Source organism: Phasianus colchicus, chromosome 6 (assembly GCF_987193195.1).
Source record: "Phasianus colchicus chromosome 6, bPhaCol1.hap1.1, whole genome shotgun sequence".
In the NCBI taxonomy this organism is placed as follows: Eukaryota; Metazoa; Chordata; class Aves; order Galliformes; family Phasianidae; genus Phasianus; species Phasianus colchicus.
Window position 1 is genome coordinate 41,748,289 of NC_143441.1, and position 72,089 is coordinate 41,820,377.

General features: G+C 38.3%; 1 protein-coding gene and 1 long non-coding RNA gene across 4 annotated transcripts; one reads left to right on the forward strand and one right to left on the reverse strand.

Moving 5' to 3' along the window:
* Window positions 1–5,292: 5,292 nt before the first annotated feature.
* LOC149917567 (uncharacterized) lies at window positions 5,293–24,664 on the reverse strand. 2 transcript variants are annotated; one of them, XR_016467872.1, is made up of 3 exons: window positions 22,015–24,664; window positions 20,618–20,703; window positions 5,293–5,686 (listed from the first exon to the last, which is right to left on the reverse strand). It is a non-coding gene; the product is annotated as an uncharacterized LOC149917567 (long non-coding RNA). The 2 variants fall into 2 exon arrangements; XR_016467871.1 differs by lacking the exon at window positions 5,293–5,686 and adding an exon at window positions 17,707–18,108.
* A 254-nt stretch (window positions 24,665–24,918) lies between these two features.
* On the forward strand, window positions 24,919–34,626 carry KLF6 (KLF transcription factor 6). 2 transcript variants are annotated; one of them, XM_031616002.2, is made up of 4 exons: window positions 24,919–25,421; window positions 28,144–28,531; window positions 30,483–30,606; window positions 31,126–34,626. In XM_031616002.2, exons 1-4 carry the CDS (start codon window positions 25,320–25,322, stop codon window positions 31,175–31,177), a joined length of 666 nt encoding a protein of 221 aa, XP_031471862.1. In that variant the 5' UTR covers window positions 24,919–25,319; the 3' UTR covers window positions 31,178–34,626. The 2 variants fall into 2 exon arrangements, with proteins under 2 accessions (XP_031471862.1, XP_031471861.1); XM_031616001.2 differs by having other exon boundaries at window positions 24,923–25,421; window positions 28,144–28,717; window positions 31,126–34,622.
* The last annotated feature ends 37,463 nt before the right edge of the window (window positions 34,627–72,089 follow it).

A 72,089-nucleotide genomic window follows, 5' to 3' on the forward strand; every position in this document is an offset into this window, starting at 1 on the left:
TAAACTCAAAACACTGTAACAGTACCTCAGATGGTCTACAACTCTGGGAACATTTAGTGAAGCTTTTTGATGAGAAAATCCACTGGCACACATCAGTGATGTAGAGCTGCCCCTCCACTGGAAGCCCTGTGAAAGAGAATATAAAAAAAAAATAAATTAATGTCACCTTAAGATATCCTGTAACAATAAAATTGAGTGGCCACAAAATCTCCTGGACAATATATCACCCTTTTGAGTCTCTGGAATAGTGCACAGGGAACGTGAATGGAAACATGAGATTGTTCTTTTGTCTGCTTTTCCCTTACAAATCTTAAATTCTAAACACATTCTATACAGTATAATAAAACCTCAGAAGGACTAACGAATAGCCTATAGGACTGAAAAGAGAAGCAAAGAAGTGGGCAGTCTCAGAATGGTTTTCTTTGTAATTGCCTACTACAGTAGGAATGAAACTTTCTACTTAAATTATGCCTTAGTCTCTTTTTTTTATTTTTTTTTTTTAAGTTTCAAAAGTGGAGAGACACTGCTGAAATGAAACATTCAGACTTCAGTTGGTGTTAAATGACGGAAGATGATGTGCTTCCATGTAGTACAGTATCTCATTAAATCGTGGTCTAATCAAGCCATAAATGAAACATGTCAAGGCACTGGCTAGCCCAACTGTCTCATTATCCAATCTCCACTTTCAGAAAATCTCCATACAGACCAACTTTCAAAGCAGGAATATTTTTATTCCATACAGATCATGGTGAATAATGCACAGTTATGATAGCAGGTTACTTCAATATCCTCAGGAAGGGTTTGAAGTTTAATTCTGCAAGATGCACTGTACTTCAGAGCATTTTCAACTTCAATTAGCTTAGCAGAAATTGAAAAAGCAGTGAATCTACTAAAAGGTAGAAACCATCCTACCTATTGATCTGTGTTCTGTAGAATCAGTTCTTGATTTCAGCAGTCATCAACCTCTGACTCTCAGCTTGCAGATATGATGTCAAGCCTGCTACTGTGAGGGTGTTATTCTGTCCTGCATTTGTTAGTATATTTGGGACAATGATGCTGAAAACTGAACGTAGGAAATCCACTAGTAGCAACTCCACAATTCCTTGCAGCTTCTTTCCATACCTTATGAAACTTGCTGTTCTTCTCTTTTACCTCTTAGTAAGACATTTTCTATATGAGAAAGGAGCTTATAAACATAATGAGGATTGACTTTTTTAATGGCCTCGTAGTGATAGGACAAGGGGAAGGGTTTTATACTAAAAAAGGGGAGATTTAGATATTAGATGGAAATTCTTTCCTCATAAAGCAGTGAGGCAGTGGCACAGATGCCCAGAGAAGCTGTGGGTACCCCATCCCTGGAGGTGTTCAGTGCCAGGCTGAATGGAGCCCTGGGCAGCGTGAGCTGCTGGGAGACAATCCTGTCTGCAGCAGGGGGTTGGAACTAGGTGATCTTTAAGGTCCCTTCCAACTTGAGGCATTCTGTGATTTTATGATTCTATGGTTCTATGACTCTATTCCATAAATGAGAAGCTTACATAACATTATGTTTAGTTAATTTAAAGCTAATAAATTTATCTGACATGATGATTGGTGACCAAAAATTGTAAAATTTATCCATCAGAAAAACCAACTAACTTTGTTGGTTTTCTGGTATTGCTATGTAGAACCATAGTTGGCTTTATTTTTAAATTAATTGAAGCTTCCTTCCCTCAAAATTAGAAATAAGAAAACTAGTATTCCCAGACTTCAGCAGCATGTAATCATTTTCTATGGCTTTTCCAAGACAGATCACATCTTGAAAAAAAAAAAATCTGCTTTATTTTTTATTCATGGAATGGTACCAGTGAAGGTTGCCCAGCATTAGTTCTAAGAAAAATGAAACAATTATACAATTTAAAAAAAAAAACAGAATTAAAAAAAAAAAAAATTAAAAAATTGTAATAAATTATATTTTTCTATTTTCAGAACTAGTTCCCTTTTTTAATAAGAGAAGAGAGTACAAAATGACAGTTTCCTCAGCTTCCAAGAGCAAGGGGTGATATATTTATCTCTATATTACACCAACAGTAATAATAAATTTCATCCCTGTGAAGTGGTGGGAGTCAATCAAAACAAAGTGCTGCTATTGCAGGCACTGATGCATATTCTTGACTTTAAGAATTGTGCTCATGCATGTGCCTCATGTCTGTGAGCTTAGCTGCATGCCTGGGACCTATGTTTCAATAAGTATTGCTCATATGCATTGCTTTCATCCTGTTATTATGACTCAGAGCAGCTGCAAATTTCCAGAGGTATATCAAAGACACAGCATAGAAAAAAGAAAAGAAAAAAAGCAAAACTCTTCATTTAAGGAAATAAAATGCCCATCTAAATGCCCAATATCATATCAGCTGCTACATATATCAGACAACTTTACTGCCTTTTTATCACCGCTGTACTCCTTATCATGTTTGAATACTGTCTCTTCCCGTCAATGCAGTTCTCCTGCAGTTTATTCCCTGGCTCTATCTTGTAGCCTTGCTGTGTAACTACAATAAATACGTAACAAGACCGGTATGTCAGCCAGCGAAACCAGCAACCCTTCCCTTGTGCTGGCATTTCACCTCTGACTCAGTGCCCTGCGGTGCTGCTGGGTGCACAGCTCCAGCGGTCTCAGGCTGTGGCTGAGCAAGTGATAGGTGTGAGGTGTCACTGGTGACATCAACAGCAGCTCCGGTGCACTGATGGCTATTACTAAACATTACTTGTTTCAAGAAAGCCGGTTGGACTAAGCTGATGGTGAGCACCAGGGAGAGTTTAAAAATAAGTTCCAAACATCCTCATCACATTTTTTAACTTTTGCACATGAAGCTAAATGTTCCCTTCTTCCCTTCTCCTCCCTTCTCTCACTGAGTCATGTCACAGATCAAGTGACATTGGAGTGATCATGTGGCTGTTCTAATCACATTTAGATTGCCTGATGAGGACCTTATGTAAAGGAAAAAAAAAAAAAAAGAGAGAGAGAGAAATTAATTTTACAAGATTGTTCTGAAATGGTTTATTTCCATGTTGTCGGTATGTTATTTCCAGAAAAAAGGCTGAATCTGCACAGCTCCTTCAAGCACTGGTGTTGTAAACTCCCATGATATTATCAGGAGTCTCGTGATACTCACTGTCCTGCTCAAATCCTCGTTGCAGCATGGAAAATTGCAGAGAACTCCAATCCAGACTAAGCAAACCAAACTTGTGCTTCAGGATGGAAAGAAAACTCACAACACGTAGGACCTGAAATTCAAAAAGCTGCATTCATAATTTTGAGAGGGAGAAATGGGAGGCATCTTAAAGACTTATGGGTGCCATTGGCATTGGTGGCACACACTCTGGCTCTGTGGATTAAGATTTCATGTTGGATAATAGGAAAAACTCCTTATTCAAAAGAGTGGAAAAACACTGGAACAGGCTACTCAGGGAGGTGGTGATCACTGTCCCTGGAGGTGTTCAAGAAACCTGTAAAAGTGATACTTAGGGACATGGTTTAGTGGGCACTACTGCTGGTAGGTGGATAGTTGAACTAGATGATCTTAAAATTCTTTCCCAACCATAATGTTTCTATGATTCTACAAACAATGACCCTGCTACAACAACACAGGCCAGCAGGAGAGCTCAGACACAAACATGTATGAGACTTCAAGTGTCTCCAAGGCATGGTTTGACCCTGGGAGACCAGCACATGGCTAGCAATAGTGTGAGGCTGCCTGTCACCAGAACAAACAAGACAAAGCCCAGCAGAGCTGGCAGGCATGAAAAAGTTAAGTGATCACTCACTTCCCCGTGTTATGGGCAAGATGTGAGAGGAGTCATGGTGTTGCATCACTCAACCCTTATCCGAGAAGTAGGGTGGGCATCTTGCCAGAACCTTTCACTCTGTTTCCTTCTAGCTGTACGTGTTGAAAAGAAGGAAGAATTGGGCCTCCAGGTTTCGATTGTTAATAAGTTATCAGAGTCACTAGTGAAAAGCATGCCTGAGAACATCAACATTGGCACCTACTTCTTTGTTTTGCAAAGGGTTTCATCCTGTCTCCCCCCATCTACATGTACACTCACACGCACACACGCACATCTGTCATTTTTTGTTCCTGTCTTTGTTTCCATTTGTGATATAAAAATGCATCCAATTTCAGTTTTAAGACATTTCCATTAAGAGTGCGTATACAGATTTATTTTTCAACATGGCCATCACTTATATTCTAGCTAAAAACACCAGTAAAGAAATTTTGAGAAAAAGAGAGAAAAACTACCTTTATCCCACAGCAACTATAGTAGTGAGGGTTTTTTTGTTTTTTTTTTGTTTTTTTTTTTTCCAGACCTTAGAGGTCCCCAGAGAACTTTGAGCACATTTACTAATATCAAAGCAGGGCAATAGCTTTTCAATGACATCATCTTCCCACTCCCTGTAACTGAGAACTCACCATTCCCTGAAATAGATCAAGGCAGGAGGTTTGAGTGCCAAAGGTCTTACACCATAGTTTCACCCACAAGGATTAGGATTCTCAGGCTGACCTGTTGCCTTTGATGTAATTTGCTAGTGGCAAAACTCTGTACTGTCCTCACTTCAGTAATCAAAAGTTATCCATGACAGGCTGTAAGACAGACCTAAGAGGCTGAATCCAATATTAAAATGATATGTGTTCTTAAAAAATGCATGAGATTCTTAGTATCCAAATTTAGGGCTTGATTTTATTCACAAAATATATTCTGGGAGTGAATCAGTGCATGTACAGGGAAAGTTGCCCAGAGCAGAATTAATGTTCAGGGTACACAGCAGCAAAACCTCCTGAAAAATGAAGCTTTAGGCAACAATGATACTCTCAGCGTCTGACACGTTACGCTGAAGACAAGGGAGATCTCAGACAAATACAAATCTTTTCCACTGATATAGCCTGGAACACTGTAAACGCAGTTAACAGCCAACATTTGTTCTGTTTTAGGAAAAAAGAAACATATACAAACAACTGTTCTTTTCCATCCTGAAACAATGGAATAACTCATGATAGCTCCTTTGCAATGGTGAAATTCTGACAGTGACCTCAACAGCTGCTTAGACACCAACCACAGCATTTACAACTGCTTCGTTACAGACACCCAAATGCTTGCAACACATTTTGCTTTCATGGCCCAAACAGTATAATCAGTGACTTTATCCAGGACAGCACAATAATGCTCCTGTTTATCAGAGAACAGAGCATAGCAACTTATCCTCAGATTCATCATGATCAATTTAAACATGTCAACTTGTGTTTTCTGTTTTGCCGTTTAAGCTAGCAAGAAAGAGAAAAAGGAATTGAAAAAAGCCAGTTTTCTTTTCTTTTTCTTCCTTATTTATTTATTTATTTATTTATTTATTTATTTATTTGAAAATACAGAAGGAAGAAAACTGCAGATTAAGCTTGGCTGGCCCCTAGTAGGATTCTTGTTCTACATCTTGATTATAACAATTTGATTTTGAAAGTTGGAGTGGCAGAAAAGGATGCCCAAATTGACACACTTCGAATCAGCATGATGCCCTTCCTCTTCTGAGCATCTGCTCTCAGATATTTTCATTCGTTTGGACTCCTCTGGATGTGGTTGAAGAACTGAGGCATAAGAGATGCCAGGTGTCCAGGACTACCCACCACATGGCTCTCGGGAAGAACTAGCATAAATGATCCTGCAGGAAGGATATTAATCACAGTAAACAGAGTTAAAACCAGAACCCAGGCAGACCAGACTTTTGTTTACTCAAAAGGATGAGAGATCTCTGTGTACATAGCACTGCACATCTGTGCATACCCAGTGAATTTACAAGTTTTATCATTTCTCCTTCTTGTGGGTGAAACGTGGGCACAAAAAAAAAAAAAAAAAAAAAAAAAAAAAAAAAAAAGAAGTGCAGGTTAAGTATTCATTTGCCTCTTAATTTCGAGGCTTATTTGATTTTTAGGAAAAAAAAACAAAACAAAACAGGGATTAAAACCTGAAAGGAGGTTTAAGTCCCTCCCCTTCTCTCCCTCCCCCCCAGTTCTTATCCATAGGCTCAGGGTGAGTCACAGAGCATGAGTCAGGGTTAGGATTCACGTACAGATCTGACGGTCATCCTGAACACCCGCATACCAGACACCACTCCCAGATAGCAACACTTCAGACCTGGGGGAGGGGAGGAAGGAGGGGAAACAAGAATAATACTGAAAGTGAACACTGGATTGAGCTTTTATTTTTTAGCTGCTCTAACAGAAGAAAGGGGTTTTTGTCAGCTTACTTTGCCCAGGGATTTCACACCTGTTGTGTAAAAGCCTACTTCTGCCCCATGCCAGCCCTGTCTGTACACAGCAGGATAACTGAAACCATAGCAGGCTGAATGGCTCGGGAGTTGACTGAAACACTACTTAAAGAGCCACCACAGTTTAGAAAACACTAGAGGATATCTGCTAGGTGACAAAAGGAATGAACTTCCGGATGTTTTTCAAATCTTATTCCTGTAAATAAGAAACAGCTGACTATGATCCTGCAAATTCCAGTTGAGAAAGCCACGCTGATACTAATGCATTATGCTGCATCCAGAATCCCTTGATAGAATTACAGCATAACTCTACACAGCTGGGTGGATACGATCATGTTGCACCAATAGATCATACTATCAAGAATCAGAGAAACTGAGATCCAGCACTAACATGCTACTGCAATGCTGTGCCTCCAAATTTAGTACGGTGTATTTTTCAACACTAACTTTCTAACAACATGGACAAATAAAGCCATGCATACGCTGGCAAACTGAAGTTTGCTGATGACAGTCTTGTTATTGTAACAGGAAGTGACTCAGCCTTGGCAACAAGAGATCAGATATTTTATTCAGAAGCATTAGGTCATTTTTTTTTCCCCTAACCAACCAACAGTTTCACAAGGCAACTGGTTTTGTTTGAAAATAAATATCTGTTTTGAAAGTGATTCGCTGAGGGACTGGATTTAAACATTTCTTGTTAGGAATAACCAGTTGGTTTAATTTAAAGCATCTGGAAACTTCTTGTCCTGTTAACCCTCTTAATGTGCTGCCTGTACAGAATTCCTCCCCCTCGGGCAGGAATTCTCCCACATGAGTGAGTATTGCCAGTTACATTATTATCATGAGAGTGAGGATGAGTGAGGAGATTTGTGCTCGGACCAGTAACTTTCCATGACAATTATTTATGACTGATGTCATCTTTACAGCCAAAGCAAAAGTACTTCACTCAGACATTACAGCCAAAGCAAATATGTGACTTGATATAAAGGCATATTACATGGTCTTGCATCAGTTATTTATAAATGGCACGTGATTTGATGTTGCTTCACCAAAAATTAGTGTTAAGAAAAGAAAAAAATCTCCTAATATTTGGCATCCAGTCTCACCTAGTAGTTTCTTTCCTTCCCAGCTTCTGTACTGTTAGATATTGTGTATGTCATTTGTATTACATATAAGTTCAGACAACTACATGAAGACAGAACGGTTTCCCTTTTAATGCAATACTGGTGTTACTCATTTTTACTTCAAATAGATTTTAGCATATATCATAACTGCATAAATGTTATACCAAAGAAACTAACTGTTCAAACCAATTTAAATTTCTCCCTGTGATGATAAGGAGTAAGCATGCCACCAGCTGCAGCACTCTTAGAACAGGATTTTGTCATCTTCCTAATATTTTCCTGATTCTTTGTCAGTTTTGTATTTTTAAAATATCAAGGAAGCATAATAATCCACATCATAATGACTCAGATGTCCCATGAAAACATATAAATAACATAAATAACAATGCCAGCCTTTTATCATGGGCATGGAGCAGGCAAAAAAGAAAGTTCTAATGGATATCTTAAAAACTCTGTAGCAACAGTGTTTATCTGTTGCCTCCATACTGTGCCCAGAACCTAATTTTAGATATTAAAATAAAACTCAAGACAATTTCCCTGCATCAGGCACTGCAAGAACACAATAAGGCCTCAAGCATTCTACTTTGACATCAAAACACATCTTTTTTTTTTTTATGTGTGAAAAATTAAACTTTGAAAAGCCATTGCAGTGACTAAGAATTTACAATTCAGTGTCAAATGCAACATATCCTAAGAAACCTCAGAACCCTACATTATTTCACTGTTATCTTTCTTGTGACACAAGCAGTATTTTACAATTCCAGCCCACTAAAACAGCAGATTTTATAATTTTGCTGCTAAAGCAACATGTTTTTTCTGTGCTCTTGCAAATAGCATTTCTGTCTTCTAGTGGGAAAAAATAGTTATCTTGTTCCACCATCTGCCAAAAACTACTTAACTCAGAGTAGTGCTTCTGTGATTTCACATTGAAGAAGCTTAAGTAACCCCAGTGTTGTACCTATGATAATCAGACCCTAACACTTTCAAAGTAGCCTGGCATGTTAAGAAAGGTATTTCTACCATACTGTTTCAGGGTTTAGCTGCTACACGGGCTGCATTTCAGTAGCAGTCCTTGCTGAGCACCATTATACATCTGGTGATTTTAACTAGATAGTTATCTTGAAGTGCGGGACAAAGGCTCACAATCTATTCATAGCTTAACACTAAATTTGAGAAGCAACATTTCTTTCTCCAAATATATAACCATTGAATAAAATATGAACATAATTTCAGCTCTGCTGCAGAACTTCCTATTCTGTATCTGGTCTCTTATCAAGAGATTGCAGTGCACAACTGCAATTGTCTGACAAAACTTTCTGCCCGAGAATTGCAATTTCATAAATGAACACATGTATGTGAATTTTACATGTATCTTATATTTGCTCAGATAGACTGGAAAACACAAGTCCCCAGTGTTTTAATACTTAAAGTTTAATGAAAGGAACTCATATTTCTTATTATTCATATTTTGCAATTTGAAAACCAGTGTTTCAGTTTTCTGGGACCTAACATTTAGTACATGAAGGTTTGGTGTCAGCTTACTCTGTGTTATATTCAACATGCATAAATATATTTTCATCTACCACTGGCACCATGTCAATTTTATGATTACAAATCCTCCATTTGCATGTGTTCTTTTCAAAAGTGCTCATGTTCTAATAGGTCTCCATCATACATGAAACCTCTATCTTGGAACTGACAAGTTACAACCCTGATGTTATATTTCTTACAGAAGTAGAGATCCAGAGCTCTGGTTTAGCATGCTCAAATGGGAGCAGCAATTGCCAGGAACAGATAAATTCCTTTCCTGCTTGTTACTTCCTGCAGCTCTCAGCTTCATCTCTGGCTGGACTGACCCAAGGATATAAGGATGTAGAAGGCATTTGGAGTTTTTCAGATAAATGGCTTAAATTTTTGTTTTACAGGGCATTACTTACTATGAGGTACAGTAGCAACTAACAATATTCATGAGTTGTAAAGCTGGAAGATAATACAAGTTATATTTTCAAAAGGACAAGTATTTTTTCAGTGGGGAGCATTTGTGATGCTGCTGTAATGCATTTTAATAGACTCAAGTTCTCAAATTAAATATTCTGAAAATTCATTTTAAGCATGCAAAATGAATTCCCTATAAAATGAACAAGCTTTTGGTGGAATATGTATATCAAAGACACGTAGAGAGAATTATTAAATAATTTTCTAGTATTTTTTTCTTCTTGCTTTGTATTGCAACATTTAAAATAAGGAAAAAAAAAAATAATACAGAAATTGCACAGAAACTGTGTAAAATAAAAGAGAATGGATAGGAAAAAAGTTCCTGGAACTAAAGAAAGACACAGAAATTCTGACAAAAAAGTATTTCAGAAAGATCCTAAAAGTGATCTCTAAAAGTGATCCAACAGCCACAGAAGTAATAGCCAGGAGGGGAGAAAAACAAAGCCTTATGAATCACAAAAATGAACAGAGAAAATGAACTATATTGATAGTATATTCTTATCTGACTGTAGTGAAATTATGCATTTTCTAATATTCTCCATTTGCCTGAAGATTTCACTGTATTATGTAACTATAAAGTCTTCAAGAAATTTCAAGCATATGTGTCCTGTGAAGATGCATTTGTCAGATGTTTTACAAAGATTGTGCTCTTCCTCTGTATTTATCCTCACTGTTTTCTTTGTTAGTGTTTTTCTTTCATATATGAATATATATCTGTATTTAACAGTGAAGTTGTATGGGATACATGCTGTCTTAGAGGCCGTACAGGAGTCCTTCCAAGCCCTGTAGATTTTTTTGCATTTGGATTTCAGGGTCATGAAGATGACTGGTGAAAAGGAACATCTTTAATACAAAGATATGCTGAAAGAGCTGTCATTTTTCAACCTGGAGAACTGAAGGCTCAGAGGGACCTCATCAATTTGTATACATACCTGATGGCACGCAACAAAGAAGGAGCCAGGCTCTTCCAAGTAGAGGACACTGGCAGGACAGGAGGCAATAGGCACAAAGTAAATAACATCAAATTCAATCTGAACACTTTTTAATTGTAAGGGCAGTCAAGGACTGGCACAGATTTCTCATAGAAATTTTGCAGTTTCCATCTGCAGAGAACAAGATCCTGTGCAACCTCCTCCAGATGAACCTGCTTGAGCATGGGGTTTGGAGTAGGCAATCTCAGGAGGACCTTGACAATCTACACAGTTCTGTGATTAAGCAAATATTTTTGTATTTGTTTCATGACACCTACAATACCTGATTGTTTTTCTAGATTTACCTGTGCAGAAGTCTTGCCTTCCTTAGTGGCTTCCACACCATTATGGTCATAAGGCAACCCTTGTAAGCAAGTAATCTGCTTCCTGTAGTAGGCTAGTAGGAGCTCACCTTCCACTGCACCTACAGTATTTCCCAATTTTTGAGCATTCTAACTAGGACTTTCTATAGCATTGAGCTTCCTTCTTTAATCCATTTGCCAAGGCTAATTTCCTAGCCAAACCAGACTAATATAGGGCATGCTGGTACTACTATAAAGTCAGGACACAACTAGGTTGCACTGTTGAAACTTGAAAACTCAGAAACAGTCTTGATCCCTCTCAGCTTACATGCAGAGTTTATGAGATTCTCTAAACAAACAAGTGCACATCATATTTAGCTGAAATATTCCCTTGGCTCAGTTCCTGATGTGATTGTGATCTGAGATTGTGTATATCGGTCATAATTTCCTCCAAATCTAGCACTTATTTATGGGTAAATCCAAAATTTTGTATTGATCAAGTACTCTTCTGGGACTCAGTGAAGTAAATCTCTAAGATCCTTCAATTAAATTATACTTGGAATAGTGAAAATTGCTGAAGGTTGAAGGAAATCAGAAATTCATGAGTTCTGCAGATCAAGTGACCATTATAGAAGAATGGCCTGAGACATACTGTTGATTTAAACACTGTTGACAGTAACATAGTGCAATCTTCCATAGAAAGATGACTAATAACACTTAAATAGGGTATATTATTCCAGTACAATTATCTTCATTTAATAAGTTCCTTTCAGAATGTAGAGAAGGAATCATATTTATTCAACTTGAAGTTCTATTAATTCAAGCACTTCAAGGGAAAAAGTAATATAGTAGTAATTTTTCATGAATTCTACACTTAACACTCCATATTGTTAATGTTTACTCAATGCGACAAAATGATATCATTTATGAAACAGGCTTTCCTGCTCTCATTGCCCTTCTAAGCTGTTTCTTGCTCTGCACTTTAAACTTTTTTCCTTTTAGCCATAAAACATTCATCAATCGTCATACATAGCTCTTAACAGGAGTGACGTGTTTGCAGTTCTGAAGAGTAAAGGACTGTGGACTAGGTACTATAATCCTCATAAATGTCTGTTGTGAAACAGTTTGACAAATTCAATATACTTCTTGTTAAAACAATTGCAACAAAAGATACTTAACGAAAGTGAAAGTGGACAGCCTTTCTGCTTATTTATCAAAGTATTCATAGTTTTAGTTTTAGGAAAACAATATATTATAGACCAAAGAGAAAAGTGAATCTCATTTAGAAAAAGTTAAACAAATAAAGGAATGAATGGGGGATGAGAGGAGAGGAGAGGAGAGGAGAGGAGAGGAGAGGAGAGGAGAGGAGAGGAGAGGAGAGGAGAGGAGAGGAGAGGAGAGGAGAGGAGAGGAGAGGAGAGGAGAGGAGAGATCAAGTTTTGAGTATTTGGGAGTTCCCAGAGAGACGGTTCCTGAGTTCTTTATGACTACCTTAAACACACAAAGTATGAGAGTCATAGCTTTAAAAGAAAAGTTGAATAAACACAAATTATCACAGGAAATGTGACATCCAAGGACACCTGGCAGGTAAAGGAAAAATGCCAGCGATGATGCAGAACATTCACCCTTAACACACCAACAGTCCTGTTGAAGACAACATGCTAGACAGAGCTAGACTCCCACAAGAGTCTGAAAATTAAGGTGTGTTGGAGGTGAGTAAGTGCCAGCTCAGATCTACCTTCAGCCCCACTGTCTGTAATTCTGCAAGGACAACCTTGACTGTCTTTTAAACAACAATTCTATAAATCACATGAAACTCATCTTCCTTTCCTGTGCTGTGTAACATGCAAATGCTGAACAGTGATCACTGGTCGTTGCTTTTTGACAGAACTTGAAATTGAGAATTTTACTAACAGTTCTAGTGAAGTGTTCACTTCAAAAGGCAAAAGCCTGTTTAAAGCCTGAAATATGTCTGCTATGAATCTTAAAAGTGAGTGAATACATATTTGTTTCAGATATTGCTTGATGACTTAAGAATGTGATATAATCAGAAAACTAGTTTCTATGCTACAGATACACAATATTTTGCTCTTAACAAGCTAAACATATCTTAACTGTAAAAGGTCACATATCTGAGAATTTTTATTATGCAAAGACTGGCATAAGCAATCACAGGAGTCCAGCAGGTGTAGATATTTATTTCTGCTCAGAGCTGTAACACAGGTCATGTTTGGAAGGGACCTATCCACATACAGTGTCTATCATCATAGACAAAAGACAACTGTCAGTAAAAATAAACTAAATAAATAAGGGATTACATAAATTCATGACCAACAGATCTATATAGAAAATTTGTAAGGCACAGATACAGCATCTAAAACCACTAGGGAAACGGTAGGGGAATTCAAAGGCAACTGACTGCAGAAAGTGGCTAGGCTTACACAGTCTCCTACTTGAAACTACTGCCACCAAATTTTTGCCCGTGAGTTTTAAAAGGATAGTGCAAATCTAGTACAGTCATTACTACAAGATCTGAACTTGAACTTCTGTCATTTCTGTATAAATTTTATCATCATTGGAGGGAAAATGTGGAGCTTGATAGACAATTGGCTTTATCCAGTAAGGCCACCCTTACTTCTTTGTAATAATTAATGGGATTTTTGGTCCACAATTCCTATTGCAAAACTTCATATATATCTTTTTCTCAATAAAAACCAAAATCATAAAACAGCAGAATATCCAGTTTATATCTTTCCTATGCTGTGCTTGTTAAATGGTTCTCCTCCAGTGTTGTTTGTGGGTTTGTTTTTTTTTCCACTTCATTCACAGAATAAATATATGCCCTCTCACGTGGCCCTCTTTTGGTTAAATGAGCTTTTTTTTTTTTCACTTACTGTGTCTTACAGCAGACTTTCTGTATGTCATGCATCTTGCTTCTCTGCATTCTTTCACAGGCAACCTATTTCCTAAACATGAAGCAACCAGCTAAGTACAATACTTCTGACATGATCCAACTGAGGACTTTGAAAATTAGCATATATTCCTGGAAATTCCTATTGCATCCCATGATCTCATTTACTGTCTTGCTACTGGCTGAAAATTCTTCAGTGAGCCAGGTGATCTCATGATCAGATGATCTCATGATCAGTGGTTAAATGGCCTGTTTGTTCTTTTGTCAAGATTAACTGATGACCTCCTGCAGTGCAGAATCAATTCTTGGTACATAAGTGCATAATCCCAAATTTTGTATTATTTTTTCTTTCTTTCCATTGACATTACCCCAGCCCTCAAGGCCATTCTTTTTCTGTGATATTACAGTACAATCCAACTCTGTATTGGCAATATCTCTGACCATCAAACCATCAGTATATTTCATTACTACACTCCTACTTCTTGTGCCAAGGTCAAGAATGGAAATATCAGTTCAAATATTTTCATGAAGTTCAGGAAAATTAGATCTGTCGCAGTTCTCTTGAGAAAATCTACTGATAAGAGAAAATCTATTCTCTTATCAGTGAAATGTCTAATTAATGATATCATGTTAGTTTAATGAAATCTAAATTAGGCACTAGAGGAGTTTCTATGGGAGCTAGCAGAAGGATCGTAACTCTGTACTTTTAATTTGATTGAGATCCTATTAAAATCTGAAAATATATCCAAGGATTTCAGAACTGCAGTAAAATACCTAGCATGATGATAAAACCATGACAATACGTAATAGAAAAACTACACCCAACACATAAATTAAATATTATTTGTCAGGCTTCTTAAAATTCCTTGTACTGTTCCAAAAGCCAGTATTTTTAAAATAACATTGTCATATAAATGTTTTTTAGTTTGAACTTCCAATTTTTGAGTCAGTGAAAGGCACCTTGGTTCAGCTTTAAGATTTTTTCAAATATAAAAAGGCAGCAATAGCCTATTTTTCTGGTGGAACTCAGATTTTGACCTATTCACATGCCTCCAGGATAAAAAAAGTCTTAAAATTAAAACTAAATATTGTTAAATGTTTTAGAGTTGCATGAGTGTCAGATGTAGTTAGGCACATGCACAACTTTTGAGGCACTAGGGAAAGAGGGCATTTTAAAAATAATTACATATCATGCTAAATGTTGCCATCATATTGAAATTTCACAAGAAAGGTCATTTCACAAAGTGATTGTTGCTCCAGAGATTTTATATAAGTGGTCTGTATTATTAAAATTATACTGAAATAAGAGGACATCCACTGAGATTATGATGGAGAGAGGAATTACATATATTGTGTATTTATCCAACCCTGTCCTACTGTATGAGAGTGAACATTCCACATATCAAGACTGAAGGGTGGATGATGGATATGTTGATGTGTGGCAAACTTGAAAAAAAAATAAAGCAATGCTGAAATGCTATAGGAAATAAACTGAATGGAGTGGAAAGGGTTCTGTTTTGGGTGATAGTCTGAGGTAAAGGGCTGTATTGCAGGGCACTATTTAGACCATAGGGTGCACTCTGAGGGTTAAATAACAGTTGTGGCAAAGACCTCTCTCCTTGATTAGACAAGTGAAAACATTTATCCCAGTTGAAGAGGTTGCTGCAAGTATCCTGCCCTTTGGCAATATACAAACTAAGCTACTAGTGCTGGGCTCCCTATGTGAAGGTACACCAAGAATTGTTCAGATATGAGAGCTATTATCATAGTCATAGAATGGTCTGACCTTTAAGACCAACTAGTTCCAATCCCACTGCTATATGCAGGGACAGCTTCCTCTAGACTAGGTTGCTCAAAGCCCCATCCAGCCTGGCCTTGAATGCTTCCAGGGAGAGAGCATCCACAACCTCACTGGGCTTATTGCTGAATGCAGCTGTCTTATAACGCAGAATTTCATGAATCAAGCTTTTTACACCTGAACGTACTGTTTGCAGGAGATACTTACATGTGGCTGATATTCATAGTACTATATTTCAATGGTGTAGGCAATAGCTAACAAAAAAAAAAAAAAGTTTTTTTTCTCTGAGTAGAACTATTGTTATAAGTCACGTAAGTGCTCTGGCGACTGCCCTCTCTTTTAAACTCTTTCCGTAACACATTTTCAGCAAGATATCTTTCACCCTGAGACTATATCCAGAGTCCACATTCATTAACCTTCCAAGCATGCCACAAGACTCATCTTTTCATTCCACAGGGATCTGGGAAGATTGAAAGCAACTGCTTAAAAGAAATTTTACTTGAACAAGCAGTGTTTCTATTTCCAAAAAAAAAAAAAACAAACAACTTCAGGAGAGCTACTTTACATTTAATTGCATCTTTTTGAATTTTTCAATTTTTATATCATTTTAATCTGCAAAGCAGAATCTACAGCATGTGTAATATTTTACAGATGTACAGAGATATCACATACCCTGAGCCTGTGGACGCAGGGAATTGATGGTATTTTAACTATCTGCATACAAGCACCATTGTGTGCAGGAGCCTTTAAACACTCAGATAAGAACTTTTCTACCATCCTTCAAACAAGAAGTCGCCTTAAAACATTTTTGTTCTGCTCTTTCCGTGCAGCTTTCCATGATGTTCTGACCAGCTATTCTTTTTCCTTCTATGACTTCTTTCCCTTATGATCATGTTGAGGCATATCATGTTTCAAATTATGAGATAATCTCTCTAAAAGAAACATGGCCTTTTCCACAGTTGCTGCCTACATAGCTAAATACTAACACTACAAACACCAGGAAAAAAGCTGGAGAGCAATTCTGCAATGCTTTGGGCCTAGCAACAGCACAAAAAAGCAAAGGATAGAAACACCCAAAGCTCATACTTCAGAGGACATTCTCACCATGTAGCAATAATGAGTCACTGCAAAGCAAAAACCATCTGTTGATCTGGACACAGATACCACATGTCAGTTAACAGGAAACAGTTCCACTGAAGAATCTCACTGCAGTTTTTAATCTCTGCATAGACAAATTTCCAGACCTCCTAGTTTGTAAAGCGGGAGCACCAAGGCTTCTTTTTGTCTTTTTTTTTTTTGTCTTTTTTGAAACCATGCAAGAGATTGCCTGTTTGGATACATCTGTCTGTACAGATTGGACAGTACCATGAGGCTTCCAAATAATGAGTCTAGATGTTCTCATCAACATCTAAGCACTCATAGCCAGTGACACACCACATCCCCACCTTTTAGAAGGTAGTGCATTCCCACTCCTCCTTTTCATTCACAGTGCTATACAACTTAGCCAAGTTGGAACAACTCTAAATCCCAGGAAAATGTTATGTTACATTTTTGCCTGTAATGACATCCCAGTCATCAGCTATTGACTAACGGGAGAAGGGTGCAGTCATAATTAACACACTGAATCTTGAAATATTTAGGCTCTTGTAAAGGGACCAATCAGCCTTAATTAAAGCTATGTTTACCTAAGCTTTTTAGGACGGGGTCTATTATTTGCTGTGCTCCTGCCACATGTAGCTCAATAGGATTCAGCACTGCTGAGGCCTTTAGGTGTTATCACAACATAAAGAATACATAATAACCACATAAGTAAGAAAACCCTTTTTCCCAGCTTCTGAAGGCATTGCTTTTCAATTCCCTTGATGACCATACAGTTTGGGTCATCCATGTATAAATGTTTAGCTCCATTGGAGCAACATACATTTGCTGTATAAGTAGCTAATTCACTTCACGTGCATTGTTTTGGACCAAAGCATTTCCAAATTCATGTTGATGAATTAAATTTCAGGTGGACAAGACCCCCAAAAAACAGATAAACTCTTAAAAGCTCTGCATTAGGGAAGACATTCTTAATAATTTAAAATGAGACAGTACTTCTTTTCAAATTAAATTTAGTCCTTTTGGGTACAATTATCTCAAAACATTATTTGTCTCAAAGTCAGCATTCTTTAGAACAAAAGTGTGATTTTATATTGAATCAGCTGTTATTGAAAAGATCACCTGATTAAGGACTTTATTCCTCACACTGAAGCAACAAGGCAATGTTGTTTGTTTCAAAAAATCTAATTTTTTATTTCCATCATGCATCTAACATCCATGATTTAAAATTAATGCCAAATGAGATTAAAAATCCTCACACAAATTAATGTTGTATACTGCAGGAGAAAGGATTTTGGCTTTTATGCATGCATATTAACTTAATTGTTTGCCCCTTGAAAACAGCAAGTAGCCTAGAGCATTTGAACTCTAAACGTGCTCATTTAAAGCAAAACATGGTATTTGGCAAAAATCATCTAGGAAATCTCTAAAAAAGGTCTGCAAATTTTTCAGGGAGAAGGATTAAACACAAACAGTGGGAAAGGAAGACAAAGAAGACCATATAATTAAGAAATGCTAATAGATGATTTCACCACCAGGTAAAAATCACATAGCATTCATTTCCAAAGAAGACAGGCTAGCTTTCCTGGAGATATCTTGAAGGAAACGGCTTATCTCCTGGGAAAAAAAAAAAAAAAAAAAAAAAAAAAGATAGAGGGGGTTGGGGGGAGGCTTTGAAAAGCTTTTGAAATTGCCAGCAGGAAATGAAATGACCACCATAGATAAGAACTCCATCAGGTTGTAAACGTATAGGAATAGGGTTAACACTTTGGTTGTTATTCAAAAGCAAATGAAAGATGAGCTTATGATAACAAGCTTGGATTAGGACTCAGAAGATCTGAGTTCATTTCTTGGCTCTGCCATAATCTCTATTTGTGATTTTGGGCCAAAGCTTACATTTGGCATAGACTGAAGAAAGAAAGCAGTATCCTCTTTGTATTGTTAGGGAACTGAGACCCAGAGATAATACTAGCCAAGGATTCATGACATTTTATAGGCATTTATATTTTCAATAAATTTCCCTACAGAGAAAGGTGACTAACTGAGAGCTGAGAGGTATCTCTGTGGGTGTGATCATCCAATTATCTCTGTGTTTCTGTTTCCTCATTATAGCATTCAGACAATAAGTCCTTTCTCCCACACCTTAAACAAGCTGTTTTTCGTAGGTTGCTATTTTTTAATTTTCACTAGGCTGAGATATACCTCTCTTTTTACACAGTCATTTATATATTTCTTACAACTTTACAGTCTCATAGAGAGGAGCCAAGAAGTTTCTATGAACCAACCATTAACTAGACATTACATGTTTATATAAGTATATACTCATTCATCTCAGATACTTACAGAATACATCTCCTTATCTTATTACTGCCATCATTCTAGACCACAGTAGCAATAATGAAAATAATGTGACTATGTTGATGGGTCAGTGTCAGGTCTTACACAGCAGTTCACAACTTCCCATGACATGGGCTAAGTTTTGACACTGACTGGAACTGAGCACAGAGTAGTTCAGTCGAAACTCAGCATTACTTCATCCATCCCTTGCTTTTTATTTCCTTTGCCCCACTGATATTCCAAAGCTACTAGAGTTACACTCATGTGAATGAGATCTGAATCCTGTCCATTGGCAACAGTTACTCAAAACAGGAAATGGGATCTTTCAAATAACAATAGGTGGGAACAGTGAGTAAAGGTTCACTATGTGGTAATGGTGCTGAGTCTTTAACGACTGTGTTTACTTCTCTGTGTCCCAAAGAAGGACAAGGTGCTGAAAGGCCACAGTTCATTTTGCTCTCCAATGCGTTTGCCCATGTGTATATCAGATGCAGTATCTAATTTTGCAGCTGATGTTAATGGAGAGAAAAAAAACAAGCACTGGCTCCCATTTCTCAAGGTAAGAAGGCACAGTTAGATTGCTATCCTATCCCAGAGCACTGAAGGAACAAGTCAAATTACAAAGGGCCAGAAGGATCATCCCATGCCCTGTTGATTGGAAAGTCCCCTATTTTTGCAGCAACATACTAGATGCTTTGTTTTCCTCCTGGGCACCCTGGAAAGGAGTACTGTGATGCAGAGAGAAACCCTTTGCAAAACTTACAATCCACATAGCACACTTAGCATATGGTAAGAGCAGAGATGTGATGAGCTAGGAAAAGGATCCCAGGCCAAGTGGTTCATTTCTAGTAAAGGTCTGCCATTCTTGGAGGGGGCATCCACATAACTCCTTGCCTAGTCTCACCTTGACTAATTCCCAGAAAAGGCAGTTTCACAATGACTCCAAGAAAGCCATTCCTACTTCTAATTGGCATCACTGCTTAGAAATAATTATTTGCATTCTTCTTTGAAAGTTTGCAGTTATAATCTAACTTTATATGCTTATACTAATCCTTACTTGAACAGACACGAGCCACAAAGGAGACAGTCCAGGTGCTGCTAAACACCTAAACATCATCAGCGCTCCATTCTCCTTCTTCACAGAATGATTGGTATATGTTGGGTTTCTGGTCTAATTTCTTACTAAATTTGGCTGAATTAAGTTTCCCAACACAACGCACTGCTAGATAATGGTCACTAATTAGCAATGGGGGGAAAAAAACAAAAAACAAACAAAAAAAAAAAAGTAAGAATTGGCCATAAGAAAATAACAAAATGCCCAGCAACACTATTTATTTCCCTAGCTCAAACTGCTTTTTCACCACTAATCATAGCAGTTTCTGCTCTTCCACCTCAAGGAGTATTCAGTAACTTTCTGAAAGCAGCCAGTAACTTGGCATCAGCCAAGTCTCAGTTGTTGTGTTCATTACTTCTTATGAGGGTGCTTACCCTAAAATCTACATCTTTTCTAAAAATGCTTTGTAAAGAAAGTGCGCTTTTCTTTTCCCTTTTCATTCATTTCCTATTACTTTATATTTGTATTTAAGATTAGAAATTCATCTCTTATAAAACTCCAAAGATTTTACAGACAGCTGCTACAGCTGTTCAGACACCACAAACAGCGCTAACATTTTTGGAGTTTTAATTTATCCTGTATAGTACTAGAGCTTTTAAATACTTAAGACACATAAGTGATATCTGCTATATTACAAACTACAAAACATCTTTTTCAATTGAACTTACAACTTACAATAATACAGTTGTGTACTACTGAGTGAACTGCTCAGCTGAGGATTTTGTAGAAATACAGTCTGACACTTTGCTAATTCTTGTCACCTAGGAAAAAAAAAATGAAAGCAGTTATGTTTTCTTGATAAATAGGTTCAGTATCTATGCATCAGGGAGAAAAAAAAAGAAAAAAAAAAAAAAGAACTATTTAAAACAGAAAGACAGCACTGGCATGTGAGGAAATAGGTCTAATAACTTGGTTGAGAATAGTCCTGGAATTAAGGACTGTCACTAGTAATTACAGCACTGACAGAATTTTGTTCCAGTGCCTGCCATGGGAGCAGAAAATGTACCTGCCTTCAAGGTGAAGTTACACAGACTTGAGGAAGATGTGCTGCAATACATATGCCTGAAAAAGGACTATATGTCGTCATCGCTCATTCTAATAATGCTTCTAGGTGCTAATGGAGCTCACATACCAATTCCCAGTATTATGTTCTCAGCAACAGTTTATGCACATCTAGGTATGTATAAAATAAGTATGAAATAAGTATAAAATAAGCGGAGTTTAAAGGAATGAACTCCAAGACTGTGTAGCAGGTGAACAACAGACAGAACATAGCTTTGGGCTTGGTATGAGGAGTGAAAAGAAAAAAGAAGAAAAACAAAACAAAGTAAAAATAGCATAACCACTTCTCTTTGATTTTTTACTTAGTTGTGGGTCATTGGTTCACCTTCTGTTCATATTAGCTAATGACATTTTTTCTCCTCCATTCTAGTTAATTCTTTACCAGTATTTGTAGTGAAACAACTCATCTAGCCTAACATATTACTGTATCTGCTGAACAAGTTCTGGTTATGTTTACTAAAATGTTTATTTATTGTGTTATTGTGATGATTTCTTTTTAATTATTTTAACTATCACTGCCTTATACTAGCTTGTGGTCTGCAATGTAATTCTCTAATTTTGCTTCTGCCAGGGTGACAGATCAGGAAACACTCCAGTTGCTTGCCTATTCATAACAGTTCTATTTATATGTCCTCAAAGAGCATTTACTTTATCTGTGCTAGAATCACATTGCATGCTAGTTTTCCATTTAGCAACTTACCACCTCAGAAGCAGAGCATTTTAAGTAGTGCTCTCTGCTAACTGACAATGCTTTCACGCACTTGACATGCTTTCTCTCTCTTTTCCCCAAATAAAGCCCATTTATCCTAATCAAACCACTAGCTATTGATTTCTGTCCATTCCATATAACCTCCCTGCATCTGGCATACATGAAGCATTTTCAGGTTTCCTCCTCTTCATACTCTCAGCGCTGAGTACAGCACGGAGCAAGCTAATGTGCCCTCTAAAATGCATGAATATTCTCAGAACAGAACAGGTGCTCCCCCTGCCTCATGCAGAGCTCAGCCCACCTGGAAAACACCGTCTGTCGCCTGCTACGCCGGCTCACAGATTTTCCAGGAACATTCCACCAGCCCTGGCAAAGCGGTTACTACGGAGAAGTGGTGGGGTATTTAATGCGGTAATATAGCTTTTCAGACAGAACCTTATCATAATTAATGAGCCAAAAACACAAAAACAAAAATAAAGCACACAGGGTTGTTTTTTGTTTTCTTTCTTTCTTCCTTTCTTCCTTTCCTCCTTTCTTCTTTTCTTCCTTTCTTCCTTTTCCTACACCTATTCATAAATCAATGACCTTAGAGGGATAAGTTGGCTGATTACACTAGCTGTTGGACAGTCTTACTTAAAAGCCACTGTGCAACTCTCCAAGCAGAGCACTGGCATTTGGACTAATCCTATATAATACATACTCATTTTTTTTGCTATTTTTATAGATGACAGATCATACAGAGTTAAAAACACACTTACGGAAAGTAAGTCTGTGACTACCTCCACATAATCAGGGGCACACATCCTGATTCAGCTGTAAAGCAGTCACAAGAAATCTATCCAAGGAGCTAAATAGCTGTATTCCTTCCCTGCCCATTAGCACTGCCTGTTCTGTACACATGCTTCGACACCCTTCACCACTACTGTCAATGAACAGCCCTCGGCTCTAAATCAAGATGCCACTGTCCCTGCTTGGCACATCTAAATAAAGTGCTGTGGTCCCAAGGGACTGACTGTTTTCTTTTTTTTTCTTTCCTTTTACTTAGAATATATTTTCATTTAAAGTTTTCAAGGTAAATTCTACCCTGGCTCATGATTCAAAACAATGCCAGTAATATAAAATTGATATCTGAAACTTTACTACTATGTATAGGTTAAAGAAAGTCATTAAGATCAAACTATATTGTTAATTCATTTTCTTTCATTTTGAGTCCTATTAAAATTTCCTCATATTTAATATCCTCCACAGATTGCAATAAATTCCCTTTAATTCGCACTCCATCCTTTCAGTCAGACTGGCCGCTGTTGGCACCTCTCCCTTCAGCTTAATTCCATGGAAGTGTCTCCCAAACATCAGCATTTTATTGACTCACTATTTCATTTTAATTCCTGATAAGAATACACTGAGTAAGAACACCAAATTAGTTCATGCTACAGTCTTGCCTATTCTTTCACACTTGGGATTGAAGCCCATATGCTTCAAACTCCACCATGTAAACCTCACCCAGCCCGCAAGGAGCCCAGACCTCTGGCACATGAAGCACAGCTAAAAACAGGTGAGCTTAAAATAAACAAATAAATAAATAGTAGGCATTCACTGTCCCTTTGTCTGAAACTAAAAACTTACCCAAAGAGGGAACGGGTCAGTTGTACAAACACTGAGGATTTCCAGAGATGCATTACTGAGTTATATATGACTAAAAGACACATTGCAGCCCAGGCCACAAAACACTTCACACAGCTAGGAGTATGCTCAAATTAGGTGCATAATTCACTTTCTTAAGAAGGTTTATTATTATTATTATTGGTGGTGGTTTGTTTCTTCCTGTACATTTCTTTGGAGGATATGGTTTTGGTCAGAAAACTGACCAAACTTTCTGGACTATCTGGGGTTAGCAAGGCAATTTTGGAAATATATTCATGTGATTGACCGTGTGAAGCCAAGTAAAAAAAAAATATTTACTAAGCGAGCTCAGTTCTCCAGATTTGAGTTCTGGATCTTCAGCATCCGTTTGTTTTTGTGACCCTACAATAATGCTGTTATTGACTTCAGGCTTTTTTTTTCCTCCGTAGACAGAGAAAAACCCAAACAAGAGCAGAAGTTGTGTGCTTACAAAATAGTCGTATTAATGGGGTGTAAGAGGCTGGGGAGCAGAAAGCTCAGCTCTGATGTTTTGACTTCAACACCACAAATTCTCAGATGACAGTGGGCAGACGAACCAAACATGAAGTTACCATTTGTAGGTAACTAGCAACAGGGAAAAGTGGGGAAGTGGAAAGAAGAGATGGAAACAGCGCTGGAAAATGAGATGCCTTTTTATTAAAGAAACTCATTGGCAGCGTTTGTTCCTCCTGCTGAACATAACCTTCAGAAAACTAACAACTGCATTTTGTTTAATTGTACAAAGAGATCAAAATTACTGATAAGGGTCAGTGTTAAGGATGTGGCTGCCCCAATACCAACACACAAACACCTATTTTGGTGGAAGTGCACATTAAATGAGATGAACTTTCACAGGACGCTGCCTGAGATGCAGCCTGGGACCTTGGGGCAGGTTCCTATCACAGAGATGTACTTTGGAGATCCTCATTCAAGCAATGGTCTCCTCACAACAGAACTAAGGATTTATTCCTGCTCACAGACAAAACGAGGCGCAACAGACCTGCCCGCAGGCTGCAAATACACCTGGATCCCACCTCATAAGACCTGCAGGGAAAGTCTTTAGAGTGAGGCAGGTCACGAAGCCACCCCCACGCCCGGACGCTCGCAACCCCCCGCTCCGCGCAACGGCCGCCTCACGGCCCGAGCGGCTCCGCAGCGCCCTCCCCGCCCGGCGCCGGCAGCACCACGAGCGGCGGCTTCCCCTCCCCCGCACGAGGAGCTCGCTCGCCGCACAAGCACACACCTCCCTCCCAGAAAAAGCAGCCGCTTCCCCGCTTTATATACCCTGCTAAAAATAGCCCGCAGCCGAACTCGCCAATCAGGAGGGGGCGAATTTCGAATCGGACCAATGGCGGGAGCCGTCACGGCCAGGCTCGGTCACGCCAGGAGGAGCCGCGATGCTTGCCGAGAGCCGATTGGGCTGCTCTGACATCATTGGCACGCGGGGCGCGGAGTGCGTGGCGGAGATTGGGCCGCGCCGGCGGGCGGCGTCATGGGATCACGCGGGGCGGGGGAGGGCGCGGGGGCGGGGGCGGCGGAGCGGCCGGGCGCAGCTTTGAATAGGGAAGTTTTGCAGGGGGTTACATTTGCAGCCAGCGCCGTGTTTGCAAATATTGAGCCCGCTCCTGAGCAAGTGTCCGCCGCCGGCCGCGGGAGGGGAGAGCGGCCGCCTCGGGAGACGTCCTGCTTTGCTGTGCAATTAAACTTTGCATGAAACTTCGGGTCTTTTTTCCTCCCTAAGGTCGCTAAGGAATTAATTTCTATCTATTTGTATATATATATATATATACAATTTTTTTTTCTTCTCTGGAGGAAGGGGGGGGGCTTGGAGACTGAGAGCAGAGGGCTGACACCCCCCGCACACACCCCTCGAGCCCCGCACACAGGAGGCAGCTGTCCGTGTCCGCGGCCGCCAGCACGGACTTTGTTGTTGCAACTTGAGACATGGATGTGCTCCCCATGTGCAGCATCTTCCAGGAACTGCAGATTGTGCACGACACGGGCTACTTCTCGGCCTTGCCGTCCCTGGAGGAATATTGGCAACAGGTAAAGCAGGATATCGGTGTTGTTGTTGTTGTTGTTGTTGTCGGTTTTCTTCTTTTTCTTTTCTTTTCTTTTCTTTTTTTTTTTTTTTTTTTTTTTTTTTTTTAAGCCGTATTAAAGGATGAGCGGATTTAAAAAGGAGGAAAAAAAAAAAAAAGAAAGAAAAAAAAAGAAAAAAAAAAAAAAGAAAACAAACCCAAGTGTCAGCAGCGAGTTGGGGCAGAATTAAGCACGAACGCACAGAGGTGCTGGGAAGCAGGTGTCTCGCTTTGCAATCAGACGGCGCTTTTTCGGGCGAAGAGTCCCGCGGCGGCCGCACGGAGCGGCGCATCCTCCGGCTCCGTCCTTCCACGGCCGCTCCGAGCTCCGCAGTTGCGCTGTGCGGAGCCGTGCTGCGGGGCTGGGGTTCGACACGGCCCCGTCCGAACCGTTCTGCTCTTGTTGTCATTTTATTATTGATTGTTTCTGGCGACGATGGGAAAAGCTTACAGCGGTGTACGTGCACATCTGTATGTATTGTTTCATATATATATATATGTACACAGTATATAAACACATATATGCAATGTATATATACACGCATATATACAATGTATGTATACATATATATATACACAATGTAGCTGTTTTCGAGCACAGAGAGCTGTGCGGAGTTGTCAGTCATATGACAGCGCTGATTGCCTCGGTCGGAAAGGAGGAAGAACGGAGGCTCCTTCCCTTTAATGGACATATTTCGTTGGGTTGCTTTTTTTTATTATTTTTTTCCCCCTTTCGTGCCCTAATCTGATCCAAGCAAGGCGGTGCGCTCTGCTACCGTACCCCGGTCCTCGGGACCGAGCCCAAAACCTGCCACCACCTCACAACCTTCCAATTCCCGAGAAGAACGAAATGCAAAGTGTTACAAACCTTCACATGCCTATTAATTGTATGCAATGCGAATTGTATGCAATCCTATGTGGGTGTTTTTTTTCTTTCTTTTTTTTTCCCTCCCCCCTTCCCCTTTCAGAGAGGCAGCTCCATAGTACGTGATTGAAATGGAGCTAAGTAGTTTCCTTCAGGCATTCGGGCTCTTGGCGCAGGGCCAGCCCTCTTTCCCAGTAGCCTTCAGAGGCATTTAAACTCGGAGAGAGCTTCGCTCCGGCCCCCATTACTAATCTACCTAATGAGGAATTCAAATTAGCCTGGAATATTAAACTTTAACAAGATCTTAATAAATGCATTTCCTCCCATTTTCTTGGAAAATCAATACGCTATTGTGTCATCCCTCTAGAAACCTTTTTTGTTTCCAGCGTGCATTGCAAACCAATTATAGGCAAATGCACGAACAGTGCGTGCAGCGGTGGGCTTGTTTTTGTGTTGTTTGTTTCTATTTTTCCCTTTTTTGCCCACACTCCCAGCCTGGCCACGACATGTGACCCAGTTTAGTAAAGCAGTGCTCCCGTAGACAGATGGGAAGGGGCTGTGAGGGGAATGTATGGCATTTGGGATCAGGTTTTGCTACCATGATGATCTTGCTAAAATAAGTAGAGTTCGGTATGGAAACTTGGTGTGTCCTTTTTCTGAGTAATGCTTCCGTATGGATCGTTTCCTATAGTGGAACAAAAAATCCCAAAACATCAGCTTGTTGCCATAACAGTTCATACCCTTTTTTGTTCTCTGAAAATGGCTAGAAAGTCAGCGAGGTGAGCTGCAACTGAAAGCCACAGCTTTACCCATTTAGGGCGGTTTTGTTTTTTGTTTTGTTTCGTTTCATGGAGCAGAGGGGAATGCAGTCGGGGGGGGGGGGAAGGGGGGGGAAGCTTTCCATGTACTGTTGCATGTATGTTTGAACAGAGCACTTTCTTGGCAGCTGGACAGGATTTTATAAGGAAGTCTCCTTTGGCATTGCGTGAAAGAAAGAGAGCGATGACTCATGCAGTTGTACTCTTGGCCAGTAGATAAAGTTCTTGTTCATTGTGGGACTCCCAGCAGGACCTCAGAGTAATTTCCCGTTTTGCATCGTATAGAATAGGACATTTCTGTTCTGTAACTTTTTCTCACTTCTGTTGTTGAAGTTCCCCATGTTTCTCCAACCATGCACGGAGCAGTGTAAGCAATGTGGCGTGCATGCCAGTGTGCTTGGAAGTGACATTCTTTGAAAGTCGGGTGCGCTGTGTTCTCATGCACAGGAAATGGGAGGATGTCTGCTGCTCCACTGATGTCCCCACAGGACGGACAGCAGCTCTGCGGCCATGCTGAAACAGGGCTTTGTTTTCTGACAGGGCGTTGGGATTTCAGCACATTGTGTTCACTTGGGTCCTCTCAGCCTTGTGTTTGTGCAAGAGGGATGCAAACAACTTGGCATTAAACAGGGAGTGAGAGCGCAGGCTGACTATTTGTTGTGGTTCTCTACAGTCCTTTTCAATGTCAGCCTCCTAAAAACATGGATTTATGATGAGAGCGAAGATAATTTGAGTGACTCATTAGAATGCTATTTTGAAAACTAAAGCTGACTTGCACCTTCAGCTGTGCGTTTGAACTCCTGCCCAGGTCTCAAGAACCAATTTCTTTTCATCGTGGCAGTCACCTAGTTACGGCTGGAGGAGCCTGTAATTTGTTTTGAACCTAGAAACCTCACATCGAACGCACTACATTCCTATATGCTTTTTGAAGTGTAAAATACAATTGGGTTTATTTTTAAGCAAGCTTCTAACTTTTCCCTTTCTTACCCTTTTCTTTCACGTAGACGTGTTTGGAGCTGGAACGGTATCTTCAAAGCGAACCTTGCTATGTGTCTGCATCTGAAATCAAATTTGATAACCAAGAGGATCTCTGGACCAAAATTATTCTGGCACGTGAGAAAAAGGAGGAATCTGAACTGAAGACTGCGTGTGTCTCAAAGGAGGACAGCCCTACCAGTCAGAACTTAGAGACCAATAGTTTGAATTCAGATGTGAGCAGCGAATCTTCAGACAGCTCTGAGGAGCTCTCGCCCACCACCAAGTTTACCTCTGACCCTATAAGTGACGTTTTAACCAATTCAGGAAACTTGTGTTCGTCTGTTACTTCCACTCCCCCATCGTCTCCTGAGCTGAGCAAGGAGCCTTCTTCCCAGCTATGGAATTGTACGCCGGGTGAGTTGCATTCACCGGGGAAAATTCGTACCGGTACCGCTGGAAAGACTGCAGAAAAAGGTACACCCGCCAATGGGGACACCTCGCCAGATGGCAGAAGGCGTGTTCACAGGTGTCATTTTAACGGTTGCAGGAAAGTTTACACCAAAAGTTCACATCTGAAAGCACATCAGCGCACTCATACAGGTTAGTAACTGAACGCTCGTTAAGAGTTGGCAAGTCCTGCAGGGAATACCCCTGATGATGGGGGTTTCACAGCCTTACACAAGCGCTGGGTGGGAGCCCAGGTTTGGAGAGATGATGTAATAGTGCTAGAGGCTTACCAGAACAGACGACATCACTTCCTCATTCCTTTCATCAGCCAGCCAAAACCAAGGCACTTGGCTGTCGATGAGTCTGCTGTCATAGCAAATAGGAACAGCTTGGTTAACTGGGCAGTGCTTGAAAAGCTACAGATCTGTGTGGCCTTCAAGAGCCACTGGCCAACATACACACTAGACCTCTGTGCACATTTATTACTAAAGCAAGGGGAAATGAGACTTTCTTGAAAACAAAACAAAACAAACAAAAAAAAAAAAAAGAAAAAAAAGAAAAAAAAGAAAAAAAAAAACAGGAACTGCATATCCAAAAGTTGGACAGATCACAAAGTAGCATACGAACCTGTCTTTATGGTCCACATTGGGTCTATTCAACCAGACATCCGAAGGCCTTGAGTCTATAAATTACAGCTATTACAGTATTTACAACTACAATTATAGTTGTAAATAATTTAAGAGTTTGGTGTGCTGTCATGTCAGCAAAAATCTTGGAAAGCCACGGTCTGTTGTAGTTCTTTGAACGTTTCTTCCTAATTGGACTTGCAAATGTATGACTGTATAATTTCATCCCAAAATACTGAGTAGCAGCATTGTATTGTTACGGAGCCTGAACTGGAAAAAAAATAGTCCTGTGTGTTATTGAGAAAGAAAGTAAGGAAGGTGGGTTCTTCAAGGCTTTTAGAATATTTTAGAGTTGAAGTAGTGTGCTGATTTGCTTTTTGAGTATTAATATTCAGCATCGTTCTGTGACAGCTGTTAGATGTGTAGGGCTATGCCTTGGCTTAGTCATCATTGCTTACTGCAAAGAACTGGCCTGGTGTTCTTGGTGTGCCAGCACAAAGACCTATGCAGTATTTTTCTCCATGACGTGGAAAGAGAATTCAAGGAACAGATCCTGTTTTGACTCATGAGCTCAGCATTTTGTGGCTTTTATGGGAAGTCTGAGCAAACTTGGATGTTCCCGTTGTCAAGCAGAAGTCCGATAAAATGAGTTTATTTTGAGGGGAAGAAACATCTTCCAATGAAACCATGGTGGTTGAGCAGACACAAATAGCTGCCAGGCTCAGAGGTATTGCAGAGCTCTTGTCCTGGTGCTGTGTGGCTGAGAGCATTCCTGTGAATGGAAGTGGTATTTCTCAAATGCTGAAATAGCAATGCTCAAAGTGACATGCAAGCTCTTCCAAGAAAATGTGGCTCAGCAGAAGGAGGTTGCATGTTATGGAGCTGAGTGTGTGACAGAGGCTTTGATGCAATACAGTAGCCTAATTGCATTTGTGAGCCTCGCTGTGCTGTCTGTAATCACCTGTGAGGTCCATGCTACCTGTTTGGGAGTCAGGGTGCTATTACAGATGAACAGGAATGTTAGAAGGTTGCGTTTCTTTGTCTCTTGTGAACCTGTTAAATTGCTTTTTTTCAATAGGAACAAGATCAGTTGATGTGCTGTTGCAGCAAAAGAGTTAGGAAGGAATCAGGTGGATGAATTTTGCTTTCTTTGCATCTGAGGCATTCAGATATGTTAAATGGAATTGACTGTCTTTAGGGGGTGGAGGAGGTTTACATAGAAAATGAATGGGATAGCACTGATCTTTGTTTGAATGAAGTCATGACTAACGTGTAATCTGCTTTCTTTGTAGGGGAAAAGCCTTACAGATGTTCGTGGGAAGGGTGTGAGTGGCGTTTCGCAAGAAGTGATGAATTAACCAGACACTTCAGAAAGCACACTGGTGCCAAGCCTTTTAAATGTAGTCACTGTGACAGGTATGTGACTGAAATGTACCTTTAGAAATAGTTATTTTTAACACTTTGTGGAAAGTGAACCTAGGCTGCCTTTCTTGAGATTAATGTGAAGGAATGTCTTGGTGGACACAATTGTGTCTAGTATTTTTAGAAATTATTATATCTTGATACTGGAGAAAAAAATAGTCTGGGTATAGCTTGTAGCCCAATGGGGCACGTTAGTGTTGAGAAATCCCTCGTGTTACCTGTTGGTACCTGTCGAGTATCTGGGTGCCTGGGGACACTGTGAGTACTCATGTGCCCTAGGATCACAGAATCATAGAGTGGGTTGGATTGAAAGGGACATGTAAGGTCATCTAGTTCCAACCCCCTGCTGTGGACAGGGTTGCCACCCACTAGATCACATTGCCCAGGGTCCCCTCCAACCTGGCTTTGAATACCTCCAGGGATGGGGCACCCACAAAATATGGGGTTCATAATATGGGGTCTCAGAATACAGGGGTGCAACCCCCAGCTAACACACCTGTTCTTCCCTTGCAGGTGTTTTTCCAGGTCTGATCACCTGGCCCTTCACATGAAGAGACACCTCTGAACAGGTCAAGAGGTGAATCCTGTGGGCTAAGAGGCGTCAAGGTTGAAGAGCCTTGAGCAGAGGGATGCGTGTTCCAGCCAAAGCATGCCATTTTGCACCCTACCCAGTTGCCTCCAGGACCTCACTTCCTTGAAGGTCTTTTGAGGGCTAATAAGTCATGTAAGAAACGGCATAGCAACCATGGTGCGTGATGTTTGGGGTTTCCTGGACTCATACACTGGTATCTAACCTTCTGAGTGGCTCCTAAGCCTTTGCCGTGAGCATGTGCACTGAGAATGTTAATGATTGGGCGACTGTATGCTATGAGGATCTATTGACGATTGTATGCTGAGGCACATTTTTTTTCTTGTGGTTGTTTTATAACTGTAAGAGAAAAAAAAAAAGTCTGAATGTCTTGTATGTGAGGAATATCTTGTGAGATGGGACGACCACCAATCATTTCCAAGGGATGGGGGGAGGGCTGTCTGCACCTTTTTAGAGGGAAAACAGAGAGGGGAAAGGGGAATTAAAAAGAGTCAGGATGCCAGAATGGAGATGGGGACCTCCCCGTTCCTGTGTGAGAGGAGCTTTAGGTGTCTGGTGCAGCTATTAAACGTGCAATGTGTCAAGTAGCTTGTTTTACTTGCTACAGAGCTCATTTGTAATCCATTGTATAAGCTGTGTATTTACAAATGTAACACAACTATAACTTTTCATTATAATACAAAAGTTATTGCATGGTTCTGGGGAACTATATGCTTTTCCATTCTTTAATCAGGACTGCAGTTTTGATTCCAGTTAAGAGCAGCTAAAATACAATTGGTCTAATGTTACATAATGTATGGAACATGAATAATTTTTTCTGTTGGGTGGATAAAACCACTATTGGTTAGAAACTGATTTTTCTCATGCAGCTAATTTTTCTCTTATTTATGCCTTGAGGACTAACTTCTGGTTTTCTAGCTGTTAATGCACTGTTGACCTTAATAATGGTGCCTTATGCAAGTGACCTTCTCTTGTAGGGGGTCTTATACAGGGGTATGGGTGATGCATGCTTTATTAAGGCTCTCTTTTCACCTGGCATTGTACTGTATCAAATGTATAATATGAGGGAAAAAAAAAAAAAGGTTACTTCCAGGGTCCTCCTTCACAAAGACAAATATAGAGAAAAGTCATTCATGTCAGTACAGTATTTGTTTAACTTAGACAATTTGACTGTGTTACAGTATAATGCATATGCCAATTGAATACCTGACCAGTTCTGCCACCTTGAGACTTTTTATATTGACCTTGCACAACTGTGTATATACACACCCCAACTGTACTTAATATGTTGAGTTTTCATACATATTAAAGATACAGAAGTATTAAAAGATGTATTTGCTTAAAAGGCACAAGTTTCACATCTATATATCTAGCTATCTGTTGGTCATACAGAAAGAAACTATATTACTTTTTTTTTTAAAAGTGGGCAGAAGAATAATTGTGTATGTATATTTGTGTGTACAGTCTGTGTATGTGTGTATATATATAGATAATATATAAATATTTTTTTTAAAAGGAAAAAAATTTAGAACGCATAGCTAGAAAATGCCACAGCCCATCAAAATATTCCCCCCCAAATATGGTCATTAAGGAGACAAAGAAATGAGAGATACAGTTATTAAAATCTAGTGTTTTTAGAGGCTTTACCTTTAGCGTAATGGTGTGCTAAAGGCTTTGTTGGCATTCAGTCCTTCTCAGACTGCTGACTGTGTTTTGTAGTTATTAGGTTGTCTGGAATAGCGTATCTGTGGCCATTTAAGAATGATATGAACCGAATATTGGCATGCTAAAAGAATATTAGCTGTGTGCAGATGAAGTACACTCATATTTTGGCCTTCCAGCTTATGGAAGGATTCGTGAGTGAGCTAGTCGTTGTGGTGGTTGAGCTCTAATTTTGCATAGTTCAGCTAAAATGAAGACTGTTTTTTCCTAGAATAGAAATAGTCTGTCCAAAAGCAGTTGTTTTTTTTGTTTGTTTTTTTTTTAACCAGCTCACTACAGTTGATGCAATGAAACACGTGATCTGTTTCTTTTTCTATTTATTATTGGTCTTGCTTACTATGCTAATACGTTGGTATATCTTTCCTGGAAATGTATGTAGATAAGTGGTTTAGGAAAAAGTATGTGCCAGTGATCTGGTTCTATGGAACACACAGGCTTAAATCATTCTCATTTCATTTTTACTTTAAATTGCCTGAAAATGCACTTTTCCCCCTCCCCCCAAAAAACTAAAATTTCCAGAAAGTGGATTTCTATTTAGAGTTGAGTTTTGTTTTGTTTTGTTTTTTTTAACTCCTTATTTGCATTGTCCTTGGCTTAGCCATACTTCTGAAAAGCGAGAAAGTAAACAAAAGAAAAAAAAATTACCCCAAACAAAAAACATTAAACTTGCACTGGCTTGTCTCAATTGTGAAATACCATCAGACTTGTGTGGATGGGGTGGGGCTGTGTGCCATATGTCAAATGCCTGTAATTTTCTTAACAAGCAAGTACATTTTGTTCAGGTGATAACTGAGCCTCAATCAAGCTGAAAAATAAAAAATAAAAAAAAAAAACATTTTTGCTTGAAATTTAAGAAAAAGTTTCTATTAGTGAAATTTCTTTTTTTGTTTTTGAAGCACCCTGTTATCTAAAGAATCTCTTTGTAAGATTTTTGTAAAGATTTTGTTTTACAAGATTTTATTTGAAATTGTTTTTTGCAAGATTGTTATATTTCTGTATGAATGTATTTTTTATTGGAATAACATAAAAAGAAATTCTTATCAGCATCATGTGTCTGGCTTCATCCTTCTCCTCCCTGGAGGCACACACACCAAACAATGCCAAATGCTGTGTTGACGCTTTCTCTTGAGTCATCTGATCGCATGTACAAACATCTTTGGGTCAAGTTGCCTTGTGGAAGACAAGCTCCTGTGAGAAAGTAACTTGATCAGTAGAAACAGAGTGTTCTTCCATATCTGAACAGCCATTGTTGATTCAACTTTTGTCTTAGAATAAATAATTAACAGGGTTGTTTCTGCAAGACCACACCTTGATTCTGAATCATTGGCTCTGGAGAAGTGAATGTACACAGGACAACTTCTGCTCGTGGGAAATGAGATTCTGTGAGCATTTATGGTGAAGGAACCAAACAGTAGATGCCCAGGTGGGAGGCACCTGCCTTTAAACTTTTTAGCTGGGTGTGGGCCTTTGAACTGTCCCATCCATGGGGAAGCAAACCTGACACCTTCAAGGCACAGCTGATGGAAAGAGCCATGTGAAGTCTGTGTGGCCCAGATGAATGGACCTGAGCATTCTGCAGGTCACTAACCCACTGGTGACCTCCAGCCAGCCAACTTCAAGGCTCTGTGAACTGCAAAGAGCAATGGCTCTTCAAAGCATGACTGGCATGCACACCGGCTTTGGACACATGCAGAACTCGTTTTATGTTGCCTTGTGGCTTCTGTTTCACTCCTGCTTGTGTTAAAAACCCCTTAAGCATCGAGTAAAAGAATTTGCAGAAATAGCAAGGTTACATGCTGAGAAACTTGACATTAGGCATGTGAATCGAGCTCCCTGGATTTGAACATCCATAGTTTAAAATTAGAAATGTTCTAAAAATGCTGCAGGGGAAAAAAAAAAATACATTCAAACTGAGGTGGAAAGGGTATAGCAGGGAGACCCTGGGCATGTGCCTCAGCACTGCAGTGGGCAAGTAAGCAGGCAATATGCCTCTCTATAGGCAAGGGAGAATTGGCAACTTAAGCAAAATCCGGATCTGCAATGGAAGGGAGACAGCACATTTTTCCACTTATAATACCTCTCACAATGAAACAGATGGGTTCTCAGAAACTTGTTGCAACAGAAATAATAAAAGGCTACGGAGGATGAGGGATTGTGACATTTTGCCTTCTATTCTGTATATAGCCTAGGAATGGAAATATTTTTAAAGAACTGCGCTTGACCTTGGAGCTTCTCCACCCAAAATGTTCAGTGGGTGTGTAATACAGAACAAGGATTGGCAAATTCTTGACTGCTTATAGGGTGTGTGTCATCCAGGGCTGTGTCTTACCGTACCTTCATTACAAAAAAAAAAGGCATGATAAATCCGTTATTAAGCATGTTACTGAGATGCTGAGATTCCACCCCTTTTTATTTCCAGACAGATTGTACTAAAAAAGGGGGTGTTCGCAATAAATAAATAAAGGCTGTTGGCAGAGATATTGGGTAACAAGGAAATGGCAAAGCAGAAAGCAATAGTCATTTCAGGGGTAGTACATTTCAACATGAACATCTATGACAGACTTGCTTAATTCCAGATTTTGTAACCTAGAGCAAATGTGAAGGGATATGAATTTAAGGGTAAAGATGTCAGGTAGCTTAGACAGTGTGCAGACTCGATTAGTAGCTTCAGCAAGTTCCAACAACTGCAGCTGAGGTGAAAGCAAGAACTGGGCCTCTGAGCCAACATGTTGTTTCTTACTGCGAAGATTACACACAGTGTATTTGTGCACTTAGGCACACATATGTGCATGCAAGGGTCAAGATGAAACAGCTGAAAACCCAAAACAGAGGTGGTTTTTATTTTTTTTTCTTGGGTGTGAACAAATCCTGGCCTTCAAGTGGTCAGTGCAAGCAGGGCAAATCACAGTTTTCCAGCTTGTTTGAACAACTGTGTATTTATTATATATATACAGAGGCTTTAAAGTTCACAATAGACAGATGTTTGCTATTTTCTTAAATTGGGTGTTTATCTTGTTTGAATGTTACTATCTCTCTCCTTCTAAAGCGTACTATGAATTGTCACAAACAAAACTCAGAATTGTTCCTGTTAGAGCATGTTGAAGACAAACTGTTTAATGCTTCCCTCTCTAGAAGTTGTTACTATTTCTCTGCCTTCATGCCTTTTTCCTTTCCCATTATTCTTAACTGGAGTATTTATTCTTTATCTTCATTAATTGCACTGAAGACTCAGAGGAATAAAAACAACCTCTGCAAACCTCACTAGTGACAGCACCAAAATCACAGACAAGAAGGAAAAACACTACAGTGAGTGTTTCAAAAAGTAGCTGAACGATATTTATACAGCCCCAAAGGGGCATGTGATCTTACACCTTCACACAACGGGGAGGGATAACCTTTAGTAAGAGGAAGATCCATGGTCTATCTTCTGGAGGGGCTCCTAAACTTTGTCTGGAGTGAGAAGTTAAGATAAGGGGAGCATTAACTGCACAGGAGCAGGAGGACATGTACAGAAGGTTTCCCCTCTGCCCTGAAGAGTGTCTAAGATCCTGTATTTTCTCCTTTTTTCCTCCATTCATAATGAATTCCTTGGAAACAAAATGGTTTGGAAAGGGAATCTCTGCAACACATCTTCCTTGAGCTCTGCAGGTTTGTTTCCTCAGCTAGCATCACTTTAAAGGAGGCAACAAGATCAATGCACCAGTTCTTTAGTTCTGGCAACAAGAGGAAACCTATTAGCCTGTACCCCACCCCTCCCCCACAAAAGAATCTGCCTGCTTTTACTTTGTCCCATGGGGTTGTGCAGACAGGAGGCATTGACAGGTACTTCTGAATCAGAGCTTTTGACATGGTAAGATACTCTGCTGAGATTATACAGTCCAAAGCAATAGTATCTTCATTTTTTTCCCTTTAGCTCTTTCACCCTCTACACTGTTTCATCCCTTTTTCATGGTCCCTAGGTATATGACATTTATTTTTGATCAAACCTGTAGCAATACTGTCTCATAACCACTTCAGTTCATACATATAAGGGAGAAGGAGCAGATGGAGTATTGCTTTTGCACATAGGTCTACAGAGGTTTAATCAGTCTAGGATTCATTGGAGCTACCCTGGGAAATAAGGGCTTGCAGGTTCCTGCATTAATATTGTGAGGCCTTGGTCAAAAGCTCATTTAAGTCAAGGAGAAATTCCTCCCTGAATTCAACTGGTTTCAGACAGTCATTTCTCCACAGAGCTGAACCTGGTGAGGTAGATTTGAAATCTTTTCTGAACCGAATTTTGATTTAATAACATTCATGGCTGCATCTTGTTTATTTCCCAGGAACATTTGATATCAGGAGTTTAAAAGTGCAAGCATCAGATAAATTAATTTTTTAAAATAGAAATGTGATTTTTTTTGTTGTTGTTGAGATATATTTCTGATGGCAGACTGATGACAAAGACTTGCAATTTGCACTGCAGTTTCAGTTACACAACAGCTACGTAATCATTGTGTAACTTATGGAAGTGACTGTGTTCGACCATGATGTTTTCAATCTCAGTGTTTTAAAAATCATTAGCTAAGAATTATTAACTGAAGAAATTAACTGCATTTGTGGGATACCATAGCAACAAAGGGAGCCTGTGGCTTTAAAGAAAGTGCTGCATCAGGCACACGCCAGCACATTTCGTTAAATAAGGAGACACTATTCCAAAATTGCAATGGAGGCTACAGATTGGTAGTGTTCCTGAAATATAGGTTTATAATTTGTCACAGGAAAAATAACTCCATAGAGCAAAACCGCTAAGGTGTTTTAGGATGATCTATTGTGCGGAGGTGGCTGGTGCAGCCATTTTGGATTGGTGTCATGATAGGAAACAGATGGTCTATGCGTTTCTGTTTAACATTTAAAGGGGTATAGAAAGCAACTGGGAGGCGATGCATTTTGTTAATGGGTAAGTAAAGCCTCATATGTACAGTTAAAATAGAAGGTAAAAAATAAGCAACATTTTTTCAGCACAAATGAGGCAATGTAACAACACTCTTCAGTAGATTTATTTGACTTGTTTCACTTTAAATAATTTTAATGAGAAATTCTCTAAATGTTTTTGAGCGGAGATAGAAAGTAATCTGGTAACCACATGTCTTGATGTAAGCCAAGCTGTTCCTTAACAGCACTTTCTTTCAATACAATATAAATTTAGCTGGAATTAGCATTGCTGAATATTAGTCCCTCAGTGCCTCACTTGCTAAACCTCCATCTTCTTTTTATTGCCTCTGAGCCTTTCAGAAGCAGAAAGTGTGGTCAGTTCTGGACAAAGGCAAATTACCCAGCTAGGCTGGGGAAAATGATGTATTTACTGAATTCTCTAACATAGCAAACACTTTGGTAATAACTCAGGAAGGCAGCAAATCTGCCCTGCATACAGTAATATATTTTTTCTGTAATATGCCTCCTTTCTGATTTGATATTGTATATACCAAAAAATGTAGTTACACATGCAAAGCTGTATTTTTCTGAATTTTATGTACTTCACCTTGCTGTATCTTATTTAATTTATAAGATTTATCTTCGAACCTGCAGAGATAGTCAAAGACTATTGTTCATTTCCAAACTTCATTATGCAAGTTACTCAGTCTTCTGGGTTTTCCTTTATTTATTTTTGCTAACTACGAAGAGGACATTGAGGGCAACTAGATTTTAATAGATCCTCACTGTAATTAATTATTCATCAGCAGTAGAAGTATTAACAGCAGCAATCTGACATCCAGAGGAGGCTGAGGTCTTACTGTGGTGAACCTGCAGGGAGAGAGGCTACTCATCCAGGCTCTGCCTAATTAGACCAAGGCGCATTTGGAACTGCTCACATCCAGAGAGAGAGAAAGCAGTTCTGCAGACTGGTCTGATCATCTCAGCAGTTTTCCTTTTCCCGGTCAGACAGATAATGCTGTCGATATTTTAGCATAATTCCATTCAGTCCCTTCTGCCTGTCACAGGCAGATTCATCCTGGCCACCAGGATGGAAATCACCACACACAACCCTGGGTTTCAGTGCATTTCAGTGAGGATCTTTAGATGTGATCTTGTAATATCCATCCTTGCTTCACATGTCTGGGACATTTCTCATCATTTCATTTTTTGGTTTTCTGGTTTTCTCTTCCTTACTTTTTCTTCTGGTTTGGTATATCTATTTGAAATATTTGGCTCTACTGAGATTTCTTATTATTTTGAAAAAAGATATATAATAATTAACCTTTAATCCCACAGATAGAAAAGAGTAAATAAAAGATGTAATAACGTTATAGCATTAATGGAATTGTAGCCTCAGTGGGAAATGGATGCATTATTCATAAGGATTGATAGTCTTTAGTGTCCCAACAGCCCCTTGTGGGGCTTTGGAGGTATTAGACCGGCCACTGGAGAGAGGGCTGCTCTAATGTTCAGTAAACTAAACCAAAAATATAGCAAGAATTATAAAGCAAAACCTAATCAATTCCTAAATATAAATATGATGTTACAAATCCAGCCCTTAATTATCTCCAGAAACCACCCTGCCTCAAAGGGCTGTCAGTGACTTGTCCCTTATTATCTTTAATCAAGCAGAAGAGGCATTGAACGCCACGGTGGTTCTGTATAAAAAGGCACTGCAGGTGAAATCTACAATTCTGTGCCTCCCCTATGTGTGTGCTGCTGCCGACCCCACTCTGCTAATGAAAGAAAGGGCGAGAGAGAGACAAAGGGATGCCATGTTTCCACAGCACGTGTGAAGTCCTGTGTAGCTTCTTTTAATTTCCATTCCCAAAGTCCAGATCACAGCTGCTTTGTAGGAAAAAAATTCAGCCTAGATGCCTGTAGGTAAAAAAACTGCATGGTAACGCACAACAAAGCAGCTGACTGAAGGAGATTTCTGCAGTGTTTTTGGGATTTACAGACGTGGGATGTACCCGGACTTAGATTTCTGTGCTCTGTTTACAGGACATTATTTATCGTAGGCATAATGCAGTATTTAAAAACAAAATGAGTGTTTGTGTACTCTTTCATTTATCTAAACAGATTAGACACTACGGATTGAATATCAGTCTGGGAAACTAAAACTGTGAGTAACCAAATAAATGTATATGTGTAATTCAATATTAATTAATATATTTTTTTATTAGACATTAAATATCTCAGGATAATGATGGGGTCACAAAAGACTAAGTGACCAGTTCCAGGAAGGAAGAAGCATTTTGTGACACAGGGGTCTGAAAACACATATCACAGCAAAGATGCTGAAAAACCTTCAGCCTTACAGTAGCACTGACCTTTTTTGGTGTATGGTGTGATCGTCTCTATTTTGTGCTTTCCCAGATAACCCACCTCATCCCTCTGTTTTGTACATTCAACTCCTGACATGTAGATATGAGCTAAAATTTTAAATATAAAACTAGATTCTTAATTTGAATGTGTCAATAAAGAAAGAATAATGGTGGAAAATAAGGTGTCCAAGAATTATTACACTTTCTTTGTTAAAATGTATAGAGATAAGTGCACATACACACATAAATGAAAACAGATTTTCTTGTCTAGGTTTTTTTTTCTATATGCTATTACATTCCAGTGAAACTGTTCTTCAAGAGTCATCTCTAGGACTGATAATAATATATCAGTCTTAAACTAGTGTGTAAGATGAAACCAGCTGAAAACGCAGAACAAAGTCAGTCTACACTAGTGAGACAGATGCAGATAATAATAACAACAATAAAACAACATTAAAGGCAAAAAAAAAAAAAGTCAGCTTTGAGAGTTCTTTTGAATTTAACACTTTGTGGGAATTTGTGTATGTCAGCACTGTGGTTGTTGAAGGATAAAATCAACCAACCATGGTTCCAAGCTTCCATAAGTGAAAAGCCAAATCTTAAAAAAAAAAAAAAAAAAAAAAAAAAAAAAAAAAGAGGGAAAAGAATCAAGATTACCTTAAAACTTGGAGAATTTAAATAAACATGACATTGTTCTTTTTTTTTTCTTTTTTCTTTTTTTTTTACATTTAAGTTCTAGATATTGGATCCAGAAGAATGCATTCAGAACATGTTTCCATTATATCATTTACCATAAAGTTTAGAAAATTCTTTTTCAAAAATGAAAGACAAGAAACTTTCACAAAACATATGACAATAGATATTCAAGGTTGTACTATATAATGGTGTTAAATGATAACACTGAGGCAAATGTATGGAAATAAAATCTTCTATTAGAGTAAATCTATTGAGATCCCCTTATACCATGGGCCAGAATACATGGGTTGTAATATTCAGGCTGACAATGCCTGAAAAAATGTTATTAAAGCAGAAAAAGAACACAAACCTGACAACACTCTTCACCTAAAAACCAGGAAAGTTCCTTAAATGTGCCTACGGAACCTCATAAGTCATTCTTCTGACTAAAGCCTCTATGAGTACTGCTCTCAAGCAATTTTTTTTCCTTCTGCTATTCCACCTAACATTTTTATCTCATTATTCTTAGCAGTGGTAAGTAACTATGACAGGAAGACAGAGTGGAAAATTAAGGCTTATTAAGACTATTATACACCAAAAGGATCATGTCATAAATGAGATTTTAGTCTGCCCAGTCTGGGGTATAATTAAGTAATCATGTTCAAGGTGGATAGGTTTGAGACAATAAAAGGCCACTGGAGGTTGCTCAGTTTCAATAGGACAAATATTTGATGCTGAGAAACGTGGTTTTGGAAGCAGTGAGGGACACAGTCTCCCTCCCAGTGATAGAACATGGCAAAGTTTTTGCCTATAAGGACTCTGGGTAGCCCCAAAGGCACAGCTTCCTTTAGGCCAGATCAGTTCTGCCTCCCCATGACTCATTTTGTGCAAGTGTATCACCAACCTGCATTTGGGCCTGCAGGATCCTCTCAAGTACTAGGACTGCTCCAAAAGCAATGCCTCCTATTTTATGATGCTGGCCCACGGCATCAGAGGCAGATGTTGGTGGCATAGCAGTACAGCAGAGTACTGCACCTTCCCGCCAACTTTCCATTACATTTTGTTGCCATGTGATAGATGGCAGTAGAGGGGCAGTCTGACAAAATGACATCTGACATGGAGTGCACAGGAAGAAAAGTGGTGGAATTGAATTCTTATATTTGGAAAAAAAAATTGCACTAAGGCTTGCTGAGTGTTTATGGAGTCCAAAGAGAGGATTTAGCAAAGTGAAAGCTGGACTGCATGGGCAACATTTTCATAGTAATGACATTGTCATAGCAGGTGTGAAATCGTGAGTCACCTCTGCTTGTGCAGATTTTCATGAGTGTTGCATACAAGGTCTTCTTGTTCATCTCTGGCAAAAATGCATAGCTAATGGTGGTGAGTGTGTTGAAAAATAGCGTTTTGTAGCAGAGAATTTGATCTATCAAACAGTGTTATTATGCTCTTTGTATCTGTTGTAGTTTCCATGGAAATAAATTGGAGGCATTATTTTCAAAGTGACCTACATATACGATCAAAAGTTGCAGCACCGCAAGGAGCTGCATATGCTGAAAATTCCTCTAGCACTTAACTCACTTTTGAGGAAAGTGTGTTTAAAACTAGTCATCAAAGTCGTGAGTAATGACCATGCTCCCATACTGTGGACACAAGAGAATGTGTCAAGAGAACTGCAACAGAAAAACAAAATAAAGTGAGGTTTTTTCTTGGCTTTGGGAGAGCAAAATGAGGATACTTTCTCATATTTTCCTGCACTATCAGCATGGAAAACTGGGCAGGACATAGTTGAATCACTGTTCAGAAGTCAGTCCAAAATATGAGTGAGTCAAACAGTGCATGGGATACAGAATGGTATGTGTATTTAGTGTCAGAGGGGGTTTTAGTGCAGTTTTTGAGGGCATTATTGATGATTTTTTTTTTCCTGCAAGTAGCCACAATCATTATATGAATCACTTAGGAGAATGATATTGAAAGATATCATATCATAAAGCTGCAGTACAGAGTTTTTCACTGAAAACAGCAGCAGCTTAGAAGGGCTTCAGAAAAATGCTAACAAAGATGATACCTTGCTGGGATATCTATTATTACACACACACAAAGGGATTGAGCTGACAGGAAGGGAGCACTGAGGAAGGGAAGACAGATCATAAAAACTGAAAAATAGTATTTTGAAATATGATATTCCTCATTTCTGAATTCAGGATTTAACAGTAGAGTATTTGTATGGGATTATTTTCTAGTGTTTTTTTCTTCCTCCCTCCCTTCTTTTTTAATTTCTCAGGACAAAGTAGGAAAAATCTGTGTTCAGGATTTTGCCTTCATGACTTTTATCTTATTATAGTCTTTGACTTCTTCAAATGGAAATGATGCCTGTTTATGATTTCTAGCTGTGCTGGCAGTAAAATACTAGCCAAGACTGAGATTCATATTTTGGCAAAATAATTTTGTTTTCAGTAAAATCTCTTAGGGAATGTGAGACAATGCTCAATAACAACAAATAAACACTGTATTTTAAAAAGTCAATCATGGGCAGCTCCCTCCTTGCTTCCCCTCCATCAGGTAAGAATCTCATGAAAATCTCATGGAAACCTGATGCTCTGCTCTGCCATCACTGCTTCTGGTGCCTTCACCTTGGCTTTCACAGCTAGGGTGAAAGAATGTTGCATGCTTTTTCACCTTAAAGTTGCTTTAGCAAATTTTATCCTTGTCAGCATTGCTACTGCATCAGTGTTTCCTGATGTTTTTGTAAGTCCCCATTTCTTTTCTGTGGATTCCTAATGACAGGGCACAGCTAGAGAAAGAATTGCACAAAAGGTGTATTTTTGTTGCTAAGGCTTGCAAACAAAGAACGTCAAACAGTCAGATCTATAAGGAGTGGAAGAATTGGATTAGCCTACCTGTGCCCCACTGTGCTGAATCTGGTCCATCTTTCTAGAAATGCTGGTTCAGCAAAAGCAGGTGGCAAGAAATCTAACTGGAACAGCGGGAGCAACTAAATTGCAAAGTTCAGTCTTGTCATAAACCCTACTCTTCAACTTACTGGGTATGAAATATCTCATAAATACTTTTAAAAGTCCTTTCCCCCTTCTCTTTTGCAGTATGGGAAATGACTCCTTAAAATGGACATTTGGGGTAGAAAGCTCTGTGTATACGTGTTAAAATTTTCATGGCAAATTTAAGCTTTGTTTAATAGAGGATGCATTAACCATTTTTCCGAAGTTTCATTTTTGTTGTTGATGTGATACAGAAAAAAATAAAATCCATGTTAGAATATATGAATTGACCCAGATTTCTGAGGAATAGCTGTGCACAGAAACCTATATTTCCTGCAAGAAAAACATTGTCAGTCACAGCTGGTAGACCTATAAAGCAGAGAGATATATTTTCTAAAGTAAAGCTAAAACTTCAGTGTTAAATCTGAACACTGGAATACATATGTGAACACATAGTACATCAGATGCACATACAGCCGAGCCCTTAAGGACATCAGAAACATCGTGGATTCTTTCCCTTTCTGCCAGCTTACATTTGGGACATCTCCATCAATGTCAGCAGTCAGAAGCGTGTAAAACTGACATGATAGCAGGATGTGATCCCACACGTCTGTGTAACATCTGCTATCTTCATCAATTCAAAGACTGAACTCAGGCCACATATATAAGAAACAGACCTATATTGTTTTCTGAGGAAGAGACAGCTGCCAAAGTGCTGTATTCAAAAGAGAGAGCTGGAAGCTTAGCATTGATCTCGATGTCCACCCAGATCCTCTGTGATGTGCAGTCACTGCAGCAGTTTCAGCACATGCAGAATGAGTGAGCTGCCAATGCCTAATGCATATTTACATGTGTATATGCATGCATGTATATATACATTGCATTTTAAATTACATAGCTCACTATCATTGACTTCTTTTACAAGAAAAGTAGACAAAATAAATAGAAAGCCTAATGAAGACTTAAACAAGAAAGCAAAATGCTTCCTGCTTCTGAATTCAGGTTTGTGAAGGTATGAAATGAATCATCATGTGGCACCTTAGATGTTTCACAATATTTTTACTGGTGGGTCAGATGAGTCAGCTGACTGTAGACAGCATTTCATACAATGGATGATTAGTGTATGGGCGAGTAAAAATGTGTACTGCATACCTTTCTGCCTCCACATGTTATTTTTCCTTAACCCTATACCAGACTTACTTGATAAAACCTTGACTCAGCCTTTGCTGAGTTGGCCTCACCATTGACAAACTTGCCCTTAGGAAAATATATTTTCTCTTCTCAGAGGTGAACTTGCAAGATGTTTTCTATTTTAAAGGCTGAAAATTAGGCAAGGGAAAAAGAATATGCTTCTAAGTTTTTTTCATAAGCATTGTAAAAGTGTACCTTCATATATCCCTTGAGAAGAATGTGAAAACAGAAGGTAAAGACGGTCAGTAAAATTTCTGAAAGTAGGTAAGAAATATTCCTCTATAGCTATTCATATTTCTTCTTTTTCTTTGAATTCTGATTTTTTCTACATCTCCATCTTAACATGCAACAGCTCAGAAAGCAGAAGAATCTGGGAAGTAATCTGAGCTGCATCTTCACCTTCTTTTAATCAACACACTTCCAAATATGACAGTTCAGCTCCTTGCTGAGAATCTAATTCTTATGGAAGAAAAAAAAAAAGAAAAAAAAAAAAAAAAGAAAAAAAAAAAGTGCACACTATTAATTTTATAGGTTAATTTATTTCAGAAAAGGAATTTACACAATACGTGTAAGATTGTTAACTTGTTTTCATTCATAGTATTTTGCTACTATGTTGTCTGGCTATATAATAGTGGACTGCCACTTCCAGTTTGGAGTACTGTTTTCATTTGATGTGTACTGTGGTAGCTCAGTACATGCATCAGTTTATGTTGTATTTGAATTTCAGTCTGTGAACTTTTTAGAGTTAGTGAGAAGATGAAATAGACTGAAGAAGGAAAAGTGATGAAGTCTAAAAAGGATTGGAACATTTTTCAGGTGGCCTTCCACCTAGTGAAATCAGACCTCTCTGTATAATTTATGGGCAGAACAAGACACCTGAAAATGGGTTCAAAGGAGCCAGTGCTTTGTGTGAAGTATTAAATAGTGGGAAATGAAAAAAAAGTGTTCGGATTTCTGCTCTGCCACAAGAGATTGTTAAATGGACATAAGGTTAGAAGAAAACACCTTCTTCCATTTTGGATTTGCTGCTACAAATGACTCTTGGAATTGGATTCATCTGTCAGCTTCATCTTTTCATGCAAACTCTCTAAGTATGTGTGAGATCCACATCTATATGTCTTTGAAACCCACTTTGGGGCAAGGAATCACACTGACATTTTCCACAGTTCTGTAATTTGGGATTCTGAAACTGTGCAGAAATTCAGTATCCATCTGAAACTGTTCTTTCAATATACATTAAGAAAATATTAATTGAGAAGAAACCCAGAATTTTATCCCTCTAGGCTGCAGTTATTTTCTCAATGCTTATTTAATCCCCAAATCTCTATTTCTGAAAAATATTAAGCATCCCCCTATCTTAAAAGAATACCAGGCTCCTCAAAATTGGGAAACATATTCATGACAAGTTTTAGTTTTATTGAAGGAGGTAATCTCAGATTGACAAATTAACTAGGTCATAACACAGACTGGTGCAATGCAGGATCTCAGACTATGAACTTCTATGTAATAGGTACAGGCCAATGAAATTTTATAGAGCCTAATCCAGCTGAAGCCAGTGCTAATCCTTTCTATAACTCTGGAAGATTTTGTACATGCTTGTCTATGTCTGCTTCTCTGAGATGATGTATATTGCTGATATCTTCACTGAAACAATACTGTGTATTGCAATATGGAGTTTGGTATGCTTTTATATCCAGCATGCTTTTTTATGTGTGTGTTTTGTTTGTTTCTTTGTTTACCTTTTTGGTAGTGTTTTGGGTTTGTTTTTTTTTTCCTCTTTTTCCTGTAATGGTTTTCTATGGGGCTTGATTACTGACATTTAACATTTGGAGATTTTTCTGTGCTGGTGTTGATCTCTAGTAATCCCTTCCTTGCTTTCAGTACATAGGGCAAAGGACAGGAAGGAAACAAAAGAGGCATTTCTGGTGCCACATGTTGCACATTCATAAGAGAAAATGTTCAGGACCCCTCCCCTTCTTCCTGCTGCCTGAAGGACTCTGATAAAACCAGTGCATGTTCTTTTTTAATGTGACTCATAGCGATCTTAAGATCTTACAAGCTATAAGTGTAGGCATCAATATTTTACAAGAATTCTTTTTTACACCTCCAAACTCACGGTTTTTCATCAAAGATTTTAGCCCAAAGAGCAGTTAATAAAGCTGGATGACCTCTTGCTCTAGGATTTTTTAAGTCTCTTTCAGACTAAAATTAGATTTCCTCCTTTAGGAAGAGAAACAGGCCAGTGTATGACCCTTGGACTGTCAATCATCTGGAAGTAAAGCAGGGAGCTGATTTCTCTCACAACAGCAGAATGAATGCTCCAAAATAATAATAATGTGGTTATACATATTTATAAGCTCCTCATTATTGGTATCATTGTTCCTACTTAGTATTCAATGATAATTTTGGCCAATGGATATATACTTTGACTTAGTTCCACAAGATACACTAATTTCAAATAAATCATGCCTTAAATGAGTTAAACACTAATTAACTGGCAGGATTCAAATAACAGTCATCTATGAGGTTTCATAACTGAATGGTCTAGTCATGTTTGATAGGTGTTCGGTGCTGTTTTAACATTTCAGTTGGCAATCTCAAGTAAATATAGAGATGTTGCTCTAGAAATATATGAATGGTACAAATAAAAAATAAATAAAAAGAACATAATGATTAGGAGAGCAGTTGCCTTTCACAGATATATATATTTTAGTGCAACAAATGAAACCCCTCATTTCTAGGAATAATGATTGCAGTAAAGGATTTTACTATGGAAATCAGCTGCTCTGCAAGAATTACAGGCATATAGTTTGCAAGCAATTTGGTATAAGCTCTGGAATAGTGTGCCAAATATAAATAAATAAATAAGTGCTAAATATAAATAGATAAATAAATAGGAGAGATTTATATGATCCTTGTCTTATACATAGGAATGAGGGGGAGGATGGATGCCATTTTTTTCCTTAATGTGCAATAAAACTGATCCTCTACAGTTCTTACAGCTATCTGTGAAAACAGCAATTGAAAAATAAGAGAGGATACAGAAATAGATGCCTTTACCCTGTGAGACACAAAGGAGATAGTCTGATTAGCTGAACAAAAGACAAGACTTAAATGTAACTTGATTACAGCTCCTAAACCCCCTCATCGTTTCTCACACATCGCAGGTGAACAAGGTGAATAAGTCACCACTTATTTGCTAGAGATCATTTTCTTTTATATTCACATTGTCAAAACACTCATGCTCCTTGGTGAAAGATCGAGAACATGGTACCAGTAGCTGTAAAGTCTGTAGAAAGGATGTCCTTCATCAGGGCAAGATGGCTTATTTGGCTTCCCTTCCAAATCTACTGGAAGTTTTAAATGCCTGTCACACTATGGACATAGGAAAGAGCATATGCAAGAATGGAGATCTGGCAGATTCCACTCACAGTTGCTTCTCTTGCAGGCATGCTGCAGGAGAACCTTGGCAATGCTCCTCTTGATTAACAGCTTCTGGCCAGAAAATTCCAACTTTTCACCAGAAGCTCAGCTGCTTTCAGCTCTACTGCCATCACATATTGACAGAGGAAATCTTAGATTCAATATTTTTTCTTCATGGGACATTATAGGGAAATTATTGGTTTGCTTCTATTCTCAAATTACTGAGCAAAACCAAGGGGAATCAAAGGGGAGTTAACCAGTTATCACTCAGCCAAGCAATGGTGACCTTGTCTGCCCACAGGTAGAGCAGCTAATTAGGCAGGGAGGTGCTGTGATTTAGTGCCTATGCCCTTAGATTTTAATCTGATGTAAAGTGACATAATTGTATTGATTTCAGTGGTGATTTACACTAGCTGAGAATATTACCATTTATTTTTAACTTCACTAAATTCCCTATCTGCTCCAGTATTGCTGATGCAAAGAAAATTGAAATACTCCCGATCAATCTAGTCTCTCAAAGTAACAATGAAACATTTATAACTGCATCTAGAAAGGTGCATAGAAGCTCTTTTATTCTATCCTGCTCTTAAGAGTTAAGTGAAATTACTGGAGCATGTTCTAAATTTTATCAGTTGTGACATATTTTATGCTACTGGCATAGTATATTCAACAAGTGCACCAGAAAACTGCTTAACACTTTGTAATTACACTCATATTTCATTTTAAGATAATTTCATGCTATTCTTTCAAAAGGCATCAAATTTAGAGCAGTAGTCTTGAAACAGTAGGAAAAGATATTAAAAAAATAAGATCTAAAATGCTCTTCTATTTCTCTAATGGGTAATGACTGAAATACAGTGTTCAATTTTCATTCAAAAAAACCTCTTTGCAATCAAAGATATTCTATTGATTTAAGTCATGGTTAATTTAATGAAATGCCATTCTCCTTTTTTTGCCCTTTCCTGTTCCTGTTCTCCTCCTTAAAAAAAAATAAAATAAAATAAATAAATAAAAAATCAGCTTTATAGTCTCAGTTGTCTCAGGAAAAAAAAATATATGTATATAATAACACTTCTGCTGCCTGGATTTTAAAGTAAGCAAGACACTGTTATGACACATGGTTTTTGCACCTGTGAGGAACTGTCTGACTCAGCACTGGTAGTGTGGACATGTGCTGATACTTTATTAAAAAAAAAAAGAATATAATTTTCTCAGTGAGTATATGTTTACTATATTTAGCTTTGCTTTGTGCAGGGCCTGAGAAAGGACTAGACAGTGCAAGTTTATCTGCATCCAATTCAGTGGGAATGCCACATGTAAAGAGGTTGCAAAGTCAGAACTTCGGCAAGAAAGCAGCAAGCCTCTGTGTTAATAAGGGTGGAAGTTTTGAATACAGAGGGACTGGGGCCAATTAATGAAAGAACAAGTTGTGGAGAGCCATGGGAACTGTACCATGGAGAAACTGCTGGACTGGATTCTAATAATAAAGGGAGAAGTCCTGATCTTACTAAGGTAAGGACCTGCAAACTTTGAGAGAGTAATGTGAAAGCTGCAATAGTCACCATGTAAACGAAGTCTGCTTTCAAGCCTTCTGCTTAAGTTGGGTGTGTGCACTGTCCTTGTGCACAGCAGAGCTCAGATTTGGTTGCAAAGTGTAATTCCTCAGCACTGCTAAATATATGCAAAGAAGTAGAAGTCTTTCACAACTTCAGCATTTCAGACCAGACTGTCTACAAGGTAATGTTGCACTTAGTCTACAAGTTCTTTGCAATTCGAGAGATGTGATGGGTTTATTAATAACCTCACTTCCGATGTGTGAGGAAGATCTAGGTAATGTGGTTTTGATAACTGAGAATGAGCTTCTCTTTAGTTTGGAAGAGACATACATTGCAGTACAAGTTCAGAGCTGGGTCTGTGCTGCACCGGGGAGACCAGAGTGTGGCCTGTCAGTATCTACAGGGGGCTGTAAGAAAGAAGGGGACAGACTGTTTAGGAGGTTCTATTGTGATAGGAAAAGGGGAAAAGATTTGTAGGGAAGTTAGATTAGATGGCCTTTAAGAGTCCCTTCCAACTCAAATGATTCAATGATTCTATAGTTCTATGATTACCTCACCTTTATCTGTATCTATTTGCTGTGTCTATTTGTCATGCCACGTGAATTAACTTTTTGCATACTATTTCACTCCTAGGAAGTATTTGAGTCCTAGAAGCAAAGCTAAGCAGCTCATGTTAAGCATCATGGCAACAAGCTTATGCTGCTGATGATTTGCTGCTATATCTGTAGACATCTTTATGCGGGGCTTTACTGGATAAGGCTGAACTACTCTTTCTCGAAATCATCATAAACCTAGCAGATAGGACAGACCATTGAGCACTGAGATGAAGAGGGAAAGAGAACATATGCAATCCAGCAAGCTTCACAACTGGATTAAAATATTTCTTTTAGAGGTTGCAATCTGAGAAATTAGGCATACAAACTGGCTTGGTATTTGTTGTCTATACAGAATCAGAGTCTACATCTCTGACTAAATTCTGTTCAGAGCAATATGATGAGCAGCTGATGAACTGTCTTATAAAAATATCTTGCTTTAATTAAGACAAATACTGTACACCTTAAAGGATTGATACATATTCAGTATAGCTCAAATAGTCCTAAACTGAGATTACAGCCCTCAGGTTATATTGGATCCTAATAAGGTCTGTGTCGTGTTTAATGTATCGCCATGCATAGTCTACAATATGACTTTAGATTTTTTTAATTGAAGTTCTCAGTAGGTTTTGTTCCATGACTCATTTTTACATTCTTACGCAATGCAACAAAGAGTCACTTTAACCACTGTGGTTCTCCTCGGCTGGGAAAATTCACAGGTAAGTACGTCATATTTTTTGGCATGAACAGTAACTAGACAGTTCCTTTGTTTAGAATAATTAACCTTGCCTGCAAGTAGTGGTATTTTTCACAGTCTGAACATTAAGAGGGAGCCTAGTTTTGAAAACTGACACTAGTTCCCCCATTGCATTTTTAGCTAAGGTTGGGCATGTAACATCCCACAAGGTCATTTAAGGGAAGGAAATACCTACTGTTTCCCAACATCATCAGTTCATGCATGACCTGATTTTGCAATCTCACTCACATTGGGCAATTCCCGTGCATGTCACAGGATTACTTGCAATAGCTCAGGCTACTTGCTTTGAAGAATGCTGACCTTGAATCTAAATTATCTGCTCCCTAATACCCTTCACTGGAGGAGAGGAAACAAACTTTCACACAGAATTAGAAGAGGAAGATGATCTTGGAACAGCACACGCAAATAACCTCCAACTACTTGTTTAATCAAGCAAGAGGTTAGCTCCCATGAAAAGATTCATATCCATAATGTATCATTACAATTATACATCTAGCAAAAATATTTTCTGCAGTGGAAGTGTAGAACATAGGGTTAATAACCAGTGTAAATGTTCTTTGCTGAATGCCAAACTAACCCAAAATGAAGCACTCACTGTGCATTAAACAACAGTATCTAATGGTGGCAACCAAGGGGTCAGATAACATTATTGCTTCAAACTCTTATTCTGTGGGTGCATTTTTTTGGCTTTGAATCTCTCTTTACAGTATAAATTACCAGCTTAAGGAGTACTTTTAAAAGCAATTCTTTGAACAGGAGTGGGAAGGGCATTTAAGCTGTTCCAAGGTCCCCACAGACACAGCACTTGGTAGAAGCTGCCAGGGGAATGTACTAATAGCCCATAGAAATACATTCTGATTGCCATTCTCCCTGTCTCAGTTTTAAGTTTCCCTCTCTTAGGCCATAAATGCATAGGTCAAATCTACCTTGGCCACAGAGATCAAATATGTTCTCTTCAGCATTAACTTTGGAAGAGTTTTCATTTTCCAGTCTTCTTTTTCTGAGTTTGAAATGAAACCTTGCTTTTTATTTTGTGAATTCTTTTAATAGAACTCTGTATCTAGGAATCCTTGGAGAGGGTTATTGTATGTTACTGCTACTCCCTGGGTCAGATTTTCTCTTGTGATTTAAATGGCACTTTGGCAGCTTACAGCAATAGAGGATATACTCCCATGAGTTTTACATCATGAGTTATTGCTGATGTTGATTCCTAGCATTACCGCATACCTGAAGAACACCGGGCAGAAAATCAAAAACTTCGTACGATGTTAGTTTCTGTTTGCTGCATATGAAACTTAACTGATTTTAGATATCCTGGGGTTTATGTTAGTTATGAAGCAAACAGTACCAGCAGAGTTTATTAGAAAAATAAAGGAGAAAGTCTTGTGTTAATATTTTCTTGCAGGGAACTAAGGGCAAGCTCTCTCTAACGCACCTGATGAATTTAGTGACAAGATCCCATGCAGTAGAGTTAGATCTCTCTAATCCCATTGCTCCTGTAACATTTTCCTACACAGACTATTTTATGACAACTGTTATTCCTATACTAAATGTAGTAACATATTTGTTGCTTATAGCAAAGCTTCTTACAACAAAGGCTGTACAAACTGAGAACCATATAGGTTAGATTTTCTGAAAATATTTTAGGTATATAATAGTATATCTAGGAATATGAATGAAATAAATTGTATTAAATTCTTAAATTAAATTTTCTACTAAAGTAAAAGAAGAATCATATTTTTCCAGTTAATGATGCAACAAAAATAAGTTAACCTTGTAATAAATTAATGAGTTGTAGTAGAAAGGACTGTAAATTAGATAATCACAGAAACACAACTGTCCCCAGTATATGGGAAGTGCCAGCACTGAGGCTGGATGGGTGACACTGATGTATTGCCTCATCCTCATGAGCACTACTGGGAGGACCCATGGCCTGGTCTCCCATCAGCAAGACAGTGTTGGCCCCTGCAGTAGGAGGCTTCTGCAAGGTTAGATCCTGAGCCCCAGGTGCTGGCTGGTTGGGAGGGAAGAACAATTCATGGTTTGTCTGGTGTTGCTCTTCTGCAAATCTGGCTGGAGATCTCCATCTTCTGCTTTTCAAAAGGAAGCTGCTTTAAAGTTCCCTCTTATATTTTTCTTGTAAGAAATCATTGTGATATTGTCTAGATCTGATGGAAAGTCATCTTGCAAAGGATTTATGCTTTTCTTTTCTTGGACAACAGAATTAAAAATATTGCTGTCTTTGTCTCTTTTTTTCAGTTGATTCTCCCTCTGAACGTGTTGTTTTGACACCTTCTATCTGCTCCATTTTGAGTGCCTAAAACTGGGAGGCTTGTAGGTGGACCTGGAAAGATAGAATTCAGCAGAAGACCCAAACTTTCACACATGTACCCTGTGGGTGCTGAGGCTAGTATACAATTTCTAGGGTATTTTACAAGTTAATATTTGACAGCACTACATGTGTAACGGTACTGTAGAATTTATTAGACATAACCATTTTGTTACCCAATAAGGTCTGTTAAGCATTGTATAAAGTGAGTATGCAATCCAGGGTATGTCTTCCAAAAACGTACTTACATCAGTGAAGTAACTTGTGGATAAGAAAACCAAGAGCTTTGAGAATCTGGAGAAGTATCTGTGGCCCTGAAAAGAAATTACTGATAACTCTCTTTTATTTGTTCCTTCCAAGCCAGAGCAAATTTCTGATTAAAAGTTGATAAGATTTGCTTCTTAGAATACTTGTGTGTCTGCTTAAAACTCAAGTGACAACTTTATGGTTGGTTTTATAATAATACAGCATTACACTAATAATCATGTGCTATTTACAAAAAAGAATCTAATTAAAGATTTTATTTCTGTGGCCTTTCTCTTAAAGTAAATATTCATTGTCTAATTTGAACTAATTTAGTGCCAGACCAATAGTGGTCCTTAAAATCCCCAAATCCTTTACTTCATCTCACATATTCCAGTTTCAAGGAATTTAATTATCCTCACAAAGAGGACAATCTGCTTTTTACTTCACTATCATATCCAGCTACCTTTGCTATATCCTCTCAGCGGACCATCCACATGGGGAAGAGTCTGTAGCCTTCCGCCTGATCTGACATCTCCATTTGAAGAAATTAATATTAATTCTCTGTTTGCTTGCAATCTACAGGTTCAATTTAGATGAGCACATCTTGTTAACTCTACAATGAAGGAAAATGCTTATTTAAGCTTTTCTCCTGCTCTCTAAGTATCCATCAGATCATGACCTCATACAAATCCCCTTTGCATCTTCCTTTGCAACCTTTCAGCAGATCACATGTGATTCCTTTTTCTCCTTCTTTGAACTCTTGGTGCTGCAGCACCCTTGTGAGCACAGACAGCTCACAGTTGTGCCAAGAAATGCCCTGCAGATGCTTTTTCCATTCAGTGTATATATGCTGGAACCTTGCCCCCAACCATGGCTTCCTACAGAACTATTCTAGCTCAAGAGAGATCAAATGCATGGTAAAAGAAAATTTAGCTTATACATTACTTTTATTTATGTTTTTATTCATTCTTTTACTATACATTTGTGTTCTCCTGCTGCATCCTTTATTTCTAATATTAAAAAAAAGTATCAGTTGGAACACTCGTATGAACTGATTCTGTGACAGTATTGCATGTGCAAACATTGATCTTGGAGACAAATCAGGCTTTTTATTTATATTCCATTCAGCTTCTGGGAATTTCAGACAATAGGAAGGATGGTCCTATACACTGCATAATTTATAGGAAGGAGAGAAGAAAGCAGTCATTTCCCCTATCTGGAGCTAAGCAACTCACAGCCTTTGTCATTTGTGAATATCTTCATGGAAGGGTTTTGAGCTGAGCTGCTTTGTAACACTGCAGGATGTTGCATCAGATGTGGAGTTTCCAGCTTGGCTATCACTGCCTGTTTCCTACTCTTGTTTATTTATTTATTTATTTTACTGTTATTTTCTCCTAAATTTGAGGTTTTGGAGGGCTGACATGCAATCCCAAAGCCATGTTCTGTTTTATTTCTTGGTCTGTTTACGTGCTCGATTTGCCCTTTGCTTGCATTGCATGGATGCCGGATGCTGGCATTCAGAATGACTGCATTGTCTGCTCTAATGATTTATGGGATGATTTATGGAATTTCAGCTGTTGCAGTGGGAGCTTGGGAGGAAGGGTGTCACTGCTCATCTTTGCCTGTGTTCACCTCCTTAAGAGATTTGCATTAAGGAAATAAAGCAAGAATGCATTTGTTTGAGTAATTTCTTCTGCTTTCTTGAGAGTAAGAGTACGTAGACCTCATTTTATTTTCCTTTCTTCAGTGTTTTATTAGTAAGTGTTCAAAGGGTTCGCAGAAGAATCTGAGTATACATTTGTTAGAGCAAATAAAAGGTGAAGATTTGGTTATGGCACTGACTGGTGCCGAGATTAGATCCTGCCTACTTGCTATCTGAGCCCATTCAGTTATTTCACAAAAAGTACTATGTTGTAAAAATTTTGAGCCATGTAACTGCCTACACATTTATTCTTATGCAGAATGAATGTACACCAGGTGCTGAAAATTATCACTACGCTATTGAGCAAGAAAGTCTGAGATACTCATTGCAGACTTTCTTTGCACTTATTGGAGAAAGATAGGTTTCTTTAAGGGATATTTACTTATTCTGTCTTGGGGATCTATATTTACCCATTATCTATAAGGACAACTAAGAGTTATAATGGTCATAGGCATGTGAGAAAATTAGCTAAGTCAGATCAAGTCAATCAACTTCTGTTTTTTTATATCATCTCCTCACTAAGGATAATACACCCCTGCATTTTTTTTCTTCCTTTTGAGCTGGTGATCACTTGAGTGGGGAAAAAAGAGAAGGTAATTTCAATGGTAGACTTATAAAACTGTTTAGCAACGGGAAAGGTGGTGGCAGAAGTCTGCAAGTTTGTTTTTCAATCCTCACACAGCTGACAGGTTGCTCTTTGCATCCTTCTTGCAGTATTTTGCTTCTCAGTACATCCTACTGCTTTATTCACAGGGGAAATGTGATTGTAAATGCCAGCTCAAAAATATCATGCACGAAAATCTGCTGCCTCTTTGTGTCTGTGCTGGCTGCCTGTGACATCTCACTCATTGCCCTTGTAGCTTGCCGCTGTTTTTTCTTGCAGTCATGCTAACTGAATTTACATGCTGCAGTGTTTCCAGGACCATTGCTGTCCTTCACTTGCTCCGGTGCCACTACTCAGAGCAGGAAGAAATAGAAATGTTACAGCTGTCAAAGCTGCCCTTGCTACTGGTCTTTGGAAGGGGAAAGTATTAATTATTTTTATTTCCTCTCCTTATTTTATCCTTCCTTCTCTCTTCCTCTGACCTTTCTAAATGTTAGAGAACTCTGATTTCCGTCTGTCACTCACCTCCACCTGTCCCTCGTTGGAAAAAGATGTGGAACAATCACAGATGCTTTCTATGGCAAGAGACCAAGGCTACAGTGGCATAGACTCTGTCCCTTCATTACTGTGCTTCCTGGGGACAGCATGAAGTCTGGGAAACCTTCAGTTAGAAGATATCCATAATGCCCTGACTATGCAGTGGTAATATAGGCCATTATACTCATCTCCATTCCCTAAGCGCTAAATTCCTTGAAATGTAGGACGTAGAATTACTATTCTTCTAATTTTATAATTCTTGCTAGAAGTCAAGACTATGTTTTACTGCCTAAGCCTTTTATAGGCATGTACAACTGGGCATAGAACATGGCTCAGAAATACCAGCTTCTGGCTCTGCTACTGTTTCACTGATGACTTAAAGAACAGGTCTCTAAAGTCACCCACAACAAAGTATTAGAAAGACCTAGTATTAGACACAGGCCCGGATGAATCTGACCAGCACAGGTATTACCTAGAGCAATCCAGCTCCTGAACATGCACTCCCTGTTATGGAATTATTTTAAGTGTGGGAGTCAAAGAGACATGGCCATCCTCTTTTCAGTGGTCACTGAAGACAGGACAAGGGGAAACAGCCATAAACTGGAGCATAGGAAGTTCTGCACCAATATGTGAAGGAACTTCTTCTAGGTAAGGGTGATGAAGCATTGAAACAGGCTGCCCAGGGGGGTTGTGGATTCTTCTACGGAAATATTCAAAACCCCCCTGGATGCCTACCTCTGCAGCCTGCTGTAAGGAGTCTGCTTTGCAGGGGGGGTTGGACTCCATGATCTCTGGAGGTCCCTTCCAGCCCCTATAATTCTGTGATTCTGTGAGTTTGAGCAGCTTACAAAGGCTGTGTGTAATATGCCAAAGTCTGGATTTGATGACTTGCACAGAGGTCCCTTCCAGTTTTAAGACCAAGTGAATGATAACAGCTTTGCATAAATTTACAGGCAGCTTTTTATAGAGAAGAGGAGAAAGCAGTGTGAAGGCACACACTGTGAAATTTCATTAGGGGTAAGTTACCTTTGCCATTTTTTTAATGAAAAAGGCCGCTAGCAACACTGAGTGTAGAAGACAAAACAAGTGGTAGGGTGTCTGATTCACTGAACTTACTTTCTGTTATCCAAATTGTCAGTGCTTTCTTCTCCCCCCATCCTTCTACTTCTGAGTAGATTACACTTAGGACTTGTATGGTAGATCATGAGAGTGTGTAAGCAGGGATCACTCATTTTGATACCATTGTTTCCTCCATTTCTTGTGACACCATTGTTTTCTCCATTTCTTGCTTTAAGTTTGGCTTCCCATTTTTGTTAGAGAAAAATCAAAATCTGGACAAAACCAAGGTAAACAACAAAGTAAAGAAGATTTAGTCATGTCCTTTTCGGACAAATAATTAAGCCTTTTTGGACAACCCAGTGAAGATTTCTGCTCCCTTCAAATCAGATATAGGAAAGTACAATGTTATACTGACTGATAAAGGAAAAAGATGATAATAAGGAAAAATGTGTCCTTACACAAATCAGTGAAACCTTCATTTTGAATAACATTGTATAGTTTCGAAGATTTGGACTATTTATCTCAGAAAACAAAGGACATATAAGACAATGCACAACAAAAGGCCAGCACACTTTAAGGGGGGTATGAAAAAAGAGGAAAGGACACAGATATTTTGTATCCCTCTGTCATTTAGAAAATCTCATTGTAGAGTTCTTCAAGCAATTGAAATGGGTGACCAAAACTACCCCATAATACCAACAAAATCAGCTAAACTAGTTGCTAAAGTACCATCAAGGCGTTCTCTAATAAGTGGCAGAAATATGTCACTCTCTGTTAATGCACAGATCTTCATATTCTCTTCTTGCTGGGTAAAGTAAGAGGCTCAATAACCTTTATATCATCCCTACTACTTCTAGTATCGTGGAAAAGCCACACTAAGGAAAACCAGGCCAGAGGTAGAACTGAAGAAAGACAAAGGAAACAAATAGAGTTCTATTTGCACTCAGTGAATCTTCTCCTCTCTGGGGAGAGTTGGTGTCCTCTGTGCTGAGATCTGGGTAAGTCACAAGTGGTGGTTGAAGCATTATTGTCACAAAATTCTTACAAATTACCATGACTACAGTGTCCTCGGTATTGTGGCACCTGTGCAGTAGATTCCTTCCAGGATCTTCTGCAAATGTTGATTTTCACCCAATGAAAAACTGTTTCCCTGACAATGAATAGCAAGGATCAAAAATAAATAAACGTTATCTGAATAAGAATGATTTTTTAAAAATTAAATTAGGAATAGAATTTTTTGAAAACTCTTAGTTTCCAGTGTGTCTGTAGCTGGTGAGCTGAGAAAGTGGAGGGCGTCTTCTAATTGGTTTTGCACTGTTGGCTTGGACCGTCCTTCATGCCAGGCAGCAACACTTCAGCAGAGAGTGAATGGAGGTGGGAGCATATTTATTTCCTTAAATCTTGGCGACTGTCCCTGCATCTTTCTGTCAATTGAGGGAGTAGTCATGGAAACAGCCAAGGATGGCCATGCTCCAAAAGTTAAAGTTTCCATGTGGCAAGGGGGGACAAGAAGAAGGGAAAGACATGGCCCAGGGTGACAGGGTCATCCTGAAATACATTTAACAAGTGTCATCAAATCTTTAATTTCACACAAAACTCAAAAGAATAGGAAAGTATTACGTTTAGTGCCTCCTTTAAAAGAGACCTGAAACAATTTTCCTGGTTTTGCTTTATGTGAGAAAATGTTCAAAAGAGCTGTTGCAATCTATCATGTCAATAACTCACAGACAAAAGGTGCCTAATAATATGCATTGACACAGCAGCCTATAATGGCTATGTGGGAACCATTACATTTATTGTTATACCTGTGACCCAGAGACTATAGAAACGTTTCTTTCTTTCCACAGAAATTTTTACTATTCTTTTAAGTACCGTGAAAAGGACATGAAATGGAAAAAGAAGAGTCATATTCAGCATACTAGGAAATAAAATACATTTGAATGGCTTTCTGTTCAGCCCTTGTTCACATCTTTAATAGAAAAAATTAAATAAATATGCCAAAATATCTGAACGTATGTATCTGGCACAGATAACACTGCTTTCTGTATTCATATCTTTTAAAATGAGGCGAGTGAAAGACTGGAGTACAGTACATATCTTTTACCTTGCCTTTGCTAATATAAACACACAGTGAACTGTAAGTATCGTATATTTTAAAAAATCCTTGCACAGTTTTCCCCAGGGAGTGCAGAAGGAATAGAAAGACCTACACATGACAGATGCTAATCATGTCACACTTGTGTGCACCTTCCAGATACTATGGTGATGAGGCTGTTTAAGTCTCCAGACAGAACGAAGCATGGACATTTGTGCTGAATAGCCTGACTTCTCCCAATTTAAAGATGACCCTTCACATATTTTTCATATAAGCTTGCTACGTTAATATTTATGCAGGGAAGTATTAATAAACAGTGGCCTTTCATAAGTAAGTATTCAGCAAGTAAAACCCATTGTCATTTATCAGTGGGAAGGAAAGGTATAATAGATTCCAGTATTTTAAAGTCTATTCACACATGGTTTAATTTACCAGTTTTCCCAGGGGCCAGAAATATGGATGTATATCTCCTTGTGATGAGGTCTTCTACTGTAAAGTAGCTGGCTGTACAAGTAAAGCAACATATAAATGGTATGAGTATAAATAAATATTACAGAGTAAACATAGTGATTAGAGCCAAATAACAGTCAGGCTAACTTTAATTTTGCTCCAGGATTTTGCCCCATTGCCACACAAAATTAATTATCTTATCAGAACTGTCTGGGTGATCAGTTTTCACATAGGACAGTACTAAGCAAAAAAAAGGATCCCTGTCAATGCTTCATGGTCTGTTCATAATTGCTACAACATCCTGGAGTAAATAAGACTGGGAACTGTGAGGACAGCTGAAGTTAGTGTCATCAGCCTGTTGCAGAAACGCTATGTATTCATGCAGATGGTCTAATATACTGAAAAGTCAACAGCACTCGGAGAAGAAGGTCTTTTTCACCTTTGAGTCAGCATGGCTTTTTTTTTTTTTGTGATGACTTTCTCTTAAACCACCTGTACAGCTTATTGGTCTCTGGGGTACATAAGACCCATCAGGACCCCTCCAGGAAGGTGACTTGTCAGCCCAACATGTCAGTGACAACTGTATGACAGTCCAAGGAAGAAACCTTGGGCATACTTTAGTGAACAAATGCTTCCATCTTGCAGGTGTTTCCCAGAACATCCTGAGGTGAGCCGAACTATAGAATTAACTCTGCATTGAGTAGGAAAAAGATGCTGCTGAGAAATAAGAAGCAGATATTATTTTTGAGTAAAGTGTTCTGTCAACGTAGAAGATTTATTTGAAAGAGACCACTTCTTAAGTTGGAAGCATTCATAGGGCTTTCAGCCACACTGGAGTATAAACAAGTTCTTTGAAAATGTTCCAGCAGTAACAATACTCATTGGTTTGTTCATTCCTGTTTCCAACAGTGACCTGCTCCACATCTGCAGTGAGTACTCACTGTCCTGTTGCTGCCTACTGTTCTTCATATATTAACATTGTTTTATAATGCCACTAGGTAGTTATTAAGGTTGTCTAATCTTCCAGAAGAAAAACTGTAAAACCAAACAGTGAAATGAATAGCTTAAAATACCAGACCACATCTAAGAAAGGTTTGGAATTAGAAACTTGATTAGAAGCATGTGCTTTGTAGCCTTCTAACCACAAGTATCTTGGCTTCCTCTAGCCTCTGCTTTCTTTTATAAAAGAAATGAAATGCCTATCTACCTCAAAGGGTGTTAAGAGTGTGATTTTTAGGGTCTCAGATGCTATGCAAGGGCAAAAAATAAGGCTGAGTCAGAAATGTAAGCAAGTCTGGACTTCTTTCACTGATCTGTATTAGAGCAATATGGATTATTTTTAGATTTCCTATCACTCATCTTGAAGCAGTTCTTTAAGAAATATACAAAATTCCTTTTTAACTCCCTTTAATTCATAAATGACAGTGGGTTCCGAGGTTTTCCTCCTTGCTGAAACTGAACAGATATTACTGTTTTTCTTCACTACAAGTGCTGTACTCCACTCTTCTATGTGCCATCTCCTCTCTAGTCCCTTTCTAGGATCTCTGTTTTTATCGTCCCTAATCCTAGCTCTAACCATGCTCATGAGTAGGGATTTCTTGCAAACAAATCCGCTTTGTTGACTGCACTTTCCTTCAACAATCACTCTGAAGACATGCTCCAGCTGGAGCTGCAGGATCTTTCTTTCTCTCAAATCTAGCAGTAACCTTAACTACATGTTGAGCCTTACATAAAGCATCTCAGCCAGTGCTGTCCCATAAGATTTCTCTTTGCATGATACCCTTTCTTTTGGCCATCCACTCCCAGCTATGACTGCATTTATCAGTTCTCTCTTTACTCCACCCAAACTCTTTTCCCAGACCTAATGCTAAATATTAGGTTGGGTCCCCAAAACTGTGGCCAGAAGATTTATCTTTTTCCCAGAAAGTTCTCTTGTCAGATTATTCTTTCCCTTTGAAACCTCTTTTCAGCTCATCTCCAACTACAGCTATGGTCTCTCTCTTTCTTCGACTTTAATGATAACTATAAAAGTAGGGTGAGCTTGGACAAGGTCATGCAGTCATTGTTCACATCAAGAAAATCTGTAAAGCAAGTCTTTCACTCTTTACAGCCTACACATTTTTTGAGAAGTCATTTGCAATCCCCATCCAAGTAGAGCTCTAGAATCTTTTTGCCCCTCAACACCATCTTTAAAATTGAACCTAAACAAATTAAACCTAAAAAAGTAAAATTTTAAAATCGAACCTAAAACAAAACAAAACAAACAAAAAGAAAATGACCAAGCAACTATAGCTGAGGCCAAAATGATCTTATGGAGAAATGTTCTACTGTCCTATTATTTTGCTTTGGTAGCCCACTTTTGACTCCCACTGCAAAAGGAGTCATGCCTCTATCTTTCTTTAAATGATAGATGTAAGCCTCAACCTAGACATAATCTCTATGCTGAGTTTCAGCCTAGGCTCACTCAGCCAGTGTCCACATCAAAAATTTATTTTAACTGTATTCCCTTTGCTCCCATCCTCTTCTTTGGCATGTCCTTTCCAACTGCAGTCCTGTGATCTCTCTTTACCTCACCCCACCCCCACCCCTTGCCCTAACGCTGCCTCAAACAGCAGCAGCTTTTTAGAAATCCACCACAACTCTGATTTTCAGCTTTCATTTCATGCTTTCATCCTTTTTCACTACTTATCTTTGACTTCTGAAGATAGAGGGGAAAAAAAGTGGGAGGGATCATGAAAAGGGGTCAAGGGTTAATGTTCACAAGACTTTGCAAGCTATGATTTCTTTAAAATGCAGGCTATGCTATATATTCTTCTATTCCAAGAATATGAGAATTGCTTCGCTTTTTATAAGAACATAAGACATCTGTAAACATTCAGAGATTAGGCTTGAGTAAAGCTACACCTTTGAAAAATGTCCCAATCTCATAGCCCTTTGAATCATTATCATATTAACAATTCACATAGTTCTAATAAATGGAGTATTTCATGGTTTTCTGAATGTCTTTTCTGGTTCCTATTAACGTCAGTGTCAGTTTTCCCTTTGAATTCAATGAGAATGCCCATCTATGACAGCTATTAAATATTTCTCCCACTGTTATAGTAATGAGCAAGGCTACAATAAGTGAGAGTCCTGAAGAGCTAAAACAGAGAAGGAAGAAAATAGTCAAAAAAGAAAAAATAAGGTAACATGCTCTTATTTCACAGATGGGGAAAAAATCAAAGAGAGATTTATATGTGTTTACACAGATGGGTGCAGCCAGAATCAGCTGTGATGCAGAAGCCTTATTGCTGTGTTAGTTCATTGTGAGTGAACTAATTAGGATTTTGACAGTCTTTCTTGGGTGAATCTAGTTGTGGCCTCTTCAAACTTTACTGCCACCAGCTGTCTGTTTTACAGATTTACCAGGGATTACTGCCCCAACATCTGGCTCAACAGATGTGCTCTAGTATCAGCTGCTCCATTTCACTGTTCTGATTCAACTTCACTGAAAGAAGACACAGACTAATATATGGAAATGTGATTTGGACTGGTCAAGGCACAGGTATTTGTCTGTGCCTATGCATCTTGCTTCTGGGGCGGTGACTTCCAGTGCAGGAGTGAGAAAGACACAGCAATATCTGGAGACTTCTGAAACACAGGATGTGTCAGCATGTGGTCATTTGGGCATATGGGTCCCAGATGGGATCTGGCTGATGTTCTGTGCCTTAGAGCATAAGCAGAAGAGCTCTTGCCTGCCTGCTTCCATCTCTTGTACACACCTAGAAATACTGTCCAAGGTGACACCAGAAGCCATGGCAGAAGCCCAGTTCCAATCCTACCAGCTTCCAGAAGTTTTTGAGCTCTTGGGAAAGAATCCACACTGAATGGATGGGTTTACAGAATGAGGAGGATGTGTCTAAGATACATCTCACCCTCCTGTTGGTGTACATATGTTCAGTGCCTTGTGTGTCCATATGGAAGAGAAGCCAATCACACCATAGTTGTATTCAACATAGAATTTTCTGTGTTCTTATATTCCTAAATATTTTTCTCTTTACACTGAATTCTGAATGGTGAAAAAGAGTTAGCCTCCTGGGAAAGGTCTGTGAGTCCATGGGAGGCTTTTTGTGGTAGAGAATGAGAGAGAAGTAGACTGTTCTATTTAGTGACTTTTAAAATGTAATCGTGGGATTTTGAGGAATCATAATTATACTTTATAAATTGCCGTAGGTTTGGTAAGAGGTGCCAATACTAACTATCTTTTCCCTTATTTGGAGAGCATATTTCATCTCCTTTCCTTAAAATCTCAGAAAGACTAGCTTCACCTCACTCTCTTCTCTTCAAACCACCTCTCTACTTCTAACCACTTGCTCACACATATTTCCTACAAAGGAATCAGGAATAATTCTCACTCCATGTCCAAACAATAAGCAAATTCTCATGTAAGTAGTTTTCTTTTTCAAATCTGAAATTAACCTATTTTAGTCCGGACTTGGCACAAAGGCCTGTTTTCTTCACCTGCTTTAGGCCTTCACATTGTAGCACTCGGAGTGAGTATCCCCAGAACTCATGATATGGTTGTGTCTGCAATTGTGGCCCATCTATAACGGAAAACATTTTTTGGACAAATACTTTTTGTCAGGAGTCTGAGACTTTGAGCATTCATGTTCATTCCTCGCTTGAACCACAAGCTGACTCCTTCATCTTAGGGAATTCACATGGTTCTTCTGTGACTCACTTTGTCATCTATTTATGGCATAAACCCATGGGATGAGAGCTATCACCTCCTGTGTGTACATAACATTTTGTGTTATACTTTGTCTGCAACAAGGCTGACTTGCCACCATTAAAGCCCTCTATTAAAGCTAGTGACATTTCTTCAGCAGCTCAAGAAGAATACTTACACATTTACTACTTTCTTTTTTAACTACTTTTGTACCTCAATTCCTATTTCCTCAATCCCTTTCCACAACATTATCCTTCAGTTTCTTCCTGAAAGACAATAATGTGCCTGAGTCTGTAATGCATTATCTTCTCATAAAGGGTTATGTAATTTTTTATATGCAGGATGCTGTATGAAAATAAATTGCATTACTGTACTGTATTAGGAAACTTTATCATAGACAGAAGGCATATTGCATCCTGTTTTTCTTGGAGGCTGAAACAATGAAATGCTATTGGAGATGGATGATGTACACATCAGACACTTGAGGGAAGGGGGCTCTGGGTCATTTGTTATTTAGGCTGCCGAATTTCATCATTTAATTAATATTCTAATTAATTCACAAATAGTCTAGATACAGAGTTTTTTGTCCGGATTATTATTGTATTTTCTCCTTTAAAGCTGAAGCAATATTGAAAAGAAGTGCCTAAGAATAGTACAGAATTGCTACAAAGAAAGCTACATGGGATTTGTCATCACACCTTAATTATACATAGCTTATTTCTCAGCAGTCTTAACTTGTATTCTAGTCAGTGTCTTATATTATATCCAGTTAGTCCTAATACATTAATTACCTGAAGGTAACAACCTCAGACCTTCCTGTCAATGAAGATAAGATTTGAAATTTTCCAGACTCAATTTGTTCTAAAATGGGGAATCTGTGCTTGCCTCAGTCTTATGTACATCTGATAGCAAGTAGCCAATCATGTTTAAAAAACCCAAACACATATGTACATAAGTACAGTGTGAGACTTGGTCCAACAAAAAAGGATGAGAGCACTTTCTGAATTTGATCATATGACATGCTGAGCCATTGAAAAGCCAAAATCTATTTCAGTCCATGTTATTTAAGAGATTCTACAGTCAAAGAAAGGCCTAAAAACCATATATCTCCCTGTCCTTGTGGCCATGTAAATATAACATCAGTAGTCCGCAAATGTTTCTCTTTCATCCATGATAAATGGCCATTCATAAATGAATCTTAGCTTTGCACTTACTAAAGACTCAGATCTCCTATATCAACTTCTTGCTATAATTCACATCACTTATAAAGACTGCCCCTTTTCCTGCTATTTGCTCCTGTGAATGCTAAAATACTTAACGGACTCTGTGAGAGGAGTCTACTGGAGTGTTGGTTGTGTAAAACTAGATCAGAAATTTCACCAAATGCAGAAAGCTCTGCCTGAACCACTGAAGCTTCAACTTTTTGCCCTCGGTGAGCCTACCTGAATGGATCTTTTTCTCAGATTACACTCGCTTGCTGAATATAATGACTCTCAAGACTAAGTGCCATCTATATCATACATAGAGATGTTTTCTGACGATTGGCCTGTTAGTTGCTTAGCAGCAAGGTGATTTAGATGTAGCTGGGAATTTTTTTCAGTGTCTGAAATCCTTTCACTTCATTGGCTGTTGGACTGATATTGGTTAGTCTCCTAAGAACAAAAGGAGACTATCTATCATTTTCAAAGTCTTCCATGTGTTAGCCTAACTATTCCTTGTTTATGGGATGGTTCTTTTTTGGGCAAGTGTGGGAACAGATTTCTTTCTGCAGGTGCAAAATATGCACAAACAACATACCAACAGATGGTTCAACATCCTTTTCCCCATCTTTATTACTACAAGGTATTTAAAGACAACCATTCTCCCAAAAAAAGGTAGGCAAATGTTTTCTGTCTCGACAATAAGCCACATACTCAGCACACACATCTAAACAACATTTATATGGGAATATAAGTCACTGGTTATGGTTCTTGCTTGCTTTCTGTGATAAACTGCAAACTAGGGGACTTCTTAACAAAAGAAGTTTCTTAGTAAGAAGACTTTGGGTTATTCAAAGCAAGGAATGGTAATTTAGGGAGCTCATCTGAACTTGTTCTGCAGCATGGGAATATTGTGCATTTTTTAATGAACTGGAAAAAAGAATTACTTCTGTAAAAATAAATACTAGTAGATTTGTTATCTCGCCAGTTTTTAAGGTTGGCTTTTGCTGTTGACAGACTATTTGTACCGGAGTCAAAAAGAGTTTGATATTTGTGCCACTTAATGAAAACATCATGTCAAGAGAAATTTATTATTGCTTTTGTGCTTCATTTCATTCAAAGGAAGGAAAACAATTCTGAATGATTTTTGAAGCTAGGCCAGTGAATTAGTTCTGCAGAGCTATATGGCTATGTCCACACTGAAATCAGCTCTAAGTAGGACATTTTCCTAAATATTAGAAATTGCCAGTGAATGATTTGGAAAAAGTCTTGCAGCCCTTGGAAGATGGAGACTGTGTCTTTGCAGTCATCTTATTCTGAAACAACTGTGAACTGTTATCATGCTGAAAAACTGCTGATCCTGTGAAACAGGTATAAATCCAGTGAAAAGCAGTCTATTCTGGTATTTCTTTTCAATTAAATTTGTTGGATTTGCCTAAATCTGTTGTAAAAATTTAGTTCCGTGTGTGAACAACTGATGTGAGCCCATCTCCAAGGATTGGAGATTCTCCAAGGAACAAGGCCTTTCCACAGTTACCCTGGTGGAAAGGGCATGCTTGATCTGCTTTAGGAGGTAAATGGGACTTATCATAGGGTGAGAGTATGAGAACTGCTGTGACTCTGCTTGGAAAGATTAGGACTCCTTGTATATATATACAGTTGTACATATATGCATGTATGTGTGGACATAAATATGTGTATATGCATATATATACATAAATTCCCTTCCTTCTAGTAACATTGATGAAGGTTCTGCTGCCTTGACAGTGAATGAGCAGCAGTGGGATTTGTAGCAGTTAAAAAAGAGTGGAAAGGAAGGGAACTTTCTTAATTCCTTTAGGTTCTTTTGCAACTAAAATTAACAGACTCTAAATTAATTACCCCAGATACCCTTTCTCACCTTGTCATCCTATAAAGAACATAAAACTGTATCTGATTTTTTTTCAGCACATTCTCAATAATTTCCTTTTTTTTTTTTTTTTTTTTTTTATGCCAGCAGTCAGGTTCATTTGTGAAAACCCAGAGTATCCTCAGATTTTCCAGTATAACTGCTCTGGTGTGCTCTTGATATCTAGCATGGACGCTACTTCTTATATTAACTTTTAGATCAACTATTATGCACATTTTTTGGTGATTCGTACTGCAGTTTAATGTGTAAAATAAATTTCTGGAATAACTAGATCAGTTAAGAAAAGGATATGCCCAGGAAGAAAAAAATATCTCTTTCATGGCTAGTGAACATCCACTCTAGAATGTGAATCATTGACAGGCAAATATTGAAACATTTTTTATTGTTTGAAAAAGAGGGAAAAAAAATCAACAGGCTGGCAGAAAAGGGATTTGAGTGCATGTGAAGTGGGTTAAAGAAGGGTAGGTAGTGTGGGACCAGCCTTCAGAGAACTGAAGGTAGGATCCATGGGATAAATGTGCAATGAGAGACCTTGAGAGGTTCATAGGCACTCATTGTAGGCACTGAGATGAGAGCTTCTCACTACAGTTTAATATTTACTTCAGAAATGAAAATTTAGCTTTTTCATTTTACTAATTTTCATTTAAGGTGATGACTGCAATACACGTGAACTGGCTTTCAAGGGAATGTGTGGATTCTGTTTTATTTGTCAAGGTCTCTGTCTCTGTGTAATCTAAGCACGAAGCCTATTTAGTAATTCTGCTTCTGACATGCTTTGTGGCTTTGGAAACTTCACTTGGCTTTATCTTTCTCATAAAGAAGCTTATTCATCTGTAAAATGAGGATAATATTTCCCTACCTAAAGAGAGTTGGGAAGCTTATTTTGTTAATGTTTGAGAAGTGTTTTGAGATCCTTATATTGAAAGCACTATAAAAATGCAAAGTATTACTTAATCCCCTGGGCCCACTATTATTTAAATTTGTCAGTTATTGTTTTTCACTATTTATCTTTTTCCATTACGTTATTTTTAATACAATACTATTATTGCTGTTTTACTATTATATGAATGTGACACAGAAACTAATCTTTCTCTGCTGAGTTTTATTTACACTTGGAAACACAAGGTTGTTGTATAGTATTTGCCAAGCAATTAAATAGTAACACTATTGCAATCAATCTTAAGGCAATAGCAGCTGATATTGTAATATTAACAAATCTTATCAATGAGTAACTTATGTCCAGCTTCTTTATACAAATTCTAGTGGCTTGCTTAAAGCCTTTAACGCAATGGAAAGTTATTAGGAAACGTACAAATGCTCTGCACATATAAATGTGATTTGCTAAAAGCCTCAACCAAAGCAGAATAAAAGTTCTTCCTTTTAAACTCTAATTGGAAGTTAACCTTTAGCTCACAAATCCCAGTAAAGGAAATGGCTTTTCTAATCTTATTTACTCCTTATGGTTTTACAACATTATGTTGTTATTTCTGAATTATTATTATTTTTTTTTTATAGTTGACATTAAGAATACAACATGACACACAAGATGAGTGATAATTTAAACGTTTAGGAATTGTCCTAAAAGGCAGACCAATGATTTCTTAGCCCAATATCCTGTTACTAACAATAGACCTTTTCAGAGGTCTATAACCCTTACATTTTCTATATTCTTTTTTAATGTCAGAAGGGATCATTACAGTCATTGCATGACTGTATGAATAGCCATTGCAATTGTGTGATAATAATATCATCTGGGAAAAAGGCTAGTCTTTGCTAGATGTGGTGCTGAAAAAAGGAATTACTTTTAATATTTTGATTTTAACCTACCATCGTAATTTAATATCTCTGTTCTAATGACAGAAAGTAGAACTGTCGAACAGTGCTGTCTTTTCCACAGTTCTGAATAGTTCCCTATGATTCCTCTACAGCTGATGATTTGCTACTCTTTGTTCTATTATCTTGTTCCAACATTTTTTGTTGACTCCACTATCTCTGAGAGTGCCCCATCTCTACTATCTGAAAGAGCAGGCCTGCTATGTGCAGGCATCCTTTGGAGTAAAAGAAAAACAGTGCCAAGAATCCACTTAGGTTCTTTCTTATATATATATTTTCCTCCTTAATTGCTCCTTAGCTACCTCACAGTTTCATGGTTTATCCTTTAAAAATATATATTTATGTTAGCTTTACTGATTTGTTCTGTAAGTCCTTCTGCTCTTTAAATCGTCTCATAAATTTTACACAACAATTCAGTTGTTTTTGTTTAGATTTCTCTTTAGGGGAACTGAGACTGCATTTCATTTCCCAGTGATTATTACTTATGTTCAGATATCTTCTTTCTCTCTTTCTGTAGTAGATTTTTTCTCATTTGCCTATTTCAGGATTACCATGTTTTGTTATGTTTTCGGTCCAACTGATGTATTTCTTCTGTATTAAGCATTGGAATTCCACAATTATTTAAGAGAGTATAAAGACTTAAATCAGAAAAAAAAGAAAAAGAAAATGAAAAAGAAAAAAACTTATGTTTAAATCCCATTGACTTAATTTACGTCAGTGTTTTGCTGAAGTAGTCCTAACTGCAAGCAGTAAGAAAGAAGTAATGAGAACGATATTTCTATGACAGCACATTCTTAGAAGTGTAGAAATTGACTTGCATGGGATATTGCCTAATGACTGTTCTTATTCTCTCCCAGTTCCCTTGTTTTATATTTTTGTATATTCTGTCTTTGAACACTGGCTGTGAATTCAACTACATAGCATCAGATTGGATAATGAGCTAAGAACCACTGATTTGATTTATGATGGTAAGCTTGAAGTCCATATCTCTAATATGGAAAAAGAATGATGTGCATGTTAAAAAATTAAAAATGCTTATAAAAAATACAAGACATCAGCAAGAAGTTTGAGTTATTAGTAGTTCCCAGTAAGACATTTTCTTCCAAAACTTTTGATTCTTTAACAGTTCATTAACATTCACATGTTTTCAATTAATTTCTAAAATAAATATGCAAACAATTCTTAGTTTGCTTCTTACAATGATACCACTGAAAGATGTGAGATAATAAATCCTGTGCTTGCTAAGAATACTTGCTAGATGAGTTCTTCAGATGGTGCATGAAGCAATCTGAAACAAGCAAGATACCAACCTCTTCATCAAGGAAGCCACAGCAATTGTCACTTGATGAGCTGTCAGTTGATTTTCAGTTCCTGATTTTGTCACAACTTAATTGAACAAATTATTTTGTCTTCCTGGTCTTTTTCTTGTTCTCCTCACTTTATCATTTACACTATACTTCTGTGAGACTTGTTTCCAAGACCTGTTTCTATGATATGATTCTATGATAGGACTGTTGCTCTGTAATGGGACTATTCCCAGGTTAATTTGATGTAAACAAGGTCAGCATTTGGTTAAGCATGTTAAACCAGCTACACATAGCATAGACCTGATTTACCCTTCTGAAGATCAGAAGAATTGATAATGTTGTCTGGATGTTTTCTTCTTTAAATTTGCTCAATGAAATTATGCCATTTTACAAAAACAAGAGAGTTAAATCCAAGCACTTGTTGTACTGTGTACACAAAGGAAAATAGACAATATAAAGGTCTGAAAATGAAGATTCTCAGTGATGCTATTATGGAATGCAGACAAACCCATTAATTATTGAGATAATCATAACATAATTACACACAGAACAGCCAAGGTACATGAAGTCAATACCATGCTTTATAATTATTCCCTGTGTCTTTTAATAAACCCTGGACCTGAGGACACTTAACAGCACCAAAAGCATACACTTGCTAAAAGATATTGATTACATGAATAATGACAAATAAAACAAAACCGTTGATGGGGAAAAAGTGTA

Bases quoted from the DNA above. Each gene is read 5' to 3' on its own strand.
- KLF6 (XM_031616001.2), top strand. From the start codon at position 25,320: ATGGATGTGCTCCCCATGTGCAGCATCTTCCAGGAACTGCAGATTGTG. The intron at 28,718-30,482 runs GTTAGTAACTGA...CTTTCTTTGTAG, and splicing joins ACATCAGCGCACTCATACAG to GGGAAAAGCCTTACAGATGT. The intron at 30,607-31,125 runs GTATGTGACTGA...CTTCCCTTGCAG, and splicing joins AAATGTAGTCACTGTGACAG to GTGTTTTTCCAGGTCTGATC.